This window comes from Aethalodelphis obliquidens, unplaced genomic scaffold (genome assembly GCF_003676395.1).
Source record: "Aethalodelphis obliquidens isolate GAN/ISIS:26980383/991018 unplaced genomic scaffold, ASM367639v1 scaffold5, whole genome shotgun sequence".
Classification (NCBI taxonomy): Eukaryota; Metazoa; Chordata; class Mammalia; order Artiodactyla; family Delphinidae; genus Aethalodelphis; species Aethalodelphis obliquidens.
Genome location: NW_020837949.1, coordinates 17204232 through 17274321, shown reverse-complemented (window position 1 = coordinate 17274321; position 70090 = coordinate 17204232). Strand labels below are relative to the sequence as shown.

The 70090-nt window shown below is 46.5% G+C and overlaps 3 protein-coding genes and 2 long non-coding RNA genes across 5 annotated transcripts in view; 3 read left to right on the top strand and 2 right to left on the bottom strand.

The window, feature by feature from the left end:
* The window catches only part of STMP1 (short transmembrane mitochondrial protein 1), a 9926-nt gene extending 2984 nt beyond the window's left edge, over positions 1 to 6942 (top strand). The window contains exons 2-3 of the mRNA XM_027101809.1: positions 4492 to 4545; positions 5476 to 6942. Coding sequence (XP_026957610.1) covers positions 4492 to 4545; positions 5476 to 5550 — 129 coding nt within the window. The 3' untranslated portion in view covers positions 5551 to 6942. The remainder of the gene's footprint in view (positions 1 to 4491; positions 4546 to 5475) is intronic.
* A 5351-nt stretch (positions 6943 to 12293) lies between these two features.
* Positions 12294 to 51254, bottom strand: SLC13A4 (solute carrier family 13 member 4). The gene is made up of 16 exons (XM_027101808.1): positions 51140 to 51254; positions 45984 to 46112; positions 33641 to 33777; positions 31590 to 31762; positions 31090 to 31144; positions 28426 to 28465; positions 27569 to 27646; positions 25617 to 25801; positions 23698 to 23817; positions 22312 to 22413; positions 21869 to 21970; positions 21055 to 21152; positions 20723 to 20847; positions 17342 to 17503; positions 15943 to 16080; positions 12294 to 12451 (listed from the first exon to the last, which is right to left on the bottom strand). The coding sequence occupies exons 1-16, from the start codon at positions 51236 to 51238 to the stop codon at positions 12314 to 12316; spliced, it is 1881 nt and encodes a 626-aa protein (XP_026957609.1). The 5' UTR covers positions 51239 to 51254; the 3' UTR covers positions 12294 to 12313.
* On the top strand, positions 17419 to 21060 carry LOC113618061 (uncharacterized). The gene is made up of 3 exons (XR_003431871.1): positions 17419 to 17517; positions 18721 to 18878; positions 19820 to 21060. It is a non-coding gene; the product is annotated as an uncharacterized LOC113618061 (long non-coding RNA).
* Positions 39361 to 49010, top strand: LOC113618062 (uncharacterized). Its single transcript, XR_003431872.1, has 3 exons — positions 39361 to 39528; positions 45191 to 46094; positions 48562 to 49010. It is a non-coding gene; the product is annotated as an uncharacterized LOC113618062 (long non-coding RNA).
* Positions 51255 to 56088: 4834 nt separating the features above from the next.
* On the bottom strand, positions 56089 to 69810 carry FAM180A (family with sequence similarity 180 member A). Its single transcript, XM_027101806.1, has 3 exons — positions 69540 to 69810; positions 59086 to 59186; positions 56089 to 57540 (listed from the first exon to the last, which is right to left on the bottom strand). Exons 1-3 carry the CDS (start codon positions 69613 to 69615, stop codon positions 57196 to 57198), a joined length of 522 nt encoding a protein of 173 aa, XP_026957607.1. The 5' UTR covers positions 69616 to 69810; the 3' UTR covers positions 56089 to 57195.
* Between the last annotated feature and the right edge of the window lie 280 nt (positions 69811 to 70090).

Below are 70090 nucleotides of genomic sequence, written 5' to 3'. Positions count from 1 at the left end.
GTTGATTATTATTACATTGTGTGAATATGCCACATTTTGTTAATTCATTCACCAGTTGATGGACATTTGGGTTGTTTCCACCTTTTGGCTATTATGAATAATCTTGCTATGAATATTCATGTAGTTTTTGTGTAGGTACATGTTTCAGTTTTCTTGGTTATATACCCTAAAGTGGAATTGCTGCGTCAGATGGTAATTCTGTGCACAGCTTTTTGAGGATTTGCAAGACTTTTCCAAAGTGGCTACATCATTTTACATTCCCACCAGCAATGTATGAAGGTTCTCCATATCCTTGCCAACACTTATACATCTTTTGGATTTAAGTCGCCCTAGTGGGTGCGATGAGACCTCATTGTGGTTTTGATCTGCATTTCCTTAATGACTAATGATGATTTCATGTGTTTGTTGGCCGTTTATTTGTATATCTTCTTTGGAGAAGTGTCTGTTCAAATCCTTTGCTTGTTTTAAAATTGGGTTGTCTTTTTATCATTCACTCATAAGAATTCCTTATGTATTCTGGGTACAAGTCCCTTATCAGATATATGATTTGCACATATTTATTTCATTCTGTGGGTTCTCTTCACTTTCTTGTTGGTATTCTTTTTTTTTTCTTTGTGGTACGCGGGCCTCTCACTGTTGTGGCCTCTCCCGTTGCAGAGCACAGGCTCCGGACGCACAGGCTGAGCGGCCATGGCTCACGGGCCCAGCCGCTCCACAGCATGTGGGATCTTCCCAGACCGGGGCACGAACCCTTGTCCCCTGCATCGGCAGGCGGACTCCCAACCACTGCGCCACCAGGGAAGCCCTCTTGTTGGTATTCTTTGAAACACAAATGTTTTAAATTTTGATAAAATCAAATTTATCTATTTTTTCTTTTGTTACTTGTGCTTTTGGTGTCATATCTAAGAAACCATCGCCTACCCCAAGATCATGAAGATTTACTCGTATGTTTTCTCCTAAGAGATTTACAGTTTTAAGTCTTACATTTAGGTCTTTGATCCATTTTGAGTTAAGTTTTGTTTATGATGTAAAGTAGGGGTCCAACTTAATTCTTTTGCATGTGGATATCCAGTTGTCCCAGCATTCTTTCCCCATTGGATGTCTTAGCACCCTTGTTGAAAATCACATGACCATAAATGTAAGGGTTTATTCCTGGACGCTTTATTCTATTCCATTGATCTTCATTGATTTTATAGAAGAAAAACAATTCATTCGTGTTTGCTTGCTCTCCCGTGTGCCTTCTCTAATCTGTATTTTTTCAGCCTTTTTTGGGAACAGCTGTCAGGTGAGTGCTTGCAAAGCAGGGCTTTCATCACGTTGCTGCTGGTAAAGAGCAGTCAGTGGCTCCCCACCGTTTTGTAAATGAACTAAACTCCATTGCTTGTTTTTTGAAGTCCATCAGCTAGCCCTATCCAGCTCTCTGTACTAGTAGTTTCTCTCCAGTTTTTAGTTCAAATCCACTTTTCTAATTGGGCCTATTTCTTTTATTCAGGTCATTACATTGTCATTCCTATCTTGTACCTTGATTCTCCACAGTCACGTCCCTTTCCAGTTTAAATTTTAACACTTCCTCAGCATCTTTAGAGCCTTTAATAACAAGTTGAGGTACACCAATCTCTTTCAGGTATGGTTTCTTAAAAGAATCACTTCTGTATCACTCATTTTGTTACTTAATTCATGACTCAGTTCTGGTTTTTCATGCATCTATTACATTCAAGATCCTGTGCTGGGTGCTGCTTTCTGTTGTTATATAACTATTTTACTTATATGTAGCTTTTCTTTCTATACATCATATAAATTCTTTAAGATAGAGACCATTTTATAATCTTTTCACACGGCTGGATATGAAATTGATTTTCAGGATATAAGGGACTGTAATCCTTCAATCAAAACCTTTGGAGGCCAGATGTATTTGGGAGGATTTTTTTCAGATTTCTTCTCACCTGTTTGTCCTTTACATTACTTCGCTCATGTCACTCCTCAGTCCCCAAACTTCTGGTGTTTTACCATTTATTGTCCCCAATATGTTTGTGAGAAGAAGCTACGTATTCCTAAAGTTTCAAAATGATGGCAGAGAGGACATAATAGTGATGTATTTAGTGTTGAGCTTGGGAAGAAGGCATTTCCCTTCCTTCTGCACTATCTTGTCTGCAGGGAGTACTATGGGGGGACCCTGTGATGTGGAGGAAGACCATGGTGATAGCGTCCAGCCATCTGGATGGACCACTGAGGAGGCTTCCAGGTCTTGGCCTGCAGAGAGGTTTCAGACTCATTCGAGACGTTTTATACTCTGGCTCCAGTCTAACTTCTCAGACTAATGAGTCTCTGTTCCTCAGATTTAGATTTTATTTTTTGAGATCCTTTATTTATTCAGATTAAATTTTTTTACCTGTCTAAACTTGTCTATTGAGTATCCCATGAACAACATATAAATGCTTTTCTGGTGTCATGCATTTTCCTCACATTTCTCTCATGTTGTTTATGTAATTTTACAATATCCCATTGGTAGACCTAGCAATATTCTGAAACTGGAATTGGATATGACTTGTCTAGAGACCCATGGTTTTTGTTTTGTGTTTTACAATAACTGCTATTTTTTTCATGTGCCCTGATGCCTCGTGAAATTGCCAAAATGAAGACACATTAGATATGCCATATTTATTTTGAGACACACGTGGTAAGAACCAAGAATCCTAGAATGTTGGAGCTAGAAGGAGCATTGTTGGTATAATGTTTTAGAAATCAGGAAACTCAGATCAGCAAAGCGCCAAGGAGGTTAAGTGTCATGCCTAAAGGTACACAGCTAGACAGTGGTAGAACCAGAACTCTAATTTATTTTTCTTGAAATTTTTCAACTCTCTGTTCTTTCTGTTTGGTGTTAGAGCTAACATTCTTAGATGATTTTTTTCCCCTTCTTCTTCTTTTTTTTTTTTTTTTGCGGTACGTGGGCCTCTCACTGCTGTGGCCTCTCCCGTTGCGGAGCACAGGCTCCGGGCACGCAGGCTCAGTGGCCACGGCTCATGGGCCCAGCCGCTCCACGGCATGTGGGATCTTCCTGGACCGGGGCACGAACCCGTGTCCCCTGCATTAGCAGGCGGACTCTCAACCACTGCGCCACCAGGGAAGCCCTTCCCCTCTTCTTTTAAGCAAATTTAATACTCTTTCTGGATTTGGAAAACCTCTGACTGCCTGGTTTCAACCCATAGGAGTGAAAAAAATCATTTTGCTTCTTGGTGCACATTGGTAAAAATATTCACAATATATGTTTGATTAATCAAATGATCAGAAGATGGTCTATGGTTAGACTTGATAGCCTCTTTTATGCTTCTTAACTTACAACAAACCTATTTAAATTATGCTTTTGGTGTTTAAAGCTTAGTAAGCTTAAAACTTATTAAGGATCCAGCTGTGTTCTGAAGTTCTCCAACTTGTTCTCTGTTCTCCAACTTGAAGACGATTCGACCATACCACATATGACCATTAGTGTTAAGTGCTGCGCTTTGTTTTTCTCTGTTAACCTCTGCTGTGTATTGAATAGGAGTGACACTGATTAAAGAAAATGATAAAAAAAATCAGATGCCAGTTCACATTTATAACATTAGAAGTTAGGTGTTCAGTTGGAGATTTTTTATTATTGGGGGAAAAAACCCAGGAAATTATAGATCATCATTAAAACTCCAATCTTAAGGAACTTTGAAACTCTTTTGGTGTGAAGGGAGTGCTTTAAATTTTCATGAAACAGATTTTATTCAGGAAGAGTCACCCAGTGGGATAAACAGTTCTCTAAAAATCGTGCCTGTCTCTCTTGTCACTGACTAAGAGATGGTTAGGGGACCTGTGTTCTCTGCAGGTCTTAAGTGCCCTGCCCATTAGACTCCATCCAGGGCAGAGTGCTAAACCATGTGCTGTCTCAGTTGCATGTCAGCTTCCTGCTTTATCTCACTGTATATTTTAGTGTTTGAGTGTGAATCTAATTTAGGTTGTCCTGTGCTCCTGTTATGAATGGCCATGTCCTAGGCCTCAGGTGCCTCTTGAAATATGAAGAGATTGAACTGTGAAGGTCCCTTCATTTTCTAAGATCCTACGATTTAGCCGAATGCTTTTTAAAATTGAATACTTTTTACTTGATGTAGCAAGAAATAAAAAATCTCAAAACCAAAAAAATAAAAATAAATAAACTGGCTTTTAACAACAAAAATCGGAATTTTGGCTTGAATTTCTAGAACTTACAGCCAAATATTTATAAGGTTGATGTGTTCAGTGCTACCGTATATTCTTTCGTATACTCTTTAACCTTTTGGGAGGATATTTCTGTGTTTATTTTATAGAAGAAAGATGTGAATTTCATGCTATGCATGGCCCTAGCCTGGACATCGGGGTCTTATAACTGTCCTGCGCTCCTTAGGAGAATATTATCCATGTAGTCTGGTGTGGTATTGGATGGCACAGAGCTCCGTCTCCAGTGTGACTCTTCCTGTTCTATCCTTACAGCTTGGATTTACTCTTGGCAACGTGGTGGGAATGTATCTGGCTCAGAACTATGACGTAAGTGACCATATTCACGTCTTCCTTCATTTCACGTAACTAATACATAGTGACTTGTGTTTGCTGAAGTAAGGTATGCCTTCCAGCAAACAAGGTCCATAGGTCTGAGGAAAAAGTCCTGAATTTTGTAGAAAGACTTTCCATTGTTTGAAAAAATAACAGAACTCACAGAAGCACCTGTCACCATAGGAGTGCAAAAATCCCATCAGTTTAGGTGGTCTCATGGTGATCCTGAGCTGGGTTTGTTAGCATAGAGTAACACTGTTAGATTCTTACAGTTCTATGGAAAATCAAGTGATACTTAAATTGGATAATCTTTTCAGCACCCTACCCAGTAGTAGAGATGACTGAGTAATTTGGAGGTGGATTCATATAGTGCAACACTTTTAAGGAGAACAGCGTTTTGTGAAGTAGGGAGTTGTATTAGCTTCACTTTACAGATGGGGAAGTTGAAAATCAGGTGACACAAATGCCCATGAATGGGGATCCTAAAAGGTAATGCTTATTTTAAAGAGATAAGGAAGGGAAACATGATATTAACTTTTGATTTGTTTTATAGTGAAGCTTTTAGTGTGATAAAGGGAATTCCCTTTGTCAACCTTCACTTGAGTCATGTGGTTTTCTAGGCAGGTGCTTGTTAATTTATGTCACATTTATTGTTTATATGTACAACTTTTACTTGGCACTGAATTGAGGGGCTAAGTGGGTATATAAAAGTAGAAGTCAGGTTCTGGCTTTTGGGGAGGGAGCCTACTTTAACTTACATCTTTTGGTATCCTTCTTAGGCAGTTATGAGGCTAAGAAAGACCACTGTTGAGCAGGTTTCTTTTAGAGGAAGAGTAAAAAATCCATTTATCTTTAGAGGAAGAGAAATGAAAAAATATTGATTAGGTAGATGCGAAATGATAATAATCTCTTTTCTCTTTAAAGATACCAAACCTGGCTAAAAAACTTGAAGAAATTAAAAAGGACGTGGATGCCAAGAAGAAACCCCCTAGTTCATGAGGCCGACTCCAGCACTGCCTCCTGGATAAACTGATTCTACTGTTCTTGAGGGCCTCCTTTACCATCTGAACCAAAAGCTTTTGTTTTCATCTCCAGCCTCAGCAGTTTTCTTCTTTGCTAGACCCTGCATTGCCTTACAGCACAAATGGGGCCACAAGTTAAGAACAGCCCTTACTTTTCCAACATCCTCACTTCTTCCCTTCCTCCTTCCAGCCACTTGGGAGGTCCTGAGAATGGAATTGTGGTGCTAGATTAGTAAATGTAACCTTTAATTAGTAGTCTCTCCCTTATTCTTTGGGATTTCTACTACCGTTTTCAAAAGAAAAATTGATGAGTTTTGTATAGCTGATGAGATATAAATAATGCTGATTTCACAGTCTAGAAATTATATTGGGTGTTTAAACCTTTGGTACTAAATTATGTTGTTTCAAAATAGTAATTAAAATGAAAATCTAGAAGCCAGTTTCTGGTGAGTTATCCACTAATTTTATGTTGTTGTCAGGAAGCTCGATAGTTGCTAATTTAACCAATAAATCAATTTGCTATTCATTAACCAAGAAACTCTGTTCTGAGAACCCTGTCAGGAACTGGGGAATTGAAAAGTATTTAAAGTAATGGCCTCTGTCCTCAGTAGAATTCATAGTCTAGTATGCATGTTTTTTCCTAACGATGCATTTGATCTGGCTCTGTTTTCTCATAAGAATCATACTTATTTTATGGGATTACAGGCACATTTGACATTACATGGTAGATAAATGAGAAGTTGTCTATAAAGGAAATTTTATGCCTTTTTACATTAAAAAAATGTATTTAAATTATAACTTTATAGTGATTCTCATAAGACTTTTTATGTTTTTCTTTCTGCAACCATAAATTACTCTTGTAATTTTTCAAGTGTATAATCAGTCCATAATTTTTTTTAATTGATAAAAAAGTTTAAATACCTAACTTTTCCCCTGGGTCAGTACAAAGTGATCTGCGTTGTCCCTCAGCTCCTAGTTCCTCTCCCTGGAGTCAGGCACTCGCTAGTTCCCTGTATCCTTTTGCGAAAGATTTTGTGCCTGAACAAACACATGTACATGGGGGTTTTTATACAAATGATAACAAACTATATACAGTGTTTTCCCCAGTGGAGGTCATTCCATATCAGTAGGTAAGGAACAAAGAAACTCTTTCCTTTTTTTGGCTACATAAGGTTCTACTGAATGAATATACCATAATTTTATTTAATCTGCTCCTGAGGAACATTTAGGTTGTTTCCTATCTGTTGCTATTACAGTGATAACCTTGAACCTAATGTTATTATACATATCTGTGCAGGGGGATAGCTCCAAGCTAAAGTCCTGGAAGTGTATTTTGCACTAAATATAAATAAAGGCCCATTTCACTGGGTGTTTGGTTCCAGAGGGCTTGTTGGGCAGCTTCACTGATGACGCCATTTCTGAAGACATTTTAGCAGAATTAGTAAACTGGAAGAATGGTTTAGAGACTGTTATTTTCAGACAGTGATGCCACTGATACTAAATGTGATTATAAAATAAAGTGATTCTGCTTCTCTTTGGAAACATGGATCTTTCATACATGGAGATAAGTTTTGTCCCTGCAGGTTGTACTGGTGCGTGAGACAGGTTAGGATCATATTATGGTTGGCTTCTCCCTTGCAGTGTGATCAGGGGCAAGCAGCTTATTTTTCTGAAACTGTTGTGTTCTCTGTAAGATGTGGATACAATACCTACCTCATAGGGCTTCCATGAGAAACAGTAGAAATAATGTATGTGATGTGTAGCACAGTGCTTTGCAAATTGTCCAATAAATAGTAGATATTAGTCCAAACATGTTGCTTTTGGTCAGAATACTTTTGTTTTTCTGCAGTCACTTTTGGAGCCAGTTTATGAACTGTGCAAAATTTGTCATTATTCTATGGTCACTCTCTTTGTTGATGAAAATCTGTAGTATGCACCTTGACCATACCACCTGGCTTACAAGGTTTGATCTTGAACGACCAAATCCTCGAAGGCTAGAGGTTTACCATCCTTGAGGGTATTCAAAATGCCACAAGCTTGGGAAACTGTTTCCAAAGAGGGATCCCTTGTTATCAGCCATGGAGCATTGTGTGCGTGTGTTCTCCCAGAGTGGCTTCTTTGAGGGTCACTTGGACATTGGAAAATTAGGTCTCTATAATTATATATTGTAAACAAAGCTCGTTTGGACTTGGAGCTTCCCTCAGGAGTGACACTTACCTCGATGACAGGATCATTTCTGCCAGTGGGAGCCACCCAGCAAATCACCTTCACCGTGTAAACTGCTACACAGTGAACGCAGGCTGACTTCCTGGTCACCATTCAGAGCCCCTCTCCTAGTTTTAGGTTCTTGCAGGAGTGAAAAGGAGCTCGGAGTTCTCAGGCAGGATTATCTTCACTGGGATATATTGTTGCAGGAACCCAGAACCATCATGGCTTTTAAGGGGTGTGGTTATTGTGATTGTGGCACTGAAAGGTACATTTCCTGGGTGTTTTGTAGAGGCCCTTGCCTTACAAAGCAGTGGAGGGATGGGAAGAACCATTGCAAGACATGCCTTCTTTTCTTTTAAAAAAGTTTGAAAACAACTGCTGATGTGACTTAAGGAAACTTTTTGCTACACCTGACTTAAGAGGTTTACATAAAATTCTACTGAAGGTTACTCACGTGTGAAAAATAAGACTTCAGGGTTTATGTTGGGAACCTAAAAAATACATTGAACTGGAAAGCTTATTCTTAAACTGTAACCCTCTCAAACAAAAAAAAAAAAAACCAAAGGGAGAGAAAAAAAAACCCTTACTTAAAATTGTTAAAAGGCACTGTATTTTATGAGTTGAAGTTACCAGTTGATGTCTTTAGATGTCTCTTCTGATTTAGTGTTTTATACAGTTAAGCAGTTTTGATTTAAAGGGACAATTTTATTTCCTTCTTTCTAACTCATAGTGAACTTAAAAAAAAAATTAATTTATGGCTGCATTGGGTCTTCATTGCTGCGCGGGCTTTTTCTAGTTGTGGTGAGCGGGGGCTACCCTTCGTTGCGGTGCGTGGGCTTCTCATTGCAGTGGCTACTCTTGTTGAGCACGTGGGCGCGTGGGCTTCAGTAGTTGTGGCACACGGGCTCAGTAGTTGTGGCTCATGGGCTCAGTAGTTGTGGCACACGGGCTTAGTTGCTCCATGGCATGTGAAATCTTCCCGGACTAGGGCTCGAACCTGTGTCCCCTGCATTGGCAGGTGGATTCTTAACCACTGCGCCACCAGGGAAGCCCCGTCTTTCTAAATCATTTACTCAATTTTCATTTGTGTGACTCTAGAGAAAAGTTGGGATGTGTGGGTTTTCCAGTCATCTGTACTTAACGGGTTCATGGAGCATATAACATGCATCATGTTTTCACTTCCACTGGGCAATTCACTCCCTAGGTACTATGCTGATGTTTGTTTTTCTGCGGAGCTCTCTCACATTTTAAATGCTTTTTCTGTTACTCCTCCTGAAGGAACACTATATACCATACTGGAGCATATGAGGCTTTTCTTCAGCTTCCCGGCTCGGACTTTGCACATACCATTTCCATGCCTTACACAGATGAATGAGTTCTTCTTTCCCTACTGACTGTTAGGGCCTTGCCTTATGGAAAGGAACAGGGCGGTGAAGGGGAACTATATTGAGACCTTGCCTGATCTTAATAGGGAGTCTGTGAAACTTGGATTTTCCAATGTTCAGTTTATACCTTTCCTAAATCTGGGTGCAACATAGTCAAGTACTGAAGACCTAGCGGATGGCATGTTTTGAGGCACTGGGAGAGAAACAGCCCAACGGTGAAGATTTGTGGAAAGTGCGTGGGGCAGGGTGGGACATTGCAAAATCTGAGTTCTGCGCCTGCTTAGGAAAAGTGCAGTGAGGTTGCCTGGTTCTTAGCTGTACAGCTGTACAGGATTGGGCCAAGCAGAAGGTGCCCTGTAGATAGTGCGGGCAGCATGCTCGGCATTCATTCTGTGAGCACAGCCCCAGGATGGCTCCCTGTGCCCTCGGGTGCTGTCAGTTCCCTTTCTCTTTTAATGGTTTGGATATCTCAGTAGTGCGTGAGGGTGATTCTAGTGTTCAGATGTATTTTTCAAACAGGGTCCTAAAGCCACCTGCTTTATTTGGGCTCAGCTAAATAAACGGGGATCTATTTTGACAATGGAGGAAAAACTGGCTATTTTTTACTTCCTAAGCTGGCATGTGAGTCTTTTTCATGTAAATACTAACATAAAAGATAGTATACCCTGTACTTCATGGGTGACTTAAAGGAATTTGAGAGACAACTTTAAGCAAATTTGATGTATAATCGAGAATAAGATGCAACTGTGCTTCTTGTTTCTCAGTTTCATCATCTATAAAATGAGCTGGTATAAGATGATCACTTATAGTTTTTCTGCCCATGTAGAGTTGTGATACGAGAAGCTAAAATCAAATTTAATATATTTGCAAGAGACAAGACTAGTAAGTACAGCTATTATTGTAGTTCCTGTCCAACAGCAGAGTGATTTTAGAAGACAAAGAATTGTTAGTCATAGCTGACCATTTGTTAGTCATATCTGGAACGAGCAATCTTCTTTGGCCTGAATCTGTGGTCTGGGGAGAACACAGTGCTGTTCAGGCTACTGACCAGACCAAAGTAAACACCCTTTCTGAGCTGGCTGCTTAGCTGACTGGCGGACCTGGCAGCAGCTGCAGGGGGGCTCCACTGCTTTCCCTTTCGGAGTGAGTCAGGGTCTCAAATAGCTGAACAGGGGCCAATCATTCTAAGTCAACTTAATTCTAAGTCAACTTTTCTTTCTCTTTTTACTTATTTATACTCTCAGAATCATCTTATCTGTGCCTTTGTCTTATTGTCTGACTTAAAGGCTTGGTGTCTAAGTTCTGTAATAGGTCAGACATTCGAGGATTTGGCTACCCTGACATTAGGAGTGACATTCTGACTCTTCTGAACTTTTTTTTTTTTTTTTTTTGCGGTACGCGGGCCTCTCACTGTTGCGGCCTCTCCCGTTGCGGAGCACAGGCTCCGGACGCGCAGGCTCAGCGGCCATGGCTCACGGGCCCAGCCGCTCCGCGGCATGTGGGATCTTCCCGGACCGGTGCACGAACCCGTGTCCCCTGCATCGGCAGGCGGACTCTCAACCACTGCGCCACCAGGGAAGCCCCCCCGCTCCCCGAACATTTTAAAGCCACGTGACTCTAGTGATCTGGCTTCGTCAAACCAGGCGTAGTGTACCTAATACTGGTATTTCATATGGGCTCATTCACTTTTATAAATGGCCAGATAATTTGGCTTAAGCTAATTGGCAGAAGCAGTAATATTCCTGATTAAACCTGGTGCAAGTTTGGCATAAAAGAATTTTATAACTCACAGATACTTGGTAAACTAAGGGAGTAACTTATTGGTTAATTATTATGGGAAAACTGCAAGTGTTATCAATAGTAACTTAAAATCAGTTCAAGAAGTGCAGCAACTATGGGGTCCTCCTTTTCCCATAAGGTGTATTTAGCAAGTAACTGATGGTAGAAATCAGAAATGTGTAATGCCTGAAGACTGGAGGGCCTGGGAGCTTCATCCAGTCCTATAGCAAGGACCTCTGTCTTGGGGGAAAGGGTGTATAGTACAGGAGGAAGGAGGAGGCCTGGATTTCTAAAGTGATTTTTCTCAAAGGAAACGTTTATTGAGCAGGTACAGTTTACTATATTGTATAAGTTGTTGGGGACTTTAGGAGCCGTAAGACATCTCCCCTCCCCTCAAGAGGCTCATTAACTTGTAGAAAGTGACTGATGTGTTTGGACCTTTCTGTGCTTGTCTTCTCAGGGACGAACTACTCATTACCTCCAGAAGAAAGTCCGTCAAATATCATTAATAGTGCGATGGTCTTAATCACAGTTTCGGCCTCCTTAATAAGACAAGTATGAACGTTTTTTCTCCCTCCCAACACTTAACCAGCACGGTGGTATTGATGGTTAGTGATGAGTGGAGAGAGAGACACTAATCTCAATGTGTCTTCTTTCTCTACTTCCTTTTCCTTTGACAGAGAACAGCACCAGCCTCTTCCCGAAGAGGACTATTTCTTTACAGGAATTTGGTGCCACGGTATAGAGAAGCCATTGAAGAGAGACACTTAAAAAGGAATCAGAGTAGTGATAAAAGAGTACTGATTGCCACAAAGAGGACTTACTAAGAACTGCCTTTTTGTGGAGAGAACTTACGATAGAAACACTTGAGAGAAATGAGGCAACATTAGGTCTCAAGTTCTAGGTGAGATTTTCCCCCAAAGAGAAGTCATTGGTGTCACTCTCTGTGCATAGGTAGGATGATTTGGATTTCTCCTTCTACTCCTAAAAGGGATCGAGAAATTAAGAATAACATCAAACCCAGTGAGACTAGTCAGTTTGTGAGGATTAGCCTCTGAGGGGCAACAAAGACAGGCTTTTGTTTCTTCCTGTCTTCAGAAAGAGCTGATTGGAGAGACTAGATACAAGGAAGTGAGAACGGTTTTAGGTTTCCTTGAGCTGTGGTGCTAAGGAAGGAGGGCAGAGCAGAAGACACTAACATCCGAGCCTGTGCATTTGGTTGTTGAAGGCTCCCTGCAATTCACTCGAGGTGGTAGCTGGCGGAATCTTCTGCTGGGGGTTTTGCACTCCTGGTGGTTTGCTTGGCCTGTTGGTCAGATTCTGCCGGGTGCTGGCAGCTCCTTTGGTTGGGCCATTTGCCCACTTCTGTTAGGCCTGATCAGTGATGTTACTGACCTTAGCCCAGGCGGGAAAAGTGTCCAGGTGGAAGAGGCTAATTCCCCATGTATTGATGGCCACCATCACTATCACCAGGCCAATGACATTGACCCCCAGACCAGCCTTCACCTGCAGGAGACAAAGCAGCAGGACACACAGACTAGTCACCGTGAGCAGGCAGCAGCACAGATCCCCAGATGCTCCCCACCTGTGTCCCCTGCCTGAGCCTCACCCCCGATGTGATCACAGCCCACCTGCTTGGCCCCGATTTGTTCCAGTCACTGCCTGGCGTGCCCTAGTGGTGCCTTGTAGGGGGCACAGGACTGTTGAGGACAGGAGAGCAGGGAAGACTTGGGGCTGGGAGACGGCCGTTAGAACCTTCTCTGTGTTTGTAGCACTCTCGCTATTACATGGAGGCCTAGAAGCCATGTACTTGGAACACCAGATCTTGGGATGTTAAGTTACGCTAAAAAGGGTTCTGTAGCTACATAATAGGGAATGTGTTCATCAAGATTAAACAGAGCTTGTAAAGCAGGAACCTCTCAGAGCCTTTAATGTGCTGACACATATGACTCACAGGAGAGCCTGTATTCTATGACTGTTACCTTTTTTCCCCCAAGGAACAGCTCATGGAAGTAGTGTACCTTAGGTTCACCTGGGGCAACAGGTCAGCTGCCTTCCACCAGCCCTTCCACAGGAAGGTGACACAGGCACCCTGGCTGGCATGGGGCCTTTGCTGCTTTCTCCTGAGGGAATGTCACCTCCACAGCTCTGACCCCTTCCATTTCTGTCCTGGCATTGACACTGCCAGGTGGAAGGGGGACGTGAGGGATGGCAGAGCCAGGGCCATTTGGAAAAGTGTACAGTAAGGATGGCTGGCATCCTACCAGGTGATGACCAAGTATACAGCGTGTCACCACAAGTCCACTAGCTGGGACTGAGTTGGGAAAGTTGCAAGGGAAAAATGAATGCCAGGGAATTGTTCTAAGCCAATGACTAGATGTACCTTTCTGCCTTCTGGCTCAAGGCCTGGACTTATTAATCACCCTGGCCTCCTGGGCCTTTTGGCCTGGAGAACTGACCATGTTTCCTAGCAGATGAGAGGAGGCAGGTTCTAAAGGAGCTAAATTAAGGCCGTTTTAGAGCTGAAAGGGACCACATAGAGCATCTAGTTTGAACCTCCTCACTTAGCAGGTGAGGAAACTGAAGTCTTGAGTCGGTACCCAGGCTGGGAATAGAACCCAGGACCAGCTCACTGCTCATCATCCAGTGCCTTTAAAAATGACTCTTTCTTCTTAGAGGAAAACATAGGCAGAACACTCTATGACATAAATTACAGCAAGATCCTTTTTGACCCACCTCCTAGAGAAATGGAAATAAAAACAAACATAAACAGATGGGACCTACTGAAACTTAAAAGCTTTTGCAGAGCAAAGGAAACCATAAACAAGACCAAAAGACAACCCTCAGAATGGGAGAAAATATTTGCAAACGAAGCAACTGACAAAGGATTAATCTCCAAAATATACAAGCAGCTCTTGCAGCTCAATATCAAAAAAACAAACAACCCAATCCAAAAATGGGCAGAAGACCTAAATAGACATTTCTCCAAAGAAGATATACAGATTGCCAACAAACACATGAAAGGATGCTCAACATCACTAATCGTTAGAGAAATGCAAATCAGAACTACAATGAGGTAACACCTCACACCAGTCAGAATGGCCATCATCAAAAAATCTACAAACCATAGATGCTGGAGAGGGTGTGGAGAAAAGGGAACACTCTTGCACTGCTGGTGGGAATGTAAATTGACACAGTCACTATGGAGAACAGTATGGAGGTTCCTTAAAAAACTAAAAATAGAACTACCATACGACCCAGCAATCCCACTACTGGGCACAAACCCTGAGAAACCCATAATTCAAAAAGAGTCATGTACCACAATGTTCACTGAAGCTCTATTTACAATAGCCAGGACATGGAAGCAACCTAAGTGTCCATCAACAGATGAATGGATAAAGAAGATGTGGCACATATATACAATGGAATATTACTCAGCCATAAAAAGAAACGAAATTGAGTTATTTGTAGTGAGGTGGATGGACCTAGAGTCTGTCATACAGAGTGAAGTAAGTCAGAAAGAGAAAAACAAATACTGTATGCTAACGCATATATATGGAATCTAAAAAAAAAAAAATGGTTCTGAAGAACTTAGGTGCAGGACAGGAATAAAGATGCAGACGGTAGAGAATGGGCTTGAGGACATGAGAAGGGGAAAGGGTAAGCTGGGACGAAGTAAGAGAGGCGTGGACATATATACACTACCAAACGTAAGGTAGATAGCTAGTGGGAAGCAGCCGCATAGCACAGGGAGATCAGCTGGGTGCTCTGTGACCACCTAGAGGGGTGGGATAGGGAGGGTGGGAGGGAGGGAGACGCAAGAGGGAAGAGATATGGGAACATATGTATATGTATAACTGATTCACTTTGTTATAAAGCAGAAACTAACACACCATTGTAAAGCAATTATACTCCAATAAAGATGTTAAAAAAAAACAAAAGACTGTCTCTGATCACTTGATTCCAGGGTAGAAGGCAGGGGTGATCAGGGGAAGCACATGGCAGAGGGAGCGGGCCGGGGAGAAGCGGCGGGGGTGGTCTTCGTGGGGACAGGGGAGTTGGGGCAGAGCTCAGTAGGGGCAGACAGGGTTGTGTAGTAAGATCTGAGGGGGACAGAGGGGTGGCTGTGACCTCTGTTCCCTGAAGTAATACAGATGACTCAGCTGAGCAGTTTGAAAGTAGAAAGAATCTGAATATCTGCTCCCAGCCTGAAGCTCTTCCTTTTCTCCATTTGATATTTACAGGACTGCTGAGATCAAGTTTGGATTTGAGTGAAAAGTAAATAGGCCCTCCGCAAGGGTGAAGGCGGCCGGGTTTCAGTCAACCTGGCCCAGTCATCTGTATTAGTTTTTTCCTCCTTTCCCAGCCCCGTCAGCCCTGGGTATTAAAAAGCATAGCAGTGAGCATAGGGTGAGGGGTGGAGAGTGGATGTGCTGCACACTAAAATCAGCGGCAAAATGTACCGTCAGAGCTGTCTTTCGTGAGCCTCGCTGAAAACTAAGAAATGAGCTGTGAGTGCTTCATTTTGTAGTTGCTGCTTCGGGGGTTCCTTGCTTGGGGCAGAGAGTTGAATAGAAGGATCCTGTTCTTATCACCCTAGGTTCATGCAATGTCTCAGACTTAACCTTCTGTGAATAAACCAGCAACTCTGAGTGAATATCCCCACAGTCCAATGAAGAAACTGAGGCAAAGACTAGAACAAGCTCTTACCTTCTGGAACTGGGTCACATCCCGTGTCTGTCCCAGCTTTTTCTGTCCACATTCCCACTTTCTCCCAGATTAGGATTTTGGGAAGAGCACATTTTTGCTATTCTTGGTGCGCACGGACCATACAGAAACCTTTTACCAGGACCATTCTTTCTGCCACAGCAGACTGAGCTATGACAGGTCAAGGGCACCGCTTACAAAATAATAAACTTGAGGAGAAGGCCGTTCGGCCAGTCAGCCCTGTCCTCGTGGCAGGTGGGCCTGGCAGGAAGAGGACACCCACGACTCACCATATCTTTAATCTGGCAGTGCCCATAGCTGAAGACGATGGCGTTAGGGGGGTTTCCCACTGGCAGCATCACTGCAAAGGAGATGCACATGGTGACTGGGATCAGGGTGTAGAGTGGATTTATGTGCAGCGTTTCGGACTAGGAGAAGAGAGAATTCACAGAAGCATTAGCCTTGAGATTAGACTTGCATTTCCTGTGCTTACTCTCATGAATGTGCTTTAAATGATGGCTCGGTGTTGGCTAACCTTGGCTGGACACCATGTGCTGGGGGCAGTTAAATCACACCCTCAAAAGCATGTAGTGCTGGGCTACTTGGATGGGTTCCCGCTGCTCACTCACTTCCCGTGGAAACATGGGCTCCAAGTGACTTCCCAGAAGGGATGTTTCATTTCTTGGTGCTGGTCTAAGGAAGTGGTTTTAAAATTTGATTCTTTAGCTGAGAAATTCTTCAAACACAAATCTCATGAATAAGCTGCTTTGATTGGAGTAGGCATCTCTCTCTCTCTTGGGGTGCAGAATTAAGGTTTTTTTTCCTAGGTAAGATAATTGCCTGACATGGGACTTGAGCCCGTGGTCTTACCCTCAATGTTGCCAAGTTTTAACTAAGTGCATTCCCATGCTCGCACAGGCAGGGTGATGGAAGGGAGAAGCTGGAGGGAGTCATCTGAGCAATGAGCAAAGAGTGGCTGGGAGGAGTTGGGGTTAGAAAGAGCAGGAAGATATTATTTTGTTGGCAATGAGAAGGAGCCTTCATTTTACAGGTTCCACCTCACAGAATGGGACAGAGGCAGCATTTTGTTTGGTGCATTACCTTTGGGGCTGCTTAGCCAGGCTGAGATCTGGCAGTTGCTCCCTCCCCTATTCCATTAATAACAAATTGTTCTGAGACCGTGGAATGAGGCTGGCATTGCTCATAATTCTCAGAATCTCCTGGACAGAGAAGCTGGGTGGAGGCGCTGATGACAGAGCTGTGGTTTTGGTCTCTGCAGCCGAGAGTACTTCTGGGAGCATTTTGCCTCCATTTTCTGTAGCTATTTCTCCCGCCCTCCTGTTAGGTCTCATCTTAGGAGAGAAAGGTTGATGATGATTGTGGGGAATTAGAATCCTAGGGTTTTAAGGTTATCTTGTCCACTCTTGTTTCCATTCAGGGCTGCCCCTACACTAAGCCTAGTCCTTTGGAAAAGGGTTTCTAGAACTCTTGCTGTTATTAATTATCTATTTACTTATCAGTTACTATTTGAAATAGACTTCATTTATCAAACTATGGCTTGAACACCAATCAGTGAAGGCTGTGGCAATGACCAGAAGAGAGAGTCTGGAACTGCCCCTGGGCCCGGGCCTGCCCCTGTCTGTTCCTGTGGTAGCCGGTCTGGATATCTGGGAACCCTGCTCTACTCACCAGGCTGCACAGGATGGGCAGGAAGATGGTGATGGTGGCCGGATTGCTCACAAACTCTGTGACAATGGACACCAGGATGCACGCCAGCAGGGTGACGGCCCACGGTGGGAGGCTACTCAGAGACAACATCTGGTGCCCAATCCACGTGGAAAGGCCGGAGCTCTGCAGGAGACAAGGTGATGCAGTGAGAAGAAAGCGGGAAAGGCCACTCCCAGTGGAATTCTTAGCCTCCAGAAGGTCAGGGATGGTGAGGGGCTGAAAGGGACCACCAGGAGCCATCTAATTTGCTTCCCTGTTTTCAGGCAGACTGGACCCACAGGCATTCCTGATTTTTTATGGTTAGATCACTATGTAGCCCAGCAAATTCTTTTTTTTTTTTTAATGATTGTACACCATTCAGTCTAATTAGGGCCTCCTGGTCAGTCATTGTCACAGGGCACGGAGAGCCTCTACTTGCTGAGATCCTCCTTAGCCCTGATACGACTTGGCAGGGATTGGAGATCTTTGGGGTGATGAGCCCCTCAACTTCAAACCTGTTACTCTTTCTCCAGCCTCTGACAGTCTCATGCTGTGCATTCAATCAACAATGCCCTTTACACAGATTGCCAAGTGTAATCCTTAATCCTGCTTTTGAAATCTATTTCTCTTATTTTATCACCCGTGAAATGGGAAAAATTATCAACATGTTTGGATAGTAACCTTTTCTCTGGTTTTGGGGGCCTTGAATGGGCAAGACTGAACATTAGAAGTTTTACATGAGTAATGAAGGAGAGAGGGATTACAGGTCTATCTCCACGTAGTGGGGAAGGTGCCACGTCACTGGCCTAGAAACAGTCATTCAATCTCAACCTGTGTTAGGTTCAAATCTCATCGTGGCTGACATCAGGATCTACCATCTGCCCATGCTTTTTGGCAACACGATATAAAGGCATATTGCCACGCTTGAACATTTTCCATTAGCAACACCTGTACACATCTACTCAAATCAATGAATTTTCCCATTTGGAATAATTCATTAGGTTGGAAGATGTCCATCTGCCAATGATGAGGGCTCTCCCCCTCCCCTAAAAATGAAGGGCACAAATGAGTTTATGTTCTTAAAAAACCCCAGGTTGCCATACGCATTCACCACCTCTCCCCACCCTCCCTCCTCTCCCTTCTATGGTTGACAAGCTCCGACTTTTGCTGTTTACCCTCTAGATTGCAAATGCAATAAAGAAATGGGCAGTAGGGCAGATAGCAAGGTGAGACATTTTATGATTCCTCAAGCTGTAAGCCCTACTCATGTTCTACTGTTAAAGACTGCCTTACTACACTGTCAGCAGGCCACCCTTTCTCCTCTTTTCCAAGTTCATCAAAACCTCATTTGATCTCCACAGCACCCTGGCCACTTCATGACATGCGCATAGATGACTGATGACCAAAGGGCTTCAGAATTCTCTCATGTAGCCGTTTTTACCTTGGACCACTTCCCTTTCTTTTTTCTCAACTGACCGAGAGCTATAAATCCAGTGTGTGGGGACTACCTCAATTAATGGTGGGTGCAGAGTCTCGAGGCCTACAGGAACTCTGTAATTGTTATCTCTTGTGACACATTAAATTTTGCTCTCTGGACAAAGAGAGGGGAGGGAGAGCAGTTAGCTGAGTGGAAACAGTATGTTTTATAAAGAAATGGATTTTTATTTATCATGTTTTCCACATAGTACTTGTAAGTAAAGTGAAATAACTTAGTGGCAATTTTCTTTTTCAGAACAACTAGTTGATACTATAATGAAATAAACTGGTAAATTAGACTGCAAAGTTAGGAAAAAAACCACAACAAAGGAAACCTTAATTTTTTAAACCCTTGGTATGAAAACATTTTTTATTGGATTTTCCTCACTAATGTTAAGACTGAAATTATTTGAAATTCAGTAGGAATCACACATATTGTACCTGAATTATATTATTAAAGTAGTAGTCAGTAGGTTCTACAGTTATACCAACTATACATGCACAATTTTGGTTAAAAAAGAAAAAAAAAAGATCTTGCCAGGCTAGGCTCAGAGGCCAAAACTAACCACTGAAATTCAACAAAGATAAATATGATACTGTGAACTTGGAATCAAAAATATTGACAGCATATATACAGGATTGGTTGAAGGACTTGAAGCTTAATAGTGGCTAACTGAAAAGAATGAAGCGTTTTAGTTGACGGCAGTTTCAATATAAATATTGACATGAATGACAATGAAGCCTTATAAAAGCTTCCATAGAAATACAGGATGGGGCTTGGGTAATTAACTATTCTACTCTGCACTAGACCGACCACCCCTGGACTGTATTTGAGCAAAGGCAAAGTGGTCCTAAGGAGAAAGACCAGCATGGTAAGGGGTCACTACTATGAGGAATGGTTAAAGGAACTAGGGAGTTTTAGTCGGAAGAAAAAAATGATCTCAAGGGACCTGATTGTCTTTGTTGTTTTCATAATTATTACAGGAGAGGAGAGGGTTCCTGAGAAGAAAGCCAGAACAAAGAGTGGAAGACATCCAGAAGACCTGAACTGAAAGTAAAGAACAATATTCTTCGTTGGCTGTGCAGGGCTTGCCCTGTCACTGGAGGCGTCCTGGAGGGAAATCTCTATTTGGGTGGGAAGATGGGACTCAGTGTCGCTCCATGGCTCCTTCCAAGTGGAGGATTCTGTGACTTTGTTACTGATGCAGAAAGCATTTAGGCCCACACTGAATGGGCAGTGAAAAGTGAGCCAAGTTTAGAATGGGTGAATGTAGCTAGATGAGGTAGAGGAAGAGAACAGGGAGACCCCTAACCTGCTTGATTCTTAGGGCTGTTTATTTCAGGAAGGGCTAACAATCTAGGAAAATCAACTCTTTCCCACCAGCCCCCTTTAAAAGATCTCATCCCGAATCCTCCCAGTCAGGAAGTGGGGGGCATTTACATCTGCCTTAGCATACATTCTCCAAAGGGTCTCAATATATGCATATGGAGTCCATATGCATACGGACTCACAAGGTGCTGTGAGTCATTCTGGAGCATCTCTGGGCCCTTACACCTTACACCTATCACCACTGTCAAAACTCCAGAAGGACATGCCTACAAAGTCCAGTACATCTTTTGCTTGTAGCAGTGTGGGCCCATAAGTGAGGTGTGAATGCCTGTGTGCCGTGACTGTGGCACAGCTGTCTGTAACTCTGTTCCCAGTAGTGCCAGCTTAGAAGGTGGGACAGGATGTCCATTCCTGGCTGAACTGCTTCCCTTCCCAGTGACTTGGGTGAACATTCACCTCTCAGCGCCTTTGAATCTTCCTTCCCGGCACCATAATGACTCATTAGGTCAAGCTGCTGGAAAAACATTGGACCCAATAAGAACAGATTCAAGGGTTACCTTGCTGCCAGAAGCCAGAGCATAGCCTCCTCCCACCAGAATGACAATCTCCCAGGGCATGGTCTTCTGGAAGTCCTTCCACGTGATCATGGGCTCCGTCCCCGGTGAGGGCTCCTGGTCTTCCCCTGGATCACAGGTAGACAGCGAGGCAGAGCCAGATGAACCCTAATGGGTGTGATTTGTGGAGACAGGGGCCTAATTGATGAACCAGAGGATACTCTGCTATTCTGGGAGGAGTTGGAAGGGCTTTGGTAAGGCTCCTCCCAAAATTCTGACTTCGACCACTATTTGACTAGAGCCAGCCCCAACTTCTTCTCTTGAACTCCTCTCACCATCGTTCTTTTTCCCGAAGCAAGGCTTCTTCGCTGGAATCAGGAAGAGGAGGAAGCCAAGGAAGACAGAGACTGTGGCGTCGGTGCGGTAGCCCTTCCTGGCGAAGAGACAAGAAGAGCTGGGGAGAGGGTCAGGAAGCCCAGGGGTAACACAGTGTCCCAGGACAGCCTGTCTGAACACAGTGCCCCTCTTGACCTAGTCTAGAGGGGACGTCAACCTTCCTTCTTGCCAGTTGCTGCCATGCTGTCCGGTGGTGGATTTAATGGGCAATAGTTAATGTCTGGAGGCAGGGCCTGGTTAGGGTAGATGTCTTAGTGTGAATTTATGGACCTATTAAAAGGAGTGGTCAGGAGTTATTTAGATAAAGGAGACTAGAAAAGGATGAGTTCTCTTTCCTGGGAGGGTCACAAGCTGGCACTGAGAGCTTGTGGCCTGTGGCCCTGGCCCTCGGGAATATGTAGGGGTGGGACAGGCCTCGGCCACAAGGGCCATGGTCTTTACAGGTGGTGTTTTACTCTGCAGACATATTCCCCTTTAACTCTCATAACAATTGAGGTTCCAAGAGCTTAAGTAACAAGACCAAGGTCATGTGGATGGTAAGTGGCAGCTCTTGACCCCAAGCCTGGACTCAGACTCCAAAGACTATTTTCTTCCTGACTCCACACTGCAGCTGCCCTAAAAAAGGGGGACTTTCAAGGGAACAAAGTGCTTCCTGGGTTCACGACTATCCCGAAGAATCTGGGAGGGGACACCGGCGGGTACTGCCTGAAGGGTTTGGGTTAGCGGGTGGTTCTCAGAGACAATATCCTTTACTTTTCAAAGAAGGAATCCCAACCAGGAACAAAGCCAGGCTCCCGGGTAAACCACAGCACCGTCATCAGGATGAAGAAAAATCCAGTCACCATTTCCGGGTAGCTATAAAAGAAAACAGACCCACTCCAGGAACTGGGAAGTTTCTGTTAGCTTTCAGACTTTGCTTTGGGATGCTCCTGTATGCAGAGCTCCAATAGTGGAGACCTAAAACGCAGCTACTGCTTAACCACTTGGACTTGGAATACAGCAGAGGGGAAGGGTGGCCCTTAGAGTCTGGGCCAGCTTGACTTTGGCATTAAGTAGCACCTCTAAATACCTAGATTCGTAGTTGATGAAAATTCCCCCAGCTCAAGGGACCGCTGAGAACAAGGCTGCTTCTGCGCACACTTTACCTGCCACATTTTCTCCTGGGGAAGGAGAGAGGGTGAAGGGCTGATTCTTACGTAATGGCTCCCAGCTTTTCATATTCCTCTTGGATCCTCTTCTCTGATAACTCTTCCCTTTTGGTCTTCTTCTTCTTACTCAGAGAGCAGGTCTCTTTAAAACTGAGATGGGAGAATGAGCAAAAGAATAAAGGAAGCACACTTCTGAGGCCCAGAGGACAACAGGTCTTAAGCAAATACTAAACTACTGGCTGGCTGGCTGTGATGGTGCTTCTCTCCACTCGCCCCACCTATCACGCGACTCTTGATCTGCCAAGTTACACAGCCTCTCATCAGCCTTCTCCCCAGCCTTTCGGGTATATCTCTGGTATATAAATGTAAAGTCATGTCTCATGGACTTGTGCAAGTGTACTTATGTGAGGTTGTTTCTACACACTTGTATTTTTAATTTTTTTTGCCCAGTTGGGTTTTTTAATTAATCAATTAATTAATTAAATTTGGCCGCTCCATGCAGCATGTGGGATCCTAGTTCCCCAACCAGGGATGGAACCCGCACCTCCTGCATTGGAAGTGCAGAGTCTTAACCACTGGACCACCGGGGAAGTCTCAACACACTCGTCCTTTACATAAGTGAGAATCAATGTGATGCGGCATATGTGTATAGATGCTTATATATTTGTGTGTTGCACACACACATAGGTGTGTGTATGTGTATCTGTCTAGAGACAAGGCTTGTCTGGGGTGAAAGTGGGTGTTACTTTTCAATTAGCAGCACTGGAGGCACAGAAGTATACAGTTATCTTTGATTTGACAATTGTCTCTGAGTTATTAAAATAAAAAGTCAACTCAGAGAACATTCCCTGAGCAATGGGAATGTTGGGTCCCCGGACTAATAGCAAAACATCATATACATCTTCCCTTTATGTGTTCGGAGCTGATGAAGTTTGGAGTCAGCATCCGTAATGAGTAAAAGGCTGGCTAAGCAAATTAATATTAGAAATAATATTGCACGAGGGATGTCTAATATTATTGTGAGGGATATGAGCATATTTCATACAGCTACTAAGTATAAATCAGTCATGTCTATAAAATTAAGCCTAAGGGAACTTCTACTTGGCATCATTTCTTTAGAAATTAGTTCAAATTACTCTGTATGAAACTACATTAAACACTCTCCGATTCAGACTCTTTATGAATCCAGCACTTCCCCTGACCAGTTGGTTGAAATTAAGAACATTTCATTGCAGAGCTCATAGTGAAGTGCAGAGTCCATGTATGTTCAGAGTGTCTAGAAGATGTGATGCCCGACTCCTCATCTAGTCCACTGCATCCTCCGGGCACCCTCTGTGGTTACTTGGCAGCTCCCCGTTGGATGGCACCCTCCAGGGCTTGCGCCATGGCCCTGGATGGACAGGAGAGCCTTGCTGGCAGGGCCCTGGGACTCACTTGCAGCCCAGGAACAGCCAGTGCATCCAGAACCAGCTGACCACCAGCATGATGAGGGAGATGGGGAAGCTGAAGAGGAACCAGGTGCCGAAGTTGACCACTTCTGCTGCTGGATACTGGCTGGAGGGGAAAGAACCAGGTCAGTGATTAGAAAAGGGTGGATTTCCATTTGGTATTTCGGGGTAATAAGCTAAATTGTCCTTAAGAAGACAGAGCAGAGCTCATGGTAGAGATAATGATAAAAATATGGTAAAACATTATCTAGAACTCACTTGGCAGCTGCAGCTGCACTGAGCCCTGCCCAGAATTATGAAATAAGCTAAAAAAGCATCCAAGCAACCAAAATCGATACCACTGCAGTGTATATACTTTGCCCTCAGGAGAATCACTCTGGATCTGTTTGCTCTTAATTTATGTAAAGATTCTGATCTGGATTTCAAGACAACAGAATAGAGGAGGCAATCTGATGTACTTTCTTTGTAAAGTCACTGAAGGAATGTTTTTTTTTTTAATTTATTTATTTCATTTATTTTTGGCTGCGTTGGGTCTTCGTTGCTGCGCACAGGCTTTCTCTAGTTGCGGCGCGCGGGGGCTATACTTCGTTGCGGAGTGTGGGCTTCTCATTACGGTGGCTTCTCTTGTTGTGGAGCACGGGCTCTAGGCGTATGGGCTTCAGTAGTTGTAGCACATGGGCTCAGTCGTTGTGGCTCAGGGGCTCTAGAGCGCAGGCTCAGTAGTTTTGGAGTACGGGCTTAGTTGCTCCGTGGCATGTGGGATCTTCCCGGTCCAGGGCTCAAACCCGTGTCCCCTGCATCAGCAGGCAGATTCTTCACCACTGCACCACCAGGGAAGCCCCCAAGGAATGTGTTTTGACTGGGGGACACAAGGCATCAATTCTGGAGAACTTCGGTCTCTAGAGCCTCATGAAGGTTCTAGATGTGAACTTTGCCCACAGGAGAACCATGGCATGGAATCTCCAAATCTGTTATCAACATCCACTGCTTAGGGGGCCTCCTTGGTCTTAGGGGGCCAAGGAGGTTATCTGGTGGACTCCTTGTTCATCATTGGGCAGAGCTGTGGCCCCACCTGGTCATCTCAACCTCTGTATCAACATTTCCTCATCTTTGCCCTCATTTACGTCAAGGGCAACTCTGTTTCCCCAGCTGCTGAAGCCCCAAGCCTGACAATGAGACTTGGGCTTTCCCTCTCTCAGGCTCTTCCTACCCCTACCCAGGCCGGTCGAGTCTCCCTCTGAATGTTGCTCAGATCTGGCCATTTCTCCTCCCACTGCTGCCCAGGCCACCATCAGCTCTCTCCTGGACATCTGTAGCCAGGTCCTGGTTTATCTTCCTGCTGCCTGCCTTTTCTGTTCCAAACCATTGTCCATTTTTAAAATCCAGAATGAGTTTTCAAAACTGTAAGTATGATAACCTCACTCCCTGCCTAAAATTCTTCAAAGGCTTCTCACGGCCTTTCGGACGAAGTCCAAGTTCCTTAGTGGGCCCTGCGAGGCCCTCTGTGATCTGCGCATCCACCTCCCTGGCCTCCTTTTGCCCTCTGTCATTTTCTTTTACGTGCTCTGCTCTCTTGCCTCTGAGCCTACTACACTGTTTTCTTTGTCTGGAAGATCTCCCTTCATCTAGTTAACTCCAGCTTGGCCTGCACGTCTCCACTTTCATCGTCGCCTCTTTGGGAAGTAATTTCCTCCCTCTAGACTGGGTGGGGTCCCTCAGCAGGGCTCCCCCGGCAGAATCCCACCCTTCTTGTCACATTTAACTGTAATGACTTGATCATCGTTTTTCCCTCTTAGTACAGAAACTGCTCTGGTTCGATTTTCTGTGGTATACTCAGCACCTGGTTCTGTCCCTGACACACAGTGGGTGGTTTGTAAATATTTGTTGACGGAGTGAATTACTTACTTATTGAAGTGTTCCAAGAAAATGAGGCTGGTGGAGGTGCCAATGATGGTGGTCAGGCCCCCAATGGTGGCGGCATAAGAGATGCTCAGAGAGAGGCACTTGCAGATCATTTGGTCATGCTGGGACTTGTACTTTCTTTTGAGTTCCTGGTTCCTGGGGCTGGGGGTCAGGACTGGTGGCTTTTCCTACCAAAGGAAAATCAGTGAATTTCTCCAACCCAGCTTGGGCTGTCTGGCACACAAAGCATGAAAAACAGGGGCACCATTGTGCAGTGGAAAGCTTGGGTGTCAGAAACACAAATCCCAGTCCCAGTTCTACCTTTTACCAACTTGGGCAGCCCCATCTCAGCTGCAGTTTCTGTAAAATGGGGAAAATCCTATTTTCTCTGCCAGATTGTTTTGAAAAGTACATGGAATGCACTTGGAACACTTCCTGGCATTTAACAAATGATAAGCTATTATTATTTTTGTTATGGGTATTAACAGCACATTCTGTTTTTCACTTGAATTCCAGTAAAACTGGCTGCTCTCCACTTTGTGTCTAAATACCAAATAGAAGGTGGTTATTCTACGTGGAATTAAAATACAGTCCTGGTTGGGAGATGACTGAAAAATAAGCTTTGCATTATAGAAAGAGTCCAGCTTTCACTGGGCGGAGAGTCAAAGTGTGTGATTCTCTCCTCCCTTCTTTCTCACTTTTTCCCTTCTTGCCTGTTGGCTTTCCCTTCCCACTTTCCCCTCCCCCTTGCATATAAACCTCAGCCTGGCCATGGTCCTTTCAGGCCCTGGCCTTTCAGGGTCAGCATATAAACCTCAGCCTGGCCACGGTCCTCTCAGGCCCTGTGTGGTCCATGTGACGGCCTTTCAGGGTCAGCAGTTGTTGACCTCTGGTCTCAACTGTGGACTAAAGAAGCAAGTGCCCCTCTGTCCTGCCAGGCCTGGCCCCAAATTGTGAAACTAGGAGTAGCCTGGTACAAATGTCAGCAGGCCAGGTCATAGGAAAACCAAGGGGAAGAGGCCACCCTGCCACATTTCTCAAAGCCCGTAACCACTGCCCCATCTGCCTAGGAGGGCCCGGAAAAGGCTGGATCCCGCCACATTTTCCTGAAAGATTCATTGATTGTAAGAGCTGGGGGAGACCTCAGAGATTCTCTGGTCCAGTAGTTTTCCACAGTCCTTTCTCCTAATGAAAATTTACATGGACCTCCAATAGAGAAAACAAATGTAGCATTTAATGGGCAAACATCTATTTTTTAACTGAAAGTACACACATAGGGTCAGGGAGACTTGGATTTGAATCGAGGTTCTCCTCTGAGGCTGAGGCCTTGGGTACATGATTTCATCTCTCTGCGTCTCTGTCAAAATGGAGTTCAAAGTTGCTACCTCTCTGAGCCAAGACTAGAGAGCAAACGCTCAGCCCAGTGCTCGGTATTTAATAAACAATGGCATTTATTTATGATGATACGGATGCTACATAATTGAGATGATTTTGATGAACACAAAAATTTGAAATCAAGGGCTATAAGTGATGGTTGCAATTTTACACCACCTTCGACGTCCATTGTACTTCTGCATTTTGTTTCAGTGATAAAGTACCAGGAAAATCAGGGAACAGAAAAGCAGTTGCCTTAAAATCTCAGGATACGCGAATAAAATATGTGCAGTGCCCCTGAAGCACCTTTGAGGAGTAGTTTGGACACCTCTGATCTAGACCAAGTCTCAGTTTTTATAGCTGAAGAAACTGGGGCTCAGACAGTGGAATGACTTGCCAAAGTCAACAGCGAGTGGGATGTCTTATCTCCGTGGCACACGCAGGCCAGACACACAGATGGATGAAGTGTGCCTGGCGACAGCCCGCTAGCCTGACACCCTCACAGCTTCACGAGCAGGGCCCCTTGGGAAGCTCAAGGCACTTCATGTAGGAAACAGGATGAGGAGGTGCAATTCCATTACCTGAGACGCGCGCTGCTTCTTGTCCTGGTGGTTTGCTGCTCTGGCGGAGCTGGTGATGGCGGGCACGCCATTCAGGTTCTGTCGGGACACAGACCGTCACACTACCACGAGGAGACTGTGGGGCCTGGAGAAGCCACCTGATCACCCTGGGGGCACCCACGCCTCCTCCCTGTGGGACTCGGAGACCAGAAGCAGGGCGAGCAGGTGGTAGAGAGCCACCCCTACTGTGCCTGCCTCCTTCTCGCAGGTTCCCCATTTGAAGAGGCTTTTGAAACTTGGAAAAACATGGCTCTGTCCTTATGGGAGAGCTTGGCTTTCTAGAACTTCATTAGCTAACGAAGAACCCTTCATTTTTCTTTAACACAAAGAACATGAAAAAAGAAATCGCACACAACCAAGTCCACAGTTTGGACGGATCAAAGCCCATCCATTGGGACTGAGGTAAGAAGAGATGTAAACCCAGCCCTGGGCAAGGGGGTGAGGCCACGTAGAGTGTGCAGGCAAACTTGGCTTTCCCCTATAAACGTGTCCCCTTTTTATAATAAGATTTTTGTAAACGAATCCCTCCTGAAAGGGATCCTGCGGCTGAATACGTGGCTCTTGAATATCTGGATGGCTGACTATTGGGTTTACGCGAGGAAAGGTTAACCTGTCCTTTGTGACGCTAAGCCCAGTACTCAGGGCCGGGGCTCAGAACTGCCCAAAGCCTCACGCATCCAGGCTCAGGGGAGCACCTCTGTGCCCTCACATCAGAGAAGGCCGCTGGGCCCTCAACAAGCTGCCAGGCTTCTCTGGCCCTGAGTTATCTTGAGGGTCTTTCAGGTATCTCAAAGCACAGAAGAAACCCAGGGCCATACCTTGTTCTGCATCAGAGAACTGAAGTCTGCATTCGACGTGCTGGAAGAAAGCAAAGGAAGTGGGAAAAACAACAGTGGCCCAGACTTGATGAGATGGGAATTCTCCCCCATGGTGTTTGGTATTAGTGACCCTTCTAGACTCAGGTGTTCTAGGCTACACCTAGAAGAAGACGAATCTCACCTTCCAGAGATGTGGTAAGGATTTGTGGGAACAGGGGCAGGGCGTTTCCTTTGGAGGGAAACCGAGACTCCTAATACTAGCTAACATGGAGTGCTTGTTAGGTGCTGATCACTCAAATATGGACTTTAATCCTCACGACAGATCTAAGGGGCGGGTAGCACCACCTGCATTTACAGAGTAGGAAACTAGGCAGAGAGAGGTTACTAACTTCCTGAGAGCACCGGGTGCTAAGTGGTGGTGCCAGAGAGGAACCTGTCTCTGTCTCTGCCTGGAGAGCCTGGGCCCCTGACCATGTTCTCACTGGCTCACTTTCTAGAAGGAGAAACATGAAATGCTTATCTAAGGCGACAGGAGCAGGGAGGGCCAGGGCCACACATGGTAAAAAGTATGTGAGAGCAAGAAGATGGGGGTGAATTTCTCATCAGCAGCTGCACCTCAGAGGGTGGCAGGCAACGCGTGTGCTGAGTCCCTCCCACTCTTACTGGTCCCCAGTCTTTGCCTTGAGGAGAGAGGAAGGTGGGGATTTAACTACCAGCATTATGGACTTACACTGAGCACTAAATGCATGTTTCTGGTCTGTCCTCGTTCTGAGGACAGTGGGTGCTATGAGCTCAGCCGCTGGGAAGGCCAGTGAGAGGGGCTGGACACACGTGCAGGAAGTGGGGTCCTGGGGTCGTCACCCACCTCCAGGCTCTATCAGGGAAGGATAAGGCGTTGACGGGGCTCAGGAAGCATTCACCGGAGAGAGTCGTTAGGCTGGGAGGAGTATTGTGATGTTTCCCCGCCTTCCTTCCCAAATCGGGTGAGAAGGCTGGCATGGAACCCCTCAGACAGCATGCGAGGTGCTGGCGTGGAAGAAGACCGCCATCCTCACACCGTGGCAGTCCTGGACCCCCCTGCATGCTGCTGAGGAAGTCCGGGACAACTTGAGCTTTGGCTTTGGAGTTTGGGGACATGTATTTTCATCCAGAAAAGAACAAAGGCAAGAGGCCAGTGTGTGCTGCCCAAGAGGCCAGAGTGAGGAGAAAAGGCCCACTGTACTGGGAGCAGGCTGTGCCCTCAATGACCAGTGGTCTTCATTGGGGGCGGCAGGGAAGGTGGCTGGGCTACTGCCACCTTGAAAAGGCCCTGCCCGAGGGGCCAGAGGCGTCCCCAGAATAAAGAGGCTGGAGAGCAAGCCACCAGAGCACAGAACCGAGGGAGCCCAAGCGGTCACCCAAGAGCACCTCGTGCCATGAGGCCCAGGCTCTGCAGAGGTGGCCTCAAGGGGACACTCCGAAGACCCTGAAGGTAAGTGCCCGATGTGTAAAAGAGTCGGGGCCTGAATCTCAGGGCACTGACCGCACTCTGGAATACCTCCAGCCAAGACCCTCTTTGCCCCTTTATCTTTCCTGCTCGCTACAGCCTCTGCCCTGACCCTGGAGAATTCAGACGCAGAGAGTTGGTGAGGGGAGAGGAAGGAGTGTGGGGGAAGAGTAAGAGAAAAGTCAGTTGTCTCACCTGCTCACTTCTACCTCTTATCCTGCAGGCCTGGGCTGAAGGGGGGTTGGGTGAGAGCGTGAGAGGAGGCGGGGAGAAGCTTCCGATGAGGGATTGAAATTTTGCTATGAGTCTGGACTAGACTGCCGAGTATCTAAAAACGAGATCATTCTAATATCTGAAAGGAACCAGAAGAGCTATAGGATTTGCCTGAGATGTGGTCGGGGCTGGGGAGGAAAGTCCAGTATTTTATGATTGGAGCCAGTGACGGGAGGAAGATAAGCTGGTGGCACCCTTCTGCCTCTGTCCCTTCACATCGTGCTGGTCTCACTCAGTGTCAGTTCTCCATTTTTCAATGAAAAGAGCAAATCGCAAAACTGAGCTGTAGTACAAATCCAACTTTCCAAATGTCCTATTCATCCCAGTATTCCTTGAAGACCACATTTTGATATTAGATCTCCAAAAGAAATCAGCTGTTAATGGATCTACCCCACATGGGTGTTTGAAGCGATATTTCTCCTTTTCTAAAAGCTGCTTGTTTCATCAGCACATGGCTGTCTCACCAACTGTCCTCGAATCCCCTACCTGCCACCTAGTTTTTCTTTGCCGTATCTAATAAGACCGAATCTAGTAAGACCACATCTAATATCTAAAAAATACTTTGTGATTCTCTAAGAATCTCCAGTGACATCTAAACTGTGAGCCTTTTTTCATTAATAGATTAAATATATTATTCTCCCAAGAGGGACATCAATTTAGCTGAAATGTACTTGGTAGATGTACAGATAGTCCACATACTCCCTCAGATTCAGTGTAGTCTTTTCCGCTCTTCCCTCAGCCCTGCGATACCCGGTGGTTAAGGGAGGTGCCCTCAGGATCTTGGCAAGTGGCTCCCTGGTATGGAGAGGAGAGCGGGATGGGGGGAGGTGGTGGTGTGGCAAGATGTGAGCTTGGCCCATGCAGCTGAAAGAGGCCCTGTCGGGGAGGAGGGAGGTCATACTCACTCTTCATTGACAAAGATGAGTTCCAGGGAAGGTTGGCTGTTGTTTACATCGGGATCTACGGTAGCAAAGGAAAGCAGGAAGTGAGATGTGGAGTCTGGACCTGACCCTGAAGGGCAGGGGCTCTGGGCTGGGGCTGGATAAGGAAACAAAGGCATCAGGGCTCCTGCTGGGCCTGGTGCCTGACGACTCCCCTTCCCTCCGCTCGGAAGGCATAGTGGGACTCAGCGACACAGACAGGCCTGGGGTCTTGTCGTGATCCTTGAGCGTTTGGGGGAAAGGAGCAGCGGTGGCTGCTTTAAGTAGGGCAGGAAGGAAGAGCTGGGAATGGGGGACACAGGGAAGCTTCAGGTTACAGGGCTGGTATGGGGTAAGGGGCCAGGAAGGGGAAGAGGCGAGACGAGAGGCGGGACGCAGGTGAGGGTCAGCGGGGGCAGGCGCAGAGCTGGGCAGTGTCACTCGGGCGGAGGAGCAAAGGGGAGATGAACTCTAGCAAACTGTACTGATGGGCTCGGCCTCTTCGGCGCTGGAGCTGCCGGCCGCGAGCTGCTCCTCCTCGGCCCTGACCAGCTCCTGCAGCACGGCCTCCACGATGGGCATGACCATGGCGGTGGTGGACGTGTTGGAGAGCCACATGGACAGCAGCGTGGTGCAGCACATGAAGCAGAGCAGCAGCCTGGAAGGCAGGGAGGCGCAGGGGGAGCATCACAGCATGCCCCCCTCCCCGGGGGCAACTTGCGACCTTGCAGGGCTCCCGCGGGGCCTCCTACAAGCCTGCCGGTGCTGGCATTTATCCAGAAAATGGGGTTTTATGTCATCCATTCAGCTTTGTACTCCCAGGGCTTGGTACAGAGTAAACATTAAATAAAGATGTGGTGAATGAATGCATCACACTTCGTGGGCTAGTGGCCTTAGCCCAAAAAAAAAAAAAGAAAAAGAAAAGCCCTTGCTTAAGCAGAGAATAGCTTTGGTGGTAGGGTCACAGGGCATGGACTTCCTGATTGCTCTCATCCGTGGACATTAGCTTGGTGATGATGTGTGTTTTCTGTGTATAAAGGAATTCTTTTCTCGGCCCTTGCAGCCAGCAGTCCTACGAGTACCATCCCATTCCTTGCTTTGCAGCCAAGTCACTACAGTTATTAGCGACCAAATAGAGACTAATGGACAGAGCTTACGGTTCCGCCCACTACTTGTCCCACTACTGACCGTTGAAAGCATAGCCCCCAACGGCTCAGCAGTGTCCCATTGCACTGTGTGCACTTTTTCAAGGCTGTGTCTATGAGTTGACACTTGGAGGAAAACACAAAGATAACTCTCAAGTTCTCCTTGACTTTGAAAACATGCACTGTGTGTTTGTACAGATATAGTTCTTATTCCATAAGAGAAGCCAGCATAAAGACTACCCGTGTTGATCACCTTAGGTGGGATCATTGACTTTTCACAGTTTGGGGCCAGCACAGCTGTCCTGTGGATCATGACCGGGTAGGTGCCAGAGCCCTGATGGTGTCTCTGTTTAGGCTGATGGAGACATGAGTTTGTCTGCCCTGGACATGCACCGGCAAACAGAGGGCCCCGTGGTGGGTGGAAACTTGCTGGAGGGTGCGGTAAATAGAGACAAGTAGAAACGCAATGGGATAAAAATTCTTGACGATAGTACCCAGGGGTTTCAAAGAGCCGCAGAGCCTCAACATGATGTGGGGAAATGCCGTTGTGTGTCTAGGAGGCCGAGTGTGGAGTACAACACCTCAGGTTATTACTGAGTGATTATGCCCTGAGTTAGGCTGTGGTTAAGTGGGAGACAGGAACATCTTTTTAAGTAGAACATGTCTTCATCTAATGACTAGGGATGAAAACTAACACCATATTATTTATTTATGCTCTGTTGGACTCCCAGGAGAGTCAGGGCAGCTTACATAAAAAGTGTTGCAAGAAAGTTGTAAACTAGGAGGTGAGGACGATATTCCAAAGGGAAGATAAGGGCAGGGTTATCCAGCAGAGCGGGAATGAGTTCATGCAAAACCGTCAATCCTGACCTTCCTACACATTCCTGAGCGACCTTCTCGACAGCAGAGAGAAAAGAGGAAGCAGCTGAGGGCCTGAGTGCCCTGCAGATGCCGGGTCAGATGCCACATTTGACAGGCCTCTGGTCTAAACCAATGGCAACAAGAACTCAGGGTGGATGGGAGGAAACCTCCATGCCTCCTTAAATGACAGAGGAGAAGACACCACTTCCTCATCCAGCCTATTCCCTGATACAAGGGAAAAAGGTTGGGAAACAATTTATGTTGGTCCCTCTTGTTTTACCAGATGAGCCCCTTAGATCTTGTAACCCGCTGCCCCGGCAGTCTAGGTTACTCAGGTTATTAGAGGACACCAAAGTCACCCACTCAAGTCTCCATTCCATGGTCACAGGCCCTCTCACTGGAGGGGGAGATGGGAGCCTTGAGGCCCTGGTGTCCTCCCACCCCCACTGGTAGAAAGCCTCAAGTGGACGTCCCTCTGACCGTCCAGGGGGCCCACTGGGAGCTGAGGGGATGCACTCAGTGTGACTTACATGCCCGGCTTGGCTCCGGCCATCAGGACCATGCGCAGAGCGATGCGCTTGTGCAGGTTCCACTTCTCCACAGCCGCCGCCACGCAGATGACACCCACCAGCAGCAGCGTGGTGTTCTTGAAGTACTCGGCCGCCACCTGCAGAGGCCAGCTCGGGTCACCCCTACCCGACCCGGGGCCTGGCCCCCGCCCGACTAAACTCAAGCTCAACCAGAGGCTAGCAAGCAAAAAGCAGGGAGATGAGAGTTATTAAAATAGCCAGTTGTTGTATATTACATATATATATAATTTTAAATTTAAAAAATGTTATGTACACGTACATACATACACACTACCTTGGGCAGGCACTGTGCTAAGCACTTTACAAAGATTTCATTTAATCCTGCCAGCAACTCTGTAGGGTAGATATTCTTCTCCATTCTAATTGTGATAGGAATACGATTTCAAAGAATAAACATATTTACAATTTTACCTTAATTCTTAAAAATTATGAAAATAACCCTGGGTTTGTCAACTAATCTCATTTTCTTTAGCTTTTTAGAAAATTATGTTCATTTTTTTATTGGAAAGTTAATACATGTTCATTATGGAAAACTTTAAAATATAGAAAAATTAAAGATAAAATTACCCTTAATCCTACTACTGTTAGCACTGTGGTATATTTTCTTCAGTTTTTTAATGTCTATATAGATACATAATTGGATTTATACAGTATGTACTGGTTTATAGCCTGCTTCTTTTTTTCATTTGACATTGTACCCTGATCATTTTCTTATGAGACTTAAATTTATTGAAAAAATTCATGCTAATGACAGCATGAAGTACCATAGAATTTACTTAGCCGTTTTCCTTTTGTTGAATATTTAAGTTGATTTCTTTTTTTCTTTCTTTGCTGCAAATGGAGCAAAGAATAATTTTCAGCTTAAATCGTTAACCTTATATAAATGTGATTATTTCCTTAGGACAGAGTTCTTGAAGGTGTCTTTATAACCTTCCTTAAACCTTTAAAAAAAACTTTATATTTGAATAACTCTTTAACTCCAGATAATTCCAGAGTTCCAAAGGGTTCCAAAATGATAATAGTGCAAGAAATAGCCATCCACTGTGTGTACGGGTTTTTTTTTTTTTTTTCCTGAACCGCTTGAGGGTAAGTCATATACATTTTGGTCCTTTATCCCTAAATACTTCAGTGTTTATTTCCTAAGATTAGGCGTTTTCTCTCACACAACCATAGCATCAGTTACCAGCTGCTTCTTCTTGCTTTTTAATGACGAGGTAATTGAGACCTAGTCCTGCTCAAACATGTTTCCTATGTTTGGGCTCCAGGACCAACTCTTCGTTGATTCCCTCTCTTGGAACATTCTCTCCTTATCTCCACTTTGATGAGACTTCAAAGCCCAGTTCAGACCTGGTGGCGTCCAGAAAACCTTCCTTGTGACTCTAACCTCTGACTCCAGAACATTCCTTGTGGGTACTATTAACTCTACACATCACAGAGCACATAGGGCAGTGCTAGAACTGTTGCTTCATGCTTGTACTGTTTATTTTTTTATGTGTATCTCTCTTGTTTCTGTATCTCTTAGCACCTAATAGGATAATACGGAAAAGTCGATGCTCAATAAATACTTGTCACATACAAGAGAGTTGTTCCCAACAATGCAACCATGATATAAATTGGGAGGAAAAGATATAGAAAAGTTTAACTCCTAACTTAGAAATCCTCTTAAAGTGAGAAAACAAGAACCTTTTTAACTGCAAGAAAAATAAAAACTGAACAGGGAAGGAAATACAAATATAGTAAAATCTGCAGTGTTGGAAGTAGACAGAATTTATATAATCATACTGTTAAGCTTTGATTATTGAATTATATGCCTGTACTGGGAAGGTAGAGGGAGGAGAATTGGGTGATGTAAGAGTACAAAATCCTCACCTGCTATAATCAGAAGTCAACTGATAATGTCTAAAAGTGATAACTCAAGAATTAATATAAGAATATCATATAGGACCGTGGAGCTTAATACCAGAAGAAGCAGTTAACAAAGTTAAGTTATTGACTCTGGGTCAGGGGAGGTGGGATTTGGTGGAGGGAAGGATGGGGAAGGAGTCAGCTGTTTTTTTCATTGTGACCTTTTCAGTATTATTTGAGTTTTAAACTCTGCATGCAACACTTTGGTAAGAGAAGAGCCCCCAAAAAGGTAACCTGCTCCATTTCTCCCTTCTCACTTTTTCCCCACAGAGATTTCCTTGTGTCTGGTTGATGAGTTCTGTGCAACAGAAGGATCATCTCTCCTCTCTGAGACCGTTTCCTGGGGTAAGAGGCCTCTGCTTCTGGTTAATCCAGTCCTCGTCCTCAACCCCAGTCCTCATGGACACTGTCACTAATGCTCCCGGAGGGCAGAGAAGCTGTGCTGGGCTTGTGACTCTGGGGCAGAGTCCGCACTGGGAGGGACAGGAAGGCCTCGGGCCCTGACGGTGGGTGGAGGTGCTGCCCCCTAGTGGGAGGTGGAAGCACTGCTGGGATGGGAGGGCTGGCCTAGGACCTTCCTCACTGCCCACTCATGTTCCTAGGCAGCTGAAAGGCAGCTTTGTGGTGGAATTGGTGTTTTAATTTCATCTGTCTACCAAGGAGAGGAACCCACAGAAGACCTGAGACACCATTGTCCTCCTGGGTGATGGTCCCCCACTGGCCCCATGACTCATGGCTCTCTGTGACGCTTTTAAAGACTCCGTGTTACCAGGGTTACTTTCCCAGGGGACTGACTGACAACATTTTAGTTTTCTGCCTCTTTGGCACATATCCTAATAGACCCCAGTTGGTGATGGCCTTTTAGGGGGATCAGAGCCTGCACAAGAGGTGGGGCTACTTTCTCAGGGTTCCTCTCAAGGGCAAGGAGAAAGGAACCAACATGTGGTAGAGTGCCTTTTACATGCCAGAAATGTATTTCGCATTCACTTTCTCACTTAAGGTGAGGAAACAGACTCAGAGACGTTAAGGAACTTTTCCAGGGTCACAGTGTGAGGTGTGGAGTTGGGATATCAATCCAGGTCCATCTGAATCTAAAGCTACTATTTGACATGCCACTCAGGGTGGCCAAGTAGAAACCACTCATCTAATTCAACTCCAGGGGAAATTCTGGGTACCCCAGACAGCACGGGCCAGCCCACATTCCTCATCTTTATTCATAATCACAGTCCTGACACTGGCCCCAAATACCTGGGCCCGGTCCAGTGAAAGCCCCAGGCCCAGGTTTAGTAGGATATTGGCCCTGTGATGTTTTCTTATTTGGTGTTTGGTGTCCTCAGGTCTGTTCACGTGTCCTTCCTGCCCCCTTGTAAGCAATGCCAAGTGTTTGGTGATGTAGCCTGGGTGTAGTTTGTGACTCGGCTGTATGCTGGGCAAGTTATTCAACCTCTCTGGGCTTCATTTCTCTCATCTAAAAAAATATATGAGGATTATATGAGTCCCAATCTTCTGTAAAGCTGTTGTGAAGATTAAATGACACATGCAAACCAGCTAGCGTGGCCCGCCACGTTGACAGCCAGGGTTCCTGGTGGCTCTCCTGTTACAATGTGGTCCACACAGAGGCTGACCTGGTCTGAGGCCGTTAGCATACAGAGAGGGCCCAGGCACAATCAATAAAATCTTGTCCAATGGTGTTGGTGGTTAGTTTTCTAGCCCACTGATTTGTTTTTTCTTTACAATAAAACCTTGGTTATTTACAGCCCCTCTGGGAGTTCCAGGATTCTTGAGGATTATTTTAATCGTTTTCTAAAATGTGTTGCATCCTCACACTTGCCGTGAGCATTCCTTTCCCCACTATCTAATTTCCAAGACTAATATTCTGTGAGTTGGGAAACTAGATAATGAAAATTGTTAGAACTATTTGCAAAGAGAAATTAGATTCTAAAACAAGTGCTCCTCCCATGGCTAGACTGCATGGATTTTGTGACATTTGTGTTGGCAGTGTTACCGCCTTTACTGCTTTTCTGCTCTGTGGTTTTTCTCGGTGTGCCCAAACCCCAAGTTTGGAGAGCAGAGATGTTTCTGGACTGTGTTTAAGAAGAGATGGGCTCAAGGAGGCCGCTCTGGAAAGGTGGAGCAGAGGATAGCAAGTAAGAACTCAACCTGGGTTCAAATGCTTGCTCCCCACAGATGAGTTGTATGTTCTTGGACCAAATACTGAACCCCTGTTCCCCCATCATTTCAACCTTTTAAGTAGTAATACACAACACATTGAATCCGTATGGGCCTTAAGTAAGATGATGCAAGACAGGCCTGGCACATAGGAAGTGCTCAGTAATGGTCCATTATTATTGTTAGAGAAGTGAAAAGATGAAACGCTTCAAGATGAGATTGAGGGTTAGGAATCAGGTATGCCAGCATGACCACGTGGGGGAATAAGAGAAAGAAATGAAGTAAGAAGGAGCAAGGTGGACCTAAAAGACAAAGATTCCCCCAAACTTTCTTAAGTGAAGGGTGAGTACATCTCAAGAGTTTTCTAACCCAGCCTGGATTGAGAGGCACAAGGACAGAAGTGTTGACCAATGTAGTCTTTTAACGAACTAGTTCATTGTTAGTAAATTGCAGGTGACGTCTGTTAGTGATGAGCTTTTAAAAACATCACTCTCTTTGGTCACGGAATTATTTGTTGCTCTCTGGATATGTCAGGTTTTAATATTTTTACAAAGTTTTTTTTTTTTTAAATGGGAAGGTGAGGGGAGTTGTGGCTTTAATCCTAGAAGTTTGAGGAGAATGGAAATCTGGATGCTGATCTCAGTTCAGTGCTTTTCTCACTAAGGACAGGGCCATCGTCAGGGAGGAAGACAGATGGACCAATGAATCATTCGTGCAGATAAGCTGGGTGCTGTGATGGGCACTCTGTCACTCAGGTAGGTCTAGCATCCTCACAACTCCCCACGAGGTGGATATGCCTATTATTCTCATTTTCCAGATGAGTAAAATGGAAGTTTAGAGAGGTTACACATGTAAAGAAAAGAATGTTGCCCGCCATTCCAGTTCTATAAGGATCAAGCCATTAGCCACTGCAGTCGTGCACCCTGAGGGGAATTCAGGATGGAGAAAAACAGGAAGCATTCTGTACTTTGGGTACTGGCCCTAAATAGTTAAGATGCATATCTAAGGGATCATTTCAATGACCCCAGATTCTTACTTCTTCCCATAGATAGAAAAGCACTAAAATCATTAACTTGAGATGTCTGTTGTGATTCGCAGTAGTCTTTGGATGTCTGACTACATGTTTTTCCAGAAAAAAAAATTCATATATTTCCTGGCTCCTGCCTTACCTCTTAGGAGCAGTACCTCAGTTACCTAAGAGGGTGTCTCCCAGGCCATAGTCCTCAGTAAGTTCCCCCAATAAAACTCAACTTGCAACTTTTATTTCAGTCAACGCACAACTTGCTCAAGACTGGTTAGTGAGAAAACTGGATTCAAACTCGGTTCGACCCTACTCCCAGCTTGGATCCTGACCCTCTCCACATGGCCAGTGTCCTTGCTTATAGTGGTGGCAGCCAGGGACTGGCAGAATGCGTGGATCTGAACGTGTCCTGATGTAGGCATTGGTGGCGTTGTATGGGCCCCGTCAGAAATGCAGCCAGTCAGCACGCTGCTGCTGGCTGGACACACCTAGGCTCTCCTTGCAAGTTGCTGTGGCTGTGCCTCTTCACGCGGCAGGAATGGGGCATTCCCTCAGGAGACCATCTGAACAATTTTGCTGCGACCCCAGGATGGGATGCCTGGGATGGCCCCCCTCCGCGCTGAGCTAAACCCCCAGCAGAGCTGAAGCCCCTCACTACACCATTCCAGCCACCACCCTGGCAGCGTGGCTGCCTCTCCGCCCTTCCCTGGGGGCAGGAATGCTGTTTCTGCTGGTAAGTCTCTGGGGGCTCAGACACCCTCCTAACCACCTGTCTGTATTCCCTGAGGACAGAGGTTTTCAAACCACTCACTGCCTCTGCAACTTCAGCGGCAGCTGTGGGAACAGGGTGGCCGTGAAGCATTGGGAGGGAAGGGCCCGGGCAGCCAGGGCTCTGGGCCCCCATGCCTAATCAGAGGAGGACTTCCCCTTCCATCTGCTTCATGTATTGATTTTCCTAACATTTAGTTTAAAGGAAAGGTTTTGTTGCTTAAAAAACATTTTTGTAAACCCTACCCTAGAGATGTCTAAAGCAGAGAGACCCAGATGGGTGCTGACCTGACCCGAAGTCAGCCCAGCTCCTGCAGAGCTTGGAAATGCTGACTCATAAGGTGTCCCCAGTTTCTTCAAGACTGAATGATCTGCCCCTGTAGCTCTTCCTATGGAAACATCAGCTTGGCCTCAAAAGGCTGCAAGATCTGTGGGTTCCTGGTATCGGGCCCACGTATGGCCTAGGTGTGCGCTCAGCTCTGGGCTGTGTCTGGATGGCTGTAGGTGAGGGTGGGTAGCTGGGCACAGATGCTCAGCCTGTATCCTCACAGGCCTGTATGTGTGGCTGGGGGCGTGGAGGTAGGGGTGTCAGCCTCCATAGTGAGTAGAGGCCAGAAAGGCAGAGTGGAAGGTGATATACGAAATGCCCCCAGGTTTACACACAGCAAGTCAGGGTCTAGGCACTGGTCAGGAATCCAGTGGGTCAGAAAGATCAAGAGCAAACAGGGAAGCAGATTTCATGACATCAGACTCAAGTATCACTTGGCTGTAGAGGCTGCTTTGTTTCTCCAGCTGGAGCTGCCTTGCTGCCTCTCTTGCCTTGGCAGGAGCTAGGATCTGAATTAGACTTGCTAGAAGCCTGCAGTGCAGGGCCACTGAGACAGCAGAAGGAGCGTGTCTGTATGCGCGTGCGCGTGTGGGTGCATGTGTTGGGGGGTAGACAGAGAGCAGGTGTAATCTCTACCAGAAGTAGTTCCTGACCCTGGGCATCTCTGAGGCTCCTTACAAATTCCAGTGTTCAAACCATGCTCTTTAGTTCCCCAGAGAGCCGCTTGGTCCCCACATCTAAGCCACTCTCCTATAAACAGTGAATCTCAGCTCACTTGATTGACACAGGTACTGTCCCCAGCTACAGCAACACAGCAGAAAGGCTTAGAGGACTTTCAAGGCCTATATGATGACAGTAACGAGAGTCACAATGGAGGCAAAACAAAAAAACAGACCTAAAAACAAATCGGAAATACAGGACTGGGCTCTGTACACCAGCAGAGGGGAGCAGAAGCTGGATGCTTACAAGCCGATAGATTCCTAAAGTCAAGGGGCCCTTAGAGCCCAGCCCCTCTCCCGAGGCACAGAGTCTACCTCCAGTATCCTTACGTGGTCATCTGGCTTGTGCTTCTGGGGACAGGAACACCAGGACCACGTGTGGCCCCCCATTTCAGGGTCTTCCCTCCCAGAGAGGGGATCTACCTTATGGTGCTTTGACTCTGGTTCTGGTTTGACCCTTTGAGCCTGGTATGTTGAGCTGTACAAGCCAGAAATCATGCCCCTCTTGAGGCTTTTCTTCATTCCTCATGTGACTTAGCTTCTAGATTTCAGCTCATCTCTGAATGAGCTCCTTATCCAGAATTTCCTGCTCTGAACACATACGTTTATTAATTGAGCAGATTTCAATACATACTGGCTAGCAGTTAAGGGTGAAAGTTCTGGGGTCAGGCAATTCGGGCTTCAAGTCCTGGCTCTACTACTTACGACCTATATCACCTTGAGTAAGTTACTTAACCTCTCTGAACTTCAGTTTCCTCCTCTGTAAAACAAAGATAAAAATAATAGCCACTTCACAGAGGATTAAAAGATACAGTGCATGTAAAGGACCTCCCACTGCGCCTGACATGTGGTAAAGGCTTGGCATTTTGGCAGCCACCCTGGACAGAGAGCTGACTCCCACTGCGTCTATACTCAGCTGAAAGCCAAAGATCTCTTTCACACACACTGCTAACATTTATCCTTATTAAGCTTCATTTTGCCTGGACTTCCCTTCCAGTCCACTGTCTCTTCCTGGCAGCATTGATTCTGTCACTGTACATTAGCTAGTCCATCTAGCTTTGAGTCATCTGCCATCCGATGACATGCCTTTCTTATTTCCATTTGTGCTCTCTCTCCAGCGCAATGCCAACATGTTCCTCAGATTCTTCCGGTTCAGCTATTCAACCAGCACTCAAGTTACTCAACTGTGCTGTCATCCAGACCACATTTCTCTGACTGAGAAATTGTTATCCCTGGAAATATCGAAGGCTCCAAAGAAAAAGTTAATTTATGTTCAGCAACATTTGTTTAAAAGACCAGGGAAATTATAAAGCTTTGTGGAAAGACCTCAGTCAAAAAGTGGTCAATATAAAGTTTGGGCACTCGGCAGGGTAAATTTCATTTATATAGAACACTCCCTCATGTGAAATTGTGTAAATTGGGGTCTGCAAGGCCAGAAAAAGAGGCATTACTGCATAGGGTCTTCTGTGTTATTCCATGTGGTTTATACTTTCTCTCTGCTAGGGTAGAAACTTCTCAAGGTCAGGAGCCATTTTGACCATTTTCTGTCTCTTTTCAGCATCCGAGTTTGGCTGATAGAAGACAGTCTCAGTTTTGCACACAGTGAACTCTTAATACCTGCAGACTGACAGTTCATCACTGTAGAATTTAACCATTTACGTGCATACATCCAGCCCTAGGGGGAACCCAGAGCATTAGCTGTGAGATTCCAGAGTGCAGAAATGATGTATTTAAAAAAATTCTTTTTTTGGCTGCACCACACAGCATGCGGGATCTTAGTTCCCAGACCAGGAATTGAACCCATGCCCCCTGCATTCGGAGCAGAGTCTTAACCACTGGACCGCCAGGGAAGTCCCAGAAATTATATATTTTTTTCATTTTTGTCACCTGCAAGGTATCTGTAACATCCCATATTGTATTGCACATGGTAGGTACAGCACTCAAAATATTTTTCTGAATGTTGACTGAATAACCTGAGGGACAAAAGCCACAGATCCAGGGTCCCACTGATCCTATTCACATGCCTTCCTTCATATGGAGAGTACACTACTGACACACTATCGAGAAACATTGCAATCAAGAAACGTGAACTAAGGGCTAGTGCAAGGATGGCCCGTATGCATAAGACATCGTAAATCCTAGAGGGCGTGAAATGTGGATGGAGACAGGGCGTGTCCACAGCAAGTTTATATCTGATGTATCTCATGTACCGTTTAAAGGACAAAGGTATCAGGGGGCTCCAAGGGAAGTGAACAACTCTTTTAGCTGAGGTTTTTGGAAAGGCTTCAACCAACAGGGTAATTGGGTAGGATCTTAAAAGCTGAAGGAATTGGAGAGAACTTTCCAAAGTGGAAGAGTGGCCTGAGTCCCGGCAAGGGGCTGGGCAAGCACAAGGTGGGTTTGGGGAGTGATGAGTGGATCATTTGTCTGGAGTAGGGGCGCCTGCAGACCCCCGGCCTAGCTTTTCCCAGGGAGCCATGGCACATGCTGGTGTAGGGGAGAAGTCGGTGGCTGTGGAATAGATATTTTCTCTGTCTGCAAAGTCAACTGGCTCACAAAGGGCTATAACCCATGTCCTCTACCTGATCGGCATGTCCTTTAATCTGAGTTTAAAAGGCTAGCTAAACAGGTTATATTTGGCCTAAACTGCTCTCCGGAGCTCGGCTGTTAAATATCACCAGCCAAAGCCACTTTATCAGACAGATGGGGTAGGGTTTTTCAGCTCAAATGATAAAATTGGCCCCTGGCTTCTCCAGTGTTTTCCACCTCCAGCCCCAGCAATAGCAACACCCAATCTCTCCCTGCAAAGTCTTCTTTTTCTCCTTACGAAGTCCTGTTGCCTTTGAAAACAACTGCCTCCCTAGACTCCTTATAGGTTGAGCCTTCCTGGCTGTGCAGACGGGCAGGCCCTAGGATGAACCGTTGCCTAGCAACATCCCTAGTGTGTGGAGGGGCTGATTGGCCCACCTGTCTATAAGATTCTGCTGCAGGAGGCCCTTGAGGAAATAGAGACATCATCTACTTTAAGACTAAGGCATACTGTTGGCTTTTGGGCTGCCTGTAGTGAAATACAAAGATATTAGTCTTTTAATGAATAGTTAGCTCACTTTAAAGATGTTACTTAAGTTTCAATTCTTTCTATAACTTCACTTCTTCCTCTGCTCTCTACTTTCACCTCCCGACTCATTGGCTTTCGCTTTCACAATTTTAAAGAGAAATCTGCAAGACAAGTTCATTTATGTTTCTCTTAAGAAAAGTAATATTACACTACCAAACGTAAAATAGATAGCTAGTGGGAAGCAGCCGCACAGCACAGGGCGATCAGCTGGGTGCTTTGTGACCACCTAGAGGGGTGGGATAGGGAGGGTGGGAGGGAGGGAGACGCAAGAAGGGAAGAGATATGGGAACATATGTATATGTATAACTAATTCACTTTGTTATAAAGCAGAAACTAACACACTATTGTAAAGCAATTATACTCCAATAAAGATGTTAAAAAAAAAAAAGAGGGCTTCCCTGGTGGCGCACTGGTTGAGAGTCCGCCTGCCGATGCAGGGGACAAGGGTTCGTGCCCCGGTCTGGGAAGATCCCACATGCCGCGGAAGCGGCTGGGCCCGTGAGCCATGGCCGCTGAGCCTGCGCGTCCGGAGCCTGTGCTCCGCAACAGGAAAGGCCACAACAGTGAGAGGCCCGCATATCACAAAAAAAAAAAAAAAAGAAAAGTAATATTGGTGCTTGTTCTTTTAGGCATGCACACAGACCCAGACTACCTGTTCTCTTTCCACAGAGGAAGGGGGAAATTGGAGTGACTGCCTAGTGCTTCAGGTCCCAGGCTAGCTTTTATGTGGGTCCCCAGGATACTGGTGTTGGACCCATCTCCAGGAATCAAAGCACTGCTGAGGGTTTTGGGGATGCTATCCTTTTTGGAGAGTCTGAGGCTATTATGATTACTAAATGCCAACAAAGGAACTAATGTGCCAACAAAGGAACTAATATACCAACAGCCCCCAAACCAAACTGCCCCAAACCAAAACAAACAAACAAAAACCAGCCATTTGAGTCCATGTAGTAGAAGGACAACTTGTTAACTTGTAGTCAAGTACAGCAATTAGGGGATGGCCTAATTTTTATCTCTGGACTTTAAAAAAATTCTGTTATCCATGGTTAAGGCATCCCATGGACCCAGGTTCATTATTCCTTCCTCACATCACATAGGTGAAGAGAGGTACAGTTCTTAGTATTAACTCACCATGAAGCTACATAATACATTATGGAGTGTTTTTCTTATGGTACAGTAAGCAAGTGCATAGACTTTGAAATCTGACAGGTATAAGTTTGAATCCAATTCTGCTATTTCCTACTTTGTGATCTTGGGTAAGTTTCTTAACTCTGTGAAACTCTTTCCTCATCCGTAGAATGGAAATATTAGTATCTACCTTGTAGACATCTCAGGAGTATTAACTAATACAGCAGTTCTGGTGTAGTGCCTGATTCTTAGTAGGAATTCAAACATTAGTTCCCTTTCCTCTTTCTTCTGTGCCTCTGTCCTTAACTGACCTCTACCATTCAATCTCCTTCAGAAACCCTAAGCGGAGACCAGGTGCTATAAGGAGATAATCCAAATGGAACCAGGTGTTAATGAATGAAGACCGTCCTTCATCTTGCTCCAGGTTTCTGGCTGTGATTTTCTTCTCTCCTATTTGTGGTGGGCTTAACTGTTTGCACTGGCACCACCCTGGGCTTCCTGTTGACAATTTCTGTTAGAATTTTAAGAATGCCACAGAGAGAGGGAGAGAGTGAACAGAGGACAGATTCTAGGTAGACAGCAGTCAGGGAAAGAATATGCAGTAATCTTGAGTTGGGGAAGAAGGGACAGAAATGTTTTTTAGAGAAAGTGAAGACATTGTCAGGACTCAGGGAAATGCGGTAAGTCTCTCTGTCAGCAAAGCATTTATTGAGCACCTACTCCATACGGGCTCAGCTTCGACACGAGATTCCAAGGACCTGGGAGGCCTGATTCCTGCCTTTGAGTGCTTAGAGTTTAATGGACAATCAGAAGAACAGAGAAAGAATCACAGCAGTCTGGCTGAATGTGCCAATCATACAGTTCCCAAGGGTTTCCGGCTGAAGGAACAATTGGATGTAATTAACCAAAAGCCTTCCTGAAAGAGGCAGTTTGTCAGAGATGAAGGTCATGGGTTGAAGGAAAGGAGCTCAGGGTCCAGGACAGCAGGTGCAAAGGCTTAATGCTAATGGGTTGTCCCAGAGGGTGAAAGAAGCCCCCTCCTCAACTGCTCTGTGAGTCTCCCTTCACCTTGAGCCCTCTTTCACTGGCCCAGCAGGGACCGAGCAGGGGGCTGCTAATGGTCTAACCTCGCTGGATCGCAGGACTCCAAAGAACGGGTAGAGGAAGGCAGGCACCAGGGCTGCAGCTCCAAGAGGCACCGCCTCGGACACCCAGTACACAGCAGTCACGATCAACACGTAAGCACACGCAGCCTCCTGGAAGGGGAGGAAAGTGGGTGGTTAGTCACAGGGACAGCCACTGCCACCAAGGATCCAAAAGAGACCCAGGGCAGAGGCAGGAGGCACACGGACTCAAACGTGGGCACTGGAACACAGCTCTGGGAGGTGCAAAGGTGGCCTTGGCAGAGAAGTTTGGTGGATACGTGTCATCGTATTTTGGTGGGTGAAGTTATGGCTGCTCCTTGGGGCGACTGATGCCTTGCACGTGGTTTGCACTGGTTTGCAGCAGGGTGGCCACCGGGACTGTTATGCTATCACAGCTCGGTTGGTTCCTGAAACTGAGCAGGGTAGGGACTGAAATTAACTGCAGTGTCCGGATCATGTACATAAAGGTGGGGTTCACAGTTTTAACTTGGTCTAGGCAGGATATTTTGGTGTCAGATTGATCAGATACTAGAGGTTCTTGGGGTAGCTGAAGGTGGGGATTAATTTGTGTAATTGATTCACATGTGAGTTCTGAAACTGGCCGGTTTGGGGCTGGATCACTCCCTGCTGAGTTGGTGGGGAGAGCCGTCCTGCCCATTGTCAAATGTTTAGCGGCATCCCTGGCCTCTACCCTCTACTCACTAGACGTCTCTAGCACCTCCCCAACTGTGACAACCAAAAATGTCTCTAGACATTGCCAAATGTCCATTGGCGGCGGGGGTGGGGGGGAACCATCCCTGTTGAGAACCAGTGCCCTAACCAGTGTCTGGGACACTCCACTGCCTGATGTACATGGAAACTTCCTTCTGACAAAGAGAGTAAGAGTGCTGTCTATCTGGAAGGGAAGGCCTGGAAATTTACCAGGGTTTTCCCCAGCCCACTCCCTTTGCTGGTTGTACAACCGTGGGGTGCACAGAATAAATAAGTACAACATTCTTATAAAAAATCAGTCCTCCTTAACCTTAGCTCCAGTAATCCTGGTGGCCCCAAATGGTGCTGATTAATGGTGGTGAGAAAGGTCACTGGCTTACTCTTGGGAGAGGTCACGGTCCAAGGGTTTTAGCAATGGACTCCGGAGGGCCAGTGAATAGAAGATCCAAGCTGGCTGTGGACTCCTCCGTTTATACCTAGTTCTAAACCCACTGCGCTCAGGTCTGACCTGCCCTGAGGCTGGCTGGTGATCAAGGAACCTGACAAATCTTGTTCTGTTTATCTCTCCCTTGGGTTCAGAACAAGCGTCCTCAAACTCTTACACAAAAGTTACAAAAGGTCGCCACGATCAGTGAGGGGCGTCAGGAGTGATTAACCCAGCCTGGCTGGATGGAACCTTGTTCCCTCCTGATACGCATGGATTATGGGGTTGGGGGTTGAGAAATGGGAACTGGGCGCAACAGTTGTTGACTGTAGCTCCCACTGAGATTTCCTCTGGGGCCAAAAGATCAGAGAGAAGTTAAAGCTTTTGGAAGTGCTGATAAGACAACAGAACCAATACTGGGGGGAAAAAGAGCTCCATTTGAAAAAGAATGCAGTTTAGAGAAATGCTCCCTTTACTGCAGAAATAAAAATACCTAAGGAGTTCAAAGCCCTTCAGCCCACTTGAGCTCACTTATTCCCATCTCCTTCCTGGGAAAGAGACAGAATGGCAAGTGTTGTTTCTAGTTGAAGCAAAGGAGATAGAATGTCTTTCCCTCACTGAGAAGCCCTTATTCCTTACAAAGAACCTTCAGTCTTTCTTGGCTTGGTCATTACAGGTCCAGGAGCGAAGGAAGGAGAGAAAAGGGAGAGAGAGAGAGCAAGAGCTATTTCTTTCTACCATGCATCATTTTGGTTTGAATTAGGAGAATTTGGGTAAGCCAAGGTAAACCTTTTATTGTAACTATTGTTAGGAATTAGAATAAGTTACTGGAGGAAGTCACCAAGCCACCTTCATCCAGCAGTATTAAGAACAGGATAAACTACCATCATTTTAATCTGAACTTTCCTTAGAGCTTTCTGACTTTCATTAGAAAAATGGCCAAGAGACCACCTTCAGATGGCCTTTCCATCTACTTCGCACTCAGTACACCCGTGGAATTTACATAAACTTCCTTTTGCCCCTTCTCAACTGTCTCAGAATTCAGTAGGGAAGCTTATATTCAGATAACCCAGAATCCTCTGTGAAGTTTGTTTACAGGCTCCTGTGTCCCTGCATCTGGCCGTGGTCTGGCAGGTAGCTCAATCAAGGTTGGTGAACTGAACTGGGCTCCTCGCTGGCTAACAGGTCTCTCTTATCTACTGGAGAAAATATTCTGGAATCCGGCAGCCTCTTATCACTGCTGCTGGTCAGCAGGAATGCAGGGATTGGTGCGTACTGGGGCTGTGCCTTTAAGGGATAGTGTTGTCAGTTCTTTTTGCTCCTGTTGACAAATAAAGGAGCGAGTTCAAAAGTGGCATTTCCCCACAGCAGATGCTCCCTGACCCTGCTACTAACTGATGTTTGCATCTGCTTCTTTCCCTACAGTCTGACCACCCCGATGAAATACCATTCAGGCTCCACTGGAAGGAGCTTGAGGTCATGTCATTTGGTGTCATAAATGACTGGAAGGGCTTTTGAAAATTTAGCTTGGGAGTTGGGTGTAACTTTTATCCCACCGGGATGCTGAAGCTGGGCTTCGTTGCAGATGCCGCCCTCTTGACCTTCCTCTTCTGCGTATGGGAAATCAAGTCTCGGCCCCTGGCTTTAGAGAGCTGGGCAGGAAAAAAGGGGAGGTCATACTGATCCTTCCTAAAATGCAGCTGCAGCTTGTCACTTTGAAGAAGCATCAGAACTGCAGGCCAGGAGCTCTTGCCCAGATCACTTCTCTCAGTTCCAGCCCAGAGCAAACGAGGCTATTTAGGGATCTTAAGGATTAAAGATCAGAATCTAAGTGTGATGCGAGGGGGCCGAATAGATGAGAGCCAGTCCGCGGGGTGGTTTGTGCCTACTGTGACCTCAAGGTGCTTCTGCGTCATTGCAGAGGAAGGAGAAGCAGCGTCTTACTGACACTGTGACACACGGAGGAATCACCTTTGCAGGGCACACTGGGGCGAGTGGTGAGCAGGCTGCATCCGGGTCTGAGGGCTTTGGCCACCCAGGCTCCATCTAGCTGTCCCGAGGGCTACCCGTGAGCACAGACTGGGAAGCTCTGAGGTAGCGTATTTCTCTTTTCTTAAGGCACTGGTTCTCAACTGGAGCCAAGTTTGCCCCCCAGGGAATATTTGGTAATATCTGGAAGCATTTTTGGCTGTCACAATTGCAGGGGGTGCCTGTGTGCTGCCAGCACCTGATGGGTAGAGACCAGGGACGCTGCTAACCACGCTACAATGCACAGCACAGCACGGCCCTCCCCTCACGACAGAGAACTCTCTCCCCCCGCCCCCAAATGTAACTAGTGTGGCTGTTGAGAAACCCCGCCCTAAGGTGAAACTCAGTTGGACAGAAGGCGCTGGGTCAAGGAAGGGCAAGGTCTCTCGCTCTCAGTGAGTCCATCTTTAAAAACCTATTCAAGAATTTTGATAGACCCCAACAGAGCAGAGGCTTACCTTTCCTCCCTTGTCTCTCCTCTTTTCTTTTTTTTTTCCCACAACATCCCTCTTCTGTCACATTTATAGATTTTTTTTGTCTACTTCAATCATTTGTTATTTTGTTTTCTTCTTCATGGGGATACTTCTCACTAGTCATTGGTAACTGAGAAGCTCCAAGACAGGCTCCCAGAATTAAATGGCTGCACTACCCCCCGGAGTCATGGTCACCAGAGATGGGGCTGACTCAGGGGACACGGAGGGGGGGTGCCTGATGCCGCTAATGAGAAGAGCAGGTGCCACTTGGTTGGCATTCCCTTAACCCATCTGACACCGAGTAAAACAAAACAAAACAAAAACGTGAAAAGGAAAGAATTTCCCGGCGTAGTGTATACGCCGGGAAAACGTTCAGCACGAATCACTGTCTGCTAATCCCAGCCCGGTTTTCAGCAGCGGCTCCCTGGTGCTCTGAGTGTTTATTCTACTAAAGATTTAAACCAGTTTGTTTTTAAGAAACCATTCTAATCCCCTTTAACTGTGTCATTTAATCTTGGTTACGAAGTTACTCTGGGAGCTGAGTGGAAGACACCCTTCCCCTCCCACAAACAAGATTAACCTTTCTTAGCTTATTTTTCCTAAAGTCTCAAGGGTAGTGCCAGCTAGGGGAAGGGGTAAAGCCACTGGGAGGAAGGGGGGGGGGGCAGGGAGAAAAGGAGCCGGAGGAAGGCAAGGAAGGCAAATGACGGTCTCAGAAGCAGAGCCCAGGCTCTTCTGCTCACACAAACCTGGACAAAAAATTGGGCCACAGTCTAGAGTTGGGGGCTCTTATTCTGTTTTATCGAGTCATTTGCTGTCTCTCCGTCAAGAGCACAGAGAAGAAAACACAGAGGATACAAATAATCAAAGGGCCACGTGCATGGGACCAGGGCAGGCTGCCAAGCTGCGCTTTCAACTTAAAGTTCAGAAGGAACTTGAGGGATTAAGAGTTTCAAATCCTGGTTATCAGAGCCCACCGTGGTCACCCACAGACCCTGGCTAGATGCACAGGAGCCCGGCCGGGGACCCCACCGCAGTGCACCTCAGGCCGGGGTCCACAGTCCCCTCCCTCCCCCATCTGGGAGGTCTTCCTGCATGTCCAGTTGCTCTCCCATATGGACGGTCACATGTTGACTCCTGGCAAATACCAGCTCTCCAGAGCGCCCTTCTCTTTATCGGGTGTCCGCCTGGCCCCTGCCCCCGAGCAGGCTGGCCCACTGCTCTGTGTCACACAGATCAGCCACTCCAGCCATCGGCCCCTCCTCTTACCTCAGTCCTGGCCAGGGGCCGTGGGGCCGGGGGACTGGGAATGGGGTGAAGGGGTGAAAATGGCAGTTTTTAGGCAGAAAGTACGTTAGCCTCCTCCAGGAAAGCATTTCCATTTCTTTACACCAACAGAAGAATGCTGAGGCGCTGCACGAGCACCCCACTCCCTCCACCGACCTCCCCTCTGACCTCCCACCTGACCCCCTGGCCCCAGGAGGGGACCGGCTGGTACTCACGCTGCTGGGGTGAAGCATGGGCAGAGGCAGCAGCAGGAGCGGCACGAAGATGACGAGCAGCAGCTTCCTGGCTCGGTGGAGGCCCTTCAGCAAACCCATCCTGGACCTCCTCCCGTCGGAGCCCGCGCCCGACAAGTGCCTGTGCTGCTGGCGAAGCTCGCCTCCCTCCAGAAACACTCCTTCAACCTTTCTCGGCTTCCAAGAGTCCTCTCTCGTCTTAAGAGCAGAACAGGAGGGCAGGTAGAGCCTCTGTTTGCAACAAAGGCCGGCCTCCTCGCCTTCGGTTTTAGGTGGGATTGGTGAGCATAGTTTTATGCCCAGCGAAAAGGAAGCGGGAAAGGATGATAAACGGGGGCATAATGGCTCTCTCTTTGCTTGATCAGTAATGGAGTAACTTCATTCCAAAGCTCAGCAAAAGCCCCCTTAATCAATCAAGATTACACCTCTGCTGCAGCTGTCTGGCTGCCGTCTATTGTGCCCTCCAACATTTTTCCCCTCTCTGATGGCCTGTTTTGGGCAGTACCACTTTCGCTCTCTACCTGTGCTGGCTGTACCCCCCTTTCCTTAAAAAATCTAGTCCCCCCGCGTCCCTTAAAACAAACCCCCGAGTTTGTCAGCAGACCATGGAGACTTCAAATAGGGCTGGTCTCTCCTCCCAGGACCTGGCACTTTAACTCTGTTCAAATTGCTCTCCTTCTAATTGGTTTCCCATTATAATTTGCCTTGAGCCTGGGCCTCCAAAGCAGAAAAAAAAAAAGTCCCCAAGACATTCCTTTTTGTCACGGGACAAACTCTTGCTGGAGGCCCACCTTAACTTTCCTTCACCTATGGGACGCAGGACAGAGGCAGTAGCCACGCCCATTCCTCACAGCCAGTCAGCAGGTTGGAAAGAATGAGTCAGTATCTCTTCCAAAGGCAGTTCAGGATTGGTCCCAGCAGGGGCCTGCTGATTCTGCAGAACCTAAGCAATGTGCAAAGCTTATTTTTGTTTCTCAAATATCCTAGGGGCTGGAGTGATGACCATCACTGTAAACAGAATCCCACTTCCTCAAGCACTGCTTTAACGTTGCAAAGCATAGGACCCTGAGTTTTCTCTGGGAGGGCCACTTGCTGACCTAGTCCTTAGGAAGATGAAAATGTCTGGTGGCAGGGAGAAAATGAAATATTAATCCTGGAGAACTTTACCCCAGAGTATAGAATATTAAGTCTTTTAGATTTCCCTGGTGGCAAATGTTGTTTGCTTCAGCACCCGGGTGAATACAAAGCATCTGAGTCAACAGAGGATGTTAGCCTGTCAGAAAGACCACAGACCCTTTTAGGGAGAATGGGAAGGGTACTGCCTCTCTGGAAAAATCTAGATGCCAGTCTCATTTCAGAGGCCCTTGGAGCCCAGACATCTGTGGTCTTTCTGGCTGGAGTAGGTGTTCCAATGTCCCTCTCTGAGGCTCTTTACCAAAAAAGAAGCAGGAGGCTTCCTTTGGCTGGTATGCAGGGAGGAGGTGGGAGGGCAGGAAAAAAATTGATGGGTGCAGGAATAGGGCCTTTGCAGCCCTTGGACGCTGGAATTTCTGCTGCTTACAGTTCAGGAGAAGCATTCTCTTTTCTCTGAAAAGTCATGTGGATATGGGGCAAGGAAGAAAGAAAAAGAAAGAGAGAGAGAGAGCGAGAGAGAGAGAGAGAGAAGCCCCCAAACTTTTATATTTGGTGGTCCTTGGCAGCATTGCCTTCATCTGAGAGATGCTGAGCAGAGTCAAGGGTTATGAAATTCACGTTCGCTTGAATTCACAGAACGCAAGGAATGGCATTCTAGGGTCTGCAGCTATGCCAGTTGGAAATAATCCCCAGGCTAAAGGCAAAGTGACTCCAAAAAGGTGACTCTAGAAAACCAATTCTTCTTGACCTCTAAAGCAGGAGCAACTGTGGACGACCCAGTTTGAAATTTTCTTGCCATTGTAGGATGCGCTACAATGACTCATCTCTTTAAGTGCATTTTAAAGACTGGCTACTGTATTTACTACATCCAGGCCTCATTTTGTGATGGTTTGGAAACTCGGAGTGGGCAAAAACACATGTGTGATGTTTTGGTGGCAAATATTAAAGAGTCAGGGTACAAGTAAACAGCTGTGGAAGTCAACATTCTCTGTTAAACCCATGAGCCACTTCAAATTCCTTGGCGAGATAGTATGAGATAATAAAGATTCCATTAAGCCTGGAAACTCGATCATGACCTTTTTATTACACCATAAGTGAATATTTGTTAAATAAAATTATGTGAGTGACATAGTAAGACCAGTAGTTCTCCTTCAGGACTCTATCCACTTTTTAGATAAAGAAAACATTTTCCTAAGGAAATTTTATACATTGCTTAAGAAATGTAAGACAGATTCCACCTATATGAGGTATCAAAAGTAGTCAAACACTTAGAAACAGAAAGTCGAATGGTAGTTGCCAGGGGCTGGGGGGAGAGGGAAAAGCGGAGTTGTGGTTTCATAGGTATCGTTTTTGCAAGATGAAAAAGTTCTGGAGCTCTGTCACACAACAGTGTACATGTAATTAACATTACTGTACCGTACGCTTAGAAATGGTTCGGATGGTAACTTTCATATGATGTGTTTTTTAACCACAATAAAAAAATGAAAGATATTAAAATGGGTTAGGAAAGTCAGGGGCACCATGTAAAGTCATTTAACAAGCATTTAATTTTAGGCCAGTGCTCTGGCCTTTACCACTTATGTGATTTACCACTTACGTGATTCTCCTTTATGAAGGTTTCAGCATATAGATGTTTTTCAATGTCTCTTGAGTGACACCAGAGGTAGCCATGAGAATGCCGACTATAGAGGAAACTTCCAGAATTTTTAGATCCTAAAATTTCCCGGCAGTCTAGAAATGGTAGAAGGGTTCCACTGAGTCACAGGCAAGCTTCCACTACTATGTCACACTCTGAATTATTTTTTGAGTAAATATGACAAAATGTGACTGGGTTGTGATGGTGGTGTGTACGGTGCGGCATTAATGAGGCAAAATGGGAGAGTCTGTTGCTGTCCAGGCTACTCCCTCACTGCTCACTGGGCAAAGAGTCGGGTTTTGGGGTGGTGGTGGTGAGGAGAATGTTTGATTTTGCTTGTAAATGAAGTCAGTGCTATAAAACTTTTTGTGGGTAAACAATTCATTTGTATTCAGCCTAAAATAGTGTTGAAGTATCTAGTTACTAAAAACGAAATTTTCATTTGTCTTTAAAAAGGTTGTGCCCGGGCTTCCCTGGTGGCGCAGTGGTTGAGAGTCCGCCTGCCGATGCAGGGCACACGGGTTTGTGCCCCGGTCCGGGAGGATCCCGCATGCCGCGGAGCGGCTGGGCCCGTGATCCATGGCCTCTGAGCCTGCGCGTCCGGAGCCTGTGCTCTGCAACGGGAGAGGCCACAACAGTGAGAGGCACGCGTACAAAAAAAAAAAAAAAAAAGGTTGTGCCCTTCTTCTTTCTTTTCTTTTTTCAGTTGCTTGCCACCTAAGTATGGACCCAATTTATCAGTACAAATGTGCCTTTAATTTTTTGTGGCAGGGTGAATGAACCGCCATTGCTATCACTGGTCCTGGGAACCACCCTCCCATTCACGGATCTCCTACCCCTGGGAGCATGTGTATCCTAACAAGGTAGGCAGGGACGACAAGGGTGGGTCTTTCCTCCTGGTGCCTAGAAGAAAGCTCTCAGATCCATTCTGATAGGGGTGGAGCGCCAGGGTGTATGCAGGACTCTGACTGTTAAGAGTATTGCCCAGTGTCTAAGGATTGAGGCCCTGCTGAGCCCTTCTCCAGCCCCAGGAAAAGCACAAATACTGAAGGTAGGCCGTGAGGCTTATCTGCTTTCTGGGCAATCCCAAACTTGTCTGTACCTCTGTCTTGACTTTGTTTTAATCAGACAGTGATCCCCAAAGGAGACAGTGAGCAACAGAGTACGGGCAAGTAGAGGCAGCGAGGGGTCAAGCAGGAGAAACTGGGAGATGCCTCGAGGAATGGATATGAAGATAATCAGAACCGGACCCAAAGACAGAACAGCAGAGACACCAACTGCAATGAAAAGAAAGAGGCAAGTGGAGTGACTGCATGAAAGAGAACATGCAATCTTAGAAAGAGAAAAATTGAACACAAAAGCATATATCAGAGTCTGCATTTGAGGGAGGTAAAAGATCAATATAGCCACAGGGAGTGAGAACCAGAGGGGCTGATTAGTCTTCTGAGCCTGAGGACATCGGGATGCAAAGTGGGATTTTTCTCTGATGATAAACACCTTGTTCCTGCATCCTGGTATTACTTCAAAAGATCATGCAGCTTGCACTGCTAGGCGAGGCTCACTTATTCAAAGATTCTAAAGAAGTTCAGACCAGCTTTCATCTTCATTCAGTGACAATTGTCAAATACCCATTTCAGAATAAAAAATTTAGCCCAGTGAATCCTTGTTTATTCAAAGATCAGACTTCCTGCAGCTTTAGCCTCCAGAACCCAGCTGTAAACCTCGGAGAAGCTGGAAAGGTCTCTGAGCTGGTGAGGAATCTTTATTAGGACCCAGGTGCTTTACTCCTAGCAGGGACCTTCATCTATTAACTCTTATTTAATGTGGAATTATAACAAGACTTGCTATCTTATTTTTCAGGCGATGCCCAGTAAGAAAGAACAAATTGCAAAGGGCGAGTTATGTTGGTAGCAAAGAAAATGCTACTTTTATCGCCTGACAGTGAGGAAGGCAACAGAAAAACTCACACCAGATTCAGAGTTAAGAAAGCCTGGGACTGGGCTTCCCTGGTGGCGCAGTGGTTGAGAGTCTGCCTGCCAATGCAGTGGACACGGGTTCGTGCCCCAGTCCAGGAGGATCCCACGTGCCGCGGGGCGGCTGGGCCCGTGAGCCATGGCCACTGAGCCTGCGCATCTGGAGCCTGTGCTCCGCAGCGGGAGAGGCCACAGCGGTGAGAGGCCTGCGTACCGCAAAAAAAAAGAAAGTCTGGGACCTTTCAGGGTTGATACAAACAGTCCAGCAGAGACATCTCAGGTCCAGGTGTCCTCCCTGTAATATCTCACAGTTAGTTGAATGCTTGTGAACATTTCAGAAGTAGAGGAATCTTAGAGATGATCTCATCTAACTCCTTCATTAGAATGTTTCCAATATACTAAATTCAACCTTACTGGCTTTCATATATATCCAGTCAATATTGCTAAAATGAAAGTTTTGGCGTTTGAAAGGGTAAAATTCTGTCATCTGAAAATCATTTTTGTTTGGAGCACTTAATTCTCTGATAATGCTCAATAATTTTAGCATTAGGATAGGCAGGCCGTGGCACTGGTGCCACCTCTTTCGTTAGGATGACCCTCTCTGCATTAGCTTGGTTTCTCTGTTCAAAAGGCAAGGCATGACAGTAGCATTTCTGTTGGCCCCCTTCATGTTTCTCCTCTACATTAGACCAGGCTTCAGGAAAGAAGAGTCTAGATATATAGGTCATAACTGATTTTCTGACTGATTCTTTTTGGGGACTTTTGGAAAAGTTGAGAAGTATATCCTTGGTTAACAATGTATTTATTTGGCTATAGCTCTAGTTTCTTTATATCTTACTACAGAACTTTGGAAAGGTGTTCATTCAATCCAGCACCCTGATCTCTTAGGACCAAAGAAATCTGTCCCCCACTTTCCCGCCATGCCCAGACTTCTGTTATGTCTCTCCTGGCTCTGTCCTCACTCTTGGGTGTTTGTGTTACAGTCACTCAATGTTAAAGCATATCTTAGACTCCTGCAATTCACCAGGCAAAACATTCAGCCTCTGGAGGCATCTTGAATTACCATTCCAGCCCTTTTTTCCAGCCCAGGTCACGTTATGATAGGAATCACAATCTTATGCTTGTCAAGAAGTTACAAGGGGCAAAGAGCATCGGTGTTTCTTGTTTTATCTTTGCTGCTCTGAGTTGGTGGTATGTGTTTTGTGGCTGGTCTCTGTAAATGGAGTAGAGAATGAAGAATTTCTGGATTACTGTGTGCTGGTCCCTGCTCCCTGGTCCTGGTGCCAGCCAGTCTCTCAGGGAGATGCTCTGGGACATGAGGACCGCATTAAGTCATGCCTCAAGGCATGGAAAAGGCTAAGGAGGGACTGGGCCCAGATATCCTTCTGATGCCCTTGGGACGAGGCTGTGCGGTAGGCTGTGTAGGCCAGGGTCAGCGCTGTCCTTTCGAAGTCCTCTTTCTTGAGGGTGCCTGGGTGGTTGGAGAGGCTGGCGCTCAGCCGCCGGATGTCTGGGATGCTCTTGGGGATCACATCATTGCAGATGGCGCGGAAGTCCGAGGCCTTCCGCAGGGAGGAGAGCTCCTCGTCCTTGATGGAGATCTTCAGGTCAGGGCTGATCTCAAGTTCAGCCAGAAGGAACTGGGGGGAAACATGGGGTGTGGAAAAGCATGAGGCACTCGTTGTGGAGGACATCACTGGATTCACGATCACGTGCGTTCATGTAGGGAGGTGACTTGCAAAGAGCTTTGGAATCGAGAGGCCTGGGTCCCAGTCCTGACTTTCCCACCACCTGTGTAACCTCGGACGAGTCACCTAACTTCTCTCAGCCTCCTTTTCTTCCTCTGTGGAATGATTAATAACAACAGTACTTCACTGGGATATTGTGAGGAGTAAATAAGACAAATATGAGTGACACCTGTCACTGTGCCTGGTACAAAGCCCCTATTAAGTGACTCTTTGTTGTTTCTAGTGTCCCGAATCACCCCCTTCTCTCCTTCCTCCCTCCCACCCACCAAAGATCTTCTAAAGCGCAGACTGACTATTTTGGATAATTTAAAATCAGAAGCTGGGAATTAGAAGGATGCAGAGAATTGTGTTAGGAATTAAGTGTGCTACAGAGGTTTGTCCTCATTTCTCGACTGTTCTTTAAGAGTAGGGGTGAGGTCTGTCACAGGCACCCCCTGCTCAGTGCCAGGCTCATATCAGGAACCTAATCAGTACCATTTAGACGGAGTCCTAACTCTCCCCTCTGTCTCCGGCTTCCCCCGGCTCTAATCCATCCTGCGTGCTACTGTCTGTTATCTTCCTAAAACAGGCCTCTTGCTCTGACTCCCACGTTCATGACCTGGCAGAGGTTACGCATTTTCCAGTTTGTTCCCCGAGGCAGGATTTGAAATCTTCTGCCTGGTTCAGCTGCTTGACTATAGCAGGCTGTCCCCTTCTTAGTCAGACAGTCCTAGTACATGCAGGATGTCAGAGGGCGCCCAGACAGGAGGGGAACTTTGGCGATCTTTGGAGTCCCTCCTTTAACAGCTGAGGAGATTCAGGCCCAGGGAGAAATGGTGGCTTATGCAAGGTTACGTAGCCGATGGGCGGCAGAACCAGAACTAAAGCTTAGGTCTCGAACCTGGAATTTTTTCACTGAACCAAACCAAGCGGCCTTGGGTAAAGTTACCTGTGGTTTGGAGGAGAAGTGGGGTCTTGGTGCCAGAGGTATGAGAGGCAGAGGGAGAGAGCCTTTGGGGCGGCCCCAGATTCAAAAATGGGGCTGTCACAGCATGAGGTTACTGAGACACAGCTCCACTCAGACAATAGGTTTGGCATTGCCTGGGCACTGCTGGTGAGTCCTGGCTTAAAGCTCTGGCTGGGGAATATTGCCCCGCTCTGTTGCTTGGGTGCAGGTAGAGGCGCCTCTGGGCCAAGCCTAAATCTCTAATTTTGCCTCGACGAAACCCCTAATGCCAACCTTCCCTGGGACGGCATGCGGGAAAGGAGAAGAGGGTGCGAGGAACACTTTCCTCTGGGATGGGCAGGATTCCACTACCTCCACACACAAGTCTAGGCCAGTCCCCCGGGCAACAGAGGTCACTCATTTTCAGGGGCTCAGGTCACTTCTCCAAAAAATAGAGAGAAGGAGCAATGCCTTTTGAGTTACTTGAGTGGCCCACTTTCCCCTCTGCCTACCTCATAGAGCAGCTCTACTTCCTCCAGGGAGCTCTGCAGGACGGGGTTCAAGGGCACCGACGAGGATCTCTTTGGCCGGTGGGCGGCAGGGAAGAGCACGGCTGAAAGAAAAACAGAGTGAGCTCGCCGGGCTGCAGCGTGCGCTGGCTTCTCCCGTGGGTGAACCCCAAGGTTAGCCATCCAGTCTTGAAAGTGACTGACTCCAAGTGGTGGTGGAGCTGCGAGAAAAAGGGGCAGCTTCTTTAAGACACTTGGTTGTGATTTACCAGAAAACTGGGCAATAACTGTAAAAATTGGTGAGACCTCGAGGTAAGTAGGGCCCCCGGAAGTTGTGCAAAGCGCCATTTGCGTAACCATACATGACAGCTCTGCTTCTTGATAATGGCGCCCTTGGGCCATCAAGATAGTGTCCAGTGATGTCCAGAGTACTGTGTTGAAGAAGGGAACTGCATAAGCAAGGATTTCTATTAGAAGTGATAAGAATGAAACATCTTCAACGTAAAGGACACTGGTAGGAATCTCCCACCTCCTGGAAAAGCTGGTTGGCTGTAATATTGCTTTCTCTGTAATCCGTTTATTATCTAGCCCACAAGTTCCTCAGGGGCTTGGATCAATGTGCTTTCATGTTTATGCCTGTGCAGCATAGCCTGGCAGGTTTCCAGGGTGCACACAAGGTGCAGTTGTTGGCAGACCGCATCCCTGCATTGATGGGGGCCTTGACGGGCAGAGGGGTAGCCCTGCTTCTGCAGACCATCTTGGGGGATGGAGCCTACAAACTCCAGAGCAATAGTTCCTGGCCCAGAATTTTAGCAGGATTTGTTCTCCTTGCCAGAAAAGTGCCCATTTCCCACAGAATCATAGATTTTAGGACTTGAGAAGGCCTTAGCCTCTGCTCACTCACAGCCTCTGCCTCTGGTCTCAGGTGGAGCTCAGGAGGGCGAGGCATCTCCTTCCTACTCCACAGGTTCACAACCTTGACCATACATTAGAGTCGCCCAGGGTGTGTGGGTCCCAGCTCCAGTAGTTCTGATTTAAGTGACTAGGATGTGATTGAGACAGTAAACTTTTTGAAAGCTTCCTAGGTACTTCTAATGGCAGCCTAGGTTGCCAGTCAGAAGGTGCTTGACCCAAGCCTGTGTAGAAGGAGCTGTTCCTGCTGAGCGGATGCTCCCAATTCAGCCCAATGCTTCCCAGCCTTGACTGTGCGTCAGAATCACCTGGGAGCTTTATAAACCTACACGCCCAAGGCCGCCTCCCAGGCCAGTTCATGGGCATCTCTGGGGTGGATGTAGGCATCGGGACTTCTGACAGCTCCCTGCTGTGACAACGGGCAGGCAGTGTCCATAACCACTGGGTTACCCAGACCCACCACCAAGCAGCTGGTGCCTGGCTAGGATTCAGAGCTCACTCCCATCCGATGAGGCCTTATAGGGGCATCTGAAGAGACCAAGGCCCTCGTGTTCTCGGAGACAAGAGAGTGGCGGCACAAGGAGGGGTGTACTTTGACCCTACTTTCTCCTTGGTGGGAGGTGACACTAGGACCAGAACGGGTCCTGGACCAAGATGCGGCCTATTCCTTCTTACCATGAAACCTTTTCAAGGTAGGATTGAGAGCAACTCCTTTATGTCTTCTCTGTTATTGTGAAATGAAAGGTATTGTTCCCTTTAAAAATATTCACACTGCAGCAGGTGAAGGGGATAGGAGGGAACAAGGTCCTGGCATGGGGCCCTTTCTGCTGCCTCCCGGGAAGTTATTCAAGGCCAGACCTACACGCTCTTCACTCAATTGCTTCTCTGCGAACAGCTACTTCCTTTAACATGCACACCCCTGGTGGACCCCTAGTTCGCAAGAGTTGGGAAGAAAATACTTCCTGATGCAAAGCTGGGCTTAATAATGGAAATGTTGCTTCCAGGAGGCCTTGTTCTCATAATTTTTAAAATTAATAACACAGTTTGGGGAAGATTGTTAAAAAACAATTCAGCCTCTGGACTAGGGCTGATCATTGCTTCAGAAAGTATATGTGGGGAGCACCGGAGTCTCACAGATGGACCCCTTCCCCCTTCTTCCCACCTTCCACGGGTACCCCCCACGTTGCTGTGGCTGCTCTGACGGTGTGTGTGGGGGAGGGGCTTTTATGGCCCTCTGGGCTGTGACGTGCAGCCAGCTCTGGGGCAGGCGTCTCGCCAGCTCCCCGTATCTGAGCTCCTGTGCATGAGGCTAGGTCTGGAGACCTGGATTCATCCCCACGGGAGATGCTGCCGGTGGTGGGCGAGAGATAAGCTGTGTCTGGCCCACGTCGAAACATTCAGGTAAGAAGTTAAACGACTAGCCACTCCAGATGTCCTTGTCCATAATGACAGAGGCCGGACCCTGCCAGAATGCAAATGACCCGACCAAGAGCTGACCAACTCCGAGAGGTACACACGCAGACCTTTAAACCAGACCGGCTCCCACGTCGTTAGAAGAACGGCCCTGTGCCCCTAGGAAGCCTTTCCCTGGGACCCCACCGTACACTGCTGTGTTCCTTCTCCTTAATTCTCTTTTTATCTTCTTCTTGCATCCTTTCTATATATTTCACATCTTGCTGTCTACTGCTGGCTCCTGGGAGGGAATGAATTTTATGCTTCTGACCTCAGTGTCTGCATAGAGCTCAATATATATACTGAGTGCAGTCTCAATATATATTTTGGAATGATTTTAAAAATAAACTAGGTATTAAAACAACAACAAAACAGAGCATCCCTGGAGACTCTCCAATTCAGGCTTTGCTGGTTTTCCTTCCTTTCCCTTCTGCCCCATCTCCCAAATTTATGAGGTCATTTTAAGTTCGACTCCGTCCTCGCTGTGAGCGATTATAAGCGGCTTTGGGCAGCCCAGTCTTCGTGAGGCTGATAGTTCTGAGGCCTGAATGCTCCCACTGGACGGCTGTTAGCAGCTGCACCCTCTCGGAGGGAGAAGGGAGAGAGGCGAACGGGGTGGGGAGGCCAGAGACTGGCAGAAGGATCCCACTCCCTCTTGGGCACCACCTGAGTGTGGAGCCTTGGGCAGGAAGGCTGCTGGGACAGTGTTGTTAAGATCACTGACTTTGTGTGTCTTCTGCCTGGTGTAAAACTAGGCCGATTTGCTTCTTCCTTTTTCACTTAACGCTCCACACCCAGCCCACACTCCGGCTGTTTCTTCAGGTTGTGAAGGTGCCCACGAGGACCACTCAGTGTGATGAGGGGACTCCAGAGACTCCCCCATGGCCTTGCATGAAGGTCTGCTGTGCCGGCCAGCCTCGGGCAGGGGGGCCAGCCCCTCGTCCCCGAGCCCCCGGACTCATGAGCCTTCAGGGGACATTGTGAAACACTGGACCAACCCCCATGGAACAAAAAATTTCCTTGCTAAAGTTCACGCCACATGCACTAATTTAGTTCAGGAACTGGATCCAGGGATTCATGTGTCTTAGCATGTTCTGTCCGTGTCTTCTGTTGAGAGACACATTTGGACCTCAGGCCAAAGTTGTTCAGATGTGGAGCCCGGACATCCTAACAGCTTATGAACTCACTGTGGGTCAGTCAGCATGCTTGGTGCTTTCGAGGTAAACATTCACAGCTCATTTTATAGATGAAGAAACTTGGAGGCTAAGAAACTTGCCCTTGGCCACCCAACTTGTTTGTAATAGGCCTGAGATTAAAATCCAGGTCTCAAGGGCTTCAAAACCCAACTGCTGTATTTAAAATAGATAACCAACGAGGACCTACTGTTTAGCACAGGGAACTCTGCTCAGTCCTCTGTAATAACCTAAATGGGGAAAGAATTTGAAAAAGAATAGATACATGTATAGGTATAACTGAATCACTTTCCTGTATACCTGAAACTATCACAACATTGTTAATCAACTCTACTCCAATATAAAACAAAAATTAAAAACAAAACAAAACAACATACAAACAAAAAACCCCCAATCTCACCAATAGGGTGAACCACGCTATCTTTTTGTAGGTGCATCTGCCCCAAGACTGGGCGTTCTTCAGTTGTGTGTAGCCACGGGAAGGATACATGTAGTTAATTAGGAATGAATGAATGCATATGGTATAAAACATACTCTTAAATGAATCACACATATTTAAACAAGTCTCTACCTTTGATTGATAATGTGATATACAAGGTCAAATTTCTACAGCCCTATGATCATTCTCTTGCACCCATCCTCGTCTCCTTTGCTCCCTCTTCGTTCCTTTGCAGTCACTAGGCAAAAGCACACCCCATCTCTTTACCTGTTCCACACCTGCACCTGGGTTAAGTGGTCTCACTTGAAATTCGTGATCGTTATTCTCAGGAGGGGCCCGAAATGCTGCCTGACCATTACCCATATTTCCTGCTTCCCCTCACTCTATTTTAGCGTGAAGTGGATGATGATTTCACACCTCCTCCTTTCTCCTCAAACCAGTTACCGGCCTCGTGCCCAGGTCCTCTGACTTCCCTTCTGTTATTGTGTCCCTGCTCTTATCTTGAGCCAACTTGTCCCCGTGTGCACGAGGTCTCCAATAAAGTTGTCGCTCACCTTTCCACTTTTCTCTCCTACATCATTAATTTTCCCCTCTCTACCGATCTTTCAAGGCAGCATGAAAACACGTTGCTGCTGCTTCTTTAAAAAAAAATCCCCCCTTGCTGGCCGCTCTTCCTTCCCCTCCGTCTCCTCGCCTTGCAGACTCCTGGCCGCAGCCTGGGTCTCTCCGCTCTCACTAGCCACACTGACTTCGTAAGGATGTTCTGCTGTGTATTTCCGGGCCCGACTTCTAGATATGCAGCTGCCTGCGGGAGAGTCTCCTTTTGGATTCGTAATAGTTGTCTCTCCTGATCTCCAAACCAGTCCCAACCCCCGCCATCCATCACACCTGCTCCGCACCTCCTGCTTTGTCTGCTGTCTTCCCAGCTCTCGTAGCTGCTCAGGTCAAAACCTGGGAGTTGTCAGTCAACCTTGCCTTTTCTCTTTCTTTCACATCTCACACCCCACTAATCAGCAAATCTTGTTGGCTCTACCTTCAGAATAGATCTGGAATCTGGCTACTTCTTACCACATCCCAGCTAGCCTCCTGGTCCAAACCTTGAACATTTCTCCTAATGGTGTCTCTGTTTCCATCCTTGGCTGCCAACTTCATCCTCCTCATTGTATTCTTTTTTTTTTTTTTTTTGGCCACGCCACGCAGCATGTGGGATCTTAGTTCCTCTGCCAGGGGTTGAACCCGTGCCCCTGGCAGGGGAAGCACAGAGTCTTCACCACTGGACCTGCCAGGGAAGTCCACCTCATTGTATTCTTAACACAGCAAGTAAAGCGATTCTGTGAAAACATTGGTTGGATGATGTCAATTCTCTGCCCAGAAACTTCTATGGCTTTCCATCTCCCTCAGAGTAGAAGCCAAAGATCTTCAGATGGCCACCAGGTACTGTGCAACTTGACCTCTTACTACCTCTCTGCACTCATCTGCTATTATCCTCTGGCTCGTGCCCCTCTAGCTGCAGGCCTCCTCACTGTTGCTTGAGCTCACCAAGCATGCCTCTGCCACAGGGCCTTTGAACTTCTGTTCCATCTGCCTGGAATACTCTTTCCCTGGAGACTGCATGGCTCACTCCTGTGTTTCCTTCAGGTCTCAAGTCACCTCCTCAGTGAGGCCCTCCCTGACTCTCCTATTTAAACTTGTGATCCTTTATATCCTCTAATCTGTCCCAACCTTATTGCCATCCAATGAACCAGATATTTTATTTCTATATGTGCTTCTTGTCTGTTTCCTTTCCCTAGGACGTCAGCTCACAAGGGCAAGGGATTTTGTCTGTTTTGTTAATGCTGTATTCCCAGTGCCTAAAATCCTGCTGGTGACTGTTGAATGAATAAACAGTCCCATAGAAACACATTCATTCTCCTTGTTACTCAACTCCATTGTTTTCAGAGCGCCTCATCAAATCCTTCTCTTTTTAACAGGGTGATTCTGGAACTTATTTGCAGTTACAGGTCCTGGATAATTATCAGAAAGTAGATGTCTTCTCCTGTCTCCATCACACCCTCCCTTTATCTATGAGGAACCACTGTTTGGGTCTAGGAGAAACCGATTTTTTTTTTTAATTGAAGTATAGTTGATTTACAATGTTATGTTAGTTTCTGGTGTACAGTAAAGTGATCCAGACATATGTATATATACACACACACACACATATATATTTAGTTATACATATATATTCTTTTTCATTATAGGTTATTACAAGATACTGAATATAGTTCCCTGTGCTGTACAGTAGGTCTTGTTGTTTATCTAGTTTATATAAGGTAGTTTGTATCTGCTAATCCCAAACTCCGAATTTATCCTTCTCCCATGCCTTTCCCCCTTTGGTAACCATAAGTTTGTTTTCTCTGTCTGTGAGTCTGTTTCTGTTTTGTAAATAAGTTCATCTGTATCATATTTTAGATTCCACATATAAATGATATCATATGATATTTGTTTTTCTCTGACTTACTTCACTTAGTATGATAATCTCTAGGTCCATCCATGTTGCTGCAAATGGCGTTATTTCATTCTTTTTATGGCTGAGTAGTATTCTGTTGTGTATATATGTACCACATCTTTATCCATTCATCTGTCAATAGACACTTAGGTTGCTTCCATGTCTTGGTTATTGTGAATAGTGCTGCTATGAACATTGAACTGCATGTAACTTTTCAAATTATGGTTTTCTCCCGATATATGCCCAGGAGTGGGATTGCTGGATCATATGGTAACTCTATTTTTAGTTCTTTAAGGAACCTCCATACTGTTCTCCGTAGTGCGTGCACCAGTTTACATTCCCATCAACAGTAAAGAAGGGTTCCCTTCATACCCAGAGAAGCTACTTTTAATTATCTCAGTCAAGGCTTGCACCTGCACCTGTCTTGCTCCCCAAGCCTTACCTCCTTCAAGCTTTCTTGCCCAGACGTATAGGCAGAAGCCTCCCTAAATGGAAGAGCCTATTTTTGCTTTGAGCCTGATCTTCTCTTTGACTTTTTATAACCTGGGATAAAAATCTCTTCTTCCCTCCCATCTCCCAAATAGGTTAAAAAAAACCAGAACAATATTAAGGCTGACCATGGTTTCCATGTAACTGTGCACAGCATCTGTACCAAAGAGCTTATTGGAAAGGATTCACACTGTAGACCATATCATACCAAAATACAACCATATTTTTAATGAATCAGTTGAAGCAACTCTATGGAAATGACTGTGGGTGTGGAAAGGAAAAGCTCTCATTTATAAAAAGTCTTTTGCCAGATCCTACTGACGTCATTTACTTTTTTTTTTTTTTTTGCGGTACGCGGGCCTCTCATTGTTGTGGCCTCTCCCATTGTGGAGCACAGGCTCCGGACGCGCAGGCTCAGCGCCATGGCGCACGGGCTTAGTTGCTCCGTGGCATGTGGGATCTTCCCGGACCGGGGCACGAACCCGTGTCTGCTGCATCGGCAGGCGGACTCTCAACCACTGTGCCACCAGGGAAGCCCGTCATTTACTTTTTTGCTCCTGAGCCAGCCCTTCAGAAACACAGTGATGTTCTGAGGTAGCCAGGACCTTGGCCCCGTGTGTTGGGGTCCCCTGGAGTGCTTCTGAAAGGGCTGCTGTGTGTTGGCTGCCCTTGGCCAGAATGTGCCACCACCCAGGGGGAGCACCTGGAAGGGATGCAGGGGCGTGAGTGAGGACATTGAGACTCTGCCTCTGCAGACTGGGCTGGGGGAGTGAGATCCAGCTCTAAGCTTCCGGCTGAGGGATCTGGGGAGTGCTAAGTTCTCCCCCATCCTCCAGCTTTCTTACCTGTTAGTGGTCAGAATAACGCCTCCTAAGGCAGTGACCATGGAGTGAATGAGGTGGCCGCTTAGTCATGCTGGACCAGTGAGTCAGTTGACACTTACTGAAAACACCCATCCGGGGCCCTTCCCTTCACGGAATATTGACGACTGAAAACACACATAGCACTAAACTGGACACGTGAAGATGACATACATTCCACCACTGCAGGGCCACCCTTCCTTATGAAACTGCTTGTCAAAGAAATAACATATGTATTTAACAAAAATCAGATACTTATAGGAATTAATACGTGTATGTTTTTTTTTAAGACTGGCTAGTTCCCTGCAGCCCCCCAGGCGGTGTGCCGGCGGGACCTGGGTGGGGCTGGGACTTGGGCCAGGTGTGTCCACTTCCCAGCAGCCTCGCTAACCACAGGTGGGTCCCTTGGTCTTAATCAAGGCGGTGGGGCTGGAGCAGCCATCCTGGCACAGGGAGCCGCCTCCCAGGGCGGAATCCTAGAGAGCGCTGAGGGAGAGGCTGGGAGAAAGGTAGGAAAAAAAAGATGTCCTGATGGCAGGGTGTATTCCTTTTGGGTTTATTTCCACACTTCTACCCGTGGAGGCAGGGGGTGGTGCTGGGGGGGATGGAGGAGGAGTTTTGTAGGGAGAAGTCGCCCTCTGACTGTTTCCAGAGGGAATTCTTCTAAATTAGGCCTAGCACTGGGGTGGGGGGCAGGGTTGGGGTAAGGATGCAGGTGAAAGGAACAGTTAATACATTTGGAAAAACTGGTTTTTCTCTGGGTGTGCCTCCCATTCCGTCATAAAAAAAGGGCAATTGTGTATTCCTTTTATGATTAGAAAAAAATGTTGAAAACGAAAAAAAAAAAAAATCAACTACGTGGAAGACTTCTGATGATGGTTGGAAGGGCTCCGCTCATTTGTTGGCCCCGAACACTGATATGAACGGCTAATCCGGCACTTAGCATCAGCTGCCTCACCATGGCCTCTGTTTCAGCTGTGTTGGCCTTGTGTCTTTATACAGATTGTTATCATTATTGGGGAGCAGACCCTCCCCAGTGAGGAGGGGTGCAGCCAGAGCAGCTGCTCTCAGGACGTTGCTATAGAACCGATAGGTTTTCTGTTGAGAACCTCAGACTTTCTTTCATGAAATTTTTTCCTTTTCTAAGTGGTAGGTAATAGCTGACATTTATATAGCTCCTCATTTACAAAGCGTTTTATTTACATTTTTCAATATGACCCTCACATGACAACACAGTGAGGGTCAGTTTTTGTTACTGTTAATATGTTATCTGTTCATGAACTAAAGCTCAGAGAGGTTAAGTCCTCCCAGACATCACACAGCCAATGAGAGGCAGAACTTAAATCTTTGAGTTCCTTGCAGGATAGCTCATCATGTGCCTATTGTGTTTACAAGCCTTGTAGTAAATCAAATCATCTCATTTGGCTTTCTAACAGCCTGTGCATTAAAGAGTGGATATTATCATCCTTTTTTAATAGGCAGGTTAAGGAAGGCCCCCAGGGTCACACAGGGGTAAGTGGCAGAACACAGCGCCAGGGTCTCTTTGCTCTGCGCTTCCGAGTGTTGCCCCCAGAGTTTGCGCACGTGATGAGCAGGGAGATGTGTGTGTGAGGGAATAAAAACCCTAATAAGTGCGTTGGCTTTTTCTTTCCCCGGTTTCACATCTGCTCTGCGCCCCAGCTGGCCGTCCCTTCCTTCCCTGACACTCTCGTTGAGAACCAGGGGGCTCATCCTTTTGTTGCTGTGCAGTCGTCACCCTATTTTGGATCTCTGGGAACACCAGTGAGCCTGACTTCTTTTTCCAGTTCTTTCCAGGAGAGAGACCTCAGTTGACTTTAGGCAGTGGAGAGATCTCAGTTCAGATCAGCGTGGAGCAGTCAGCACTATTGGTCCCTTGCTTCCTAAGTGATAGACCCTCATTGACTGGAGGTGCCGTCAGTGTCTGCCCACGGGAGCCATAAACGATGCCAGGCCGGCTCTGAGAAGCTGTGTCCCGAGAGCAAGGAAGTCGGCCGTGGGGAGCAGCCTTGCTGGGCTCCTTCCTTTCCGAGGGGGCTGGCCAGGGCGGTAGCAGCCGGGCAGACACGAGGGTGCTGAGGGGCTACTCGTCCTCTCCTGCTGCTGGACCAGCTCTCTCCAGCTGGAAAGATGCAGCTCAGGAAGCAGCGTGGAGCCCTCCACGTGGACACCCCACTCCCTCCAGGTAGCAGGCCTCTTGCCGGTCAGCACCCTCAGTCCCTTCATGTCAGTATCAGTCCCGAGCACCTGCTCCCCGCGCGCCCTGCCCAGCTGCAGCAGCCTGGGGGGTACTCAAGGGAGTCTGTCCACATTCTATGAAGCAAAGATGACTTCCCTCTGGCCTGTCAGAAAGGGATGCTCTCTGCATTCTCCCCCTCGACCCAGTTCCCTCAGCAACTTTGATTTTTTGGTGTCATTTCCCCCATCACCTTCTAATACCTTCTAGCATGTCGAGAAGTATCAAGCAATTAGCAGAGATGAGATAAAAGGAGGGTGCAGGGCTTCTAATTTCTTCCTGCTCTCTCCATGCTTCCCCCCAAATTCCTAATTGTATCGAAGAAAGAAGAATGAGCATCCAGCAAACAAATAAATTAAAAGCAACTCACCCCTGCTCCACCTGTGCGACAGAGTGGCCTGAGCGTCATAATACAACAGCAGAAGCAGCAACGTCTTCCAACACATCTTTTCCTCCAAAAAGGTGAAAAGTCGCCCTCAGACCCAGTGGGACCCCAGGAGCTACAGGTATGCCCGTACTGGTCCTCCCAGTGTGACGATATCGTTCTTACCTCCCCTTCTTTTTCAGACCTGCAGAGGTGCCCTCTCCTGCCTCAGAAGGGTAGAGGCAAGGGCTGCCTCCTGGGGAGGACCGGAGCGGGACCTCTGTTAATCCTACTCTCTCTGGGATTGGGGCACTGGGCTTCCACAGAGAGACTCTGTTTTTGAGCACATCTGGAGTGACTCATGGGGCATGTGATCTCCTTGGCAGTGGGGTGGATAAATATAATTTCTGTACTTGAGTTCCATGTGTTGGATGCACCCACTGGAATTTTTCTTTAACAAACAGACTTGCGGAACTTGTTAGAGAGCCCGGCAAAGACCTGGCTGCTGTCCCCGTACACACACACACACACACACACACACACACACACACACACAC

Coding starts and splice junctions, on each gene's coding strand:
- SLC13A4 (XM_027101808.1), bottom strand. CDS start 51,238: ATGGGTTTGCTGAAGGGCCTCCACCGAGCCAGGAAGCTGCTGCTCGTC. Junction 28,466..31,089: donor CTCATCTTTGTCAATGAAGA/GTGAGTATGACC, acceptor GCTTTCTTCCAG/CACGTCGAATGCAGACTTCA. Junction 25,802..27,568: donor AGAAGCAGCGCGCGTCTCAG/GTAATGGAATTG, acceptor TTCCTTTGGTAG/GAAAAGCCACCAGTCCTGAC.
- FAM180A (XM_027101806.1), bottom strand. CDS start 69,615: ATGTGTTGGAAGACGTTGCTGCTTCTGCTGTTGTATTATGACGCTCAG. Junction 59,187..69,539: donor GTCGCACAGGTGGAGCAGGG/GTGAGTTGCTTT, acceptor TTTTTCTTTCAG/CCGTGCTCTTCCCTGCCGCC. Junction 57,541..59,085: donor AAGTAGAGCTGCTCTATGAG/GTAGGCAGAGGG, acceptor GTTTCCCCCCAG/TTCCTTCTGGCTGAACTTGA.